The 72,089-nt window shown below is 41.9% G+C and overlaps 3 protein-coding genes across 3 annotated transcripts; all 3 read left to right on the plus strand.

Annotated features, from left to right (window-relative positions):
* The first annotated feature begins 26,562 nt into the window (after nucleotides 1-26,562).
* Nucleotides 26,563-27,299, plus strand: LOC122817915 (uncharacterized). Its single transcript, XM_044091364.1, has 2 exons — nucleotides 26,563-26,596; nucleotides 26,683-27,299. The coding sequence occupies exons 1-2, from the start codon at nucleotides 26,563-26,565 to the stop codon at nucleotides 27,297-27,299; spliced, it is 651 nt and encodes a 216-aa protein (XP_043947299.1).
* A 17,168-nt stretch (nucleotides 27,300-44,467) lies between these two features.
* On the plus strand, nucleotides 44,468-45,031 carry LOC127011845 (uncharacterized). Its single transcript, XM_050890089.1, has 2 exons — nucleotides 44,468-44,676; nucleotides 44,770-45,031. Exons 1-2 carry the CDS (start codon nucleotides 44,468-44,470, stop codon nucleotides 45,029-45,031), a joined length of 471 nt encoding a protein of 156 aa, XP_050746046.1.
* Nucleotides 45,032-57,850: 12,819 nt separating this feature from the next.
* LOC127011846 (uncharacterized) lies at nucleotides 57,851-59,403 on the plus strand. Its single transcript, XM_050890090.1, has 2 exons — nucleotides 57,851-58,057; nucleotides 58,339-59,403. The coding sequence occupies exons 1-2, from the start codon at nucleotides 57,851-57,853 to the stop codon at nucleotides 59,401-59,403; spliced, it is 1,272 nt and encodes a 423-aa protein (XP_050746047.1).
* The last annotated feature ends 12,686 nt before the right edge of the window (nucleotides 59,404-72,089 follow it).

Raw genomic sequence — 72,089 nt, forward strand, 5'->3', positions numbered from 1 at the left:
CCAAGACCATGTCAAAAACATTAAAGTAACAGCTAAATACAACGTGTAACTACTAAGTCGAAAAGGCTTAACCACCAACATGAATTAGGAAAACCTGGTGAAGTTTGTAATAAAAAAGTTTCATAAATTGAATAAAAAGACGCTGATATCAAAACCAAAGATGCATGAAAATGTTAGACTCCCGATCCTCAAGGCGGAGCCCAAACAACAAAGGTTGAAGAATCTATCTGCTCTCGAGTTGGAGGAACATATCCTGTACATGCCAGAAAGGTACACCCCTCCTGATACCATCAATCAGATGCACAATTGAAAATTTAATATTCGTAAAAATAATGACAATTTTAATTCAGAAATAAGCCAATAATCTTTAAAAATTGAAGATTATAAGAATAAAGCAATAAATACACTTTTTTAATATTGCAGATAATGGAGTTCCCTAAACAGTACTTGTTTAGTAACTGTATTTCAAAAAAATTTTAATTTCTTTCCTTATAAGGTTTGTAAAATATACTACGATGATTTTGTCTCAGTTAAGCAAAGCTAGGCTCGCATTGAGCGAAAATTCTATGATCTCAAACAAGTCAAAAATCAGACGAATTTATAATTGAAGAAAACTTTTAAACCAATTACCGAACCCTTACACCAACCTGTTAACAAAACACGTCTAATGTAAAAGGCAGTATAAAAGTAAAATGTCAACTGAATAAAATTACAAAATACGACAATGATGAGAAAGGATTGGTCGATTTATACTTTACAACTAATGAGAAAGAACTCCAATATAATCGAAATATAAATTCACAAAGGTGAATCGATGAAAGCAGTTTCCATAACGCAGTTTTTTCCCAGACGAATAAAGAGGAAGATGTAGAAAAAGAGAAAATAGGAGACGAAAAGGAGTGAAGAAGAAGAAGCGCAGGAGAGGTCGATATGGGAATGAATGCAGAGGTAGAAGATAAAAATCAGTTTCTACAACGCATTTTTTTCCCAGACGAATAAAGAGGAAGATGTAGAAAAAGAGAAAATAGGAGACGGAAAAGAGTGAAGAAGAAGGAGCGACATCTTCAACAATGTTTTCAAAAGAGGTCGATATGGGAATGAATGCAGAGGTAGAAGATAAAAACACTAGTTATAATTATACTTTTAATATCAGTATTTTGACCAGAGAAAATGTGCTGTATAAAGGTTATGGACCTTCAAAAAGCTGCAAACAATTCATTAACATTGGGGAATAAAGAACTAAAAATTAAAGATAGTAACATAACATTTTCTAGTGGAATAAGTTGCGATCCTGGTCTAAACTCTTTAATTTTTCTTAGTAAACCTGAAAAATACCATGATCAAAATTTAAAGATGATAAAAAAATCCTAATACCCGAATCAAGGGTACACGAGCATACAAATAAGAAGCTGATAGACAAGACTTTCAATCCTACAACGTTTACTCCACTTCCCTCAAAAACAGGTTTTGGTTACATGACCCTTCAGTAATCAAATCCAAACTATGTATACTGGAATCGTGGTAATGTGTTATCCGAACAATTGAAAATTTTGGTAGCATTTTCCATATTAGAGAAACTGCGTGAGGAAAGGATAATATTTTAATGGGTATAACAACAATTTGGACATTTTTTTGTTGAAAATTTGAAAAGACGTGTTAAGGTAACTAAGGGACTATTCATCGATGAGGACGGTAACCTAAATGCTCAAAATAAACGTATCAAGAATGAAACAAAACCATTAGATAACGATGACCTAGCAACGAAACAATATACCGATGAGAACATCGGAAACTTAGGAAGAAGACTTAATAAAAATTATAACTCAAAGTATTAATCGTCGACTCACGAAAATTTGAGGCTTAGAAAATAAAACTGATTTGTATAATAAGAGTGCAGACAGCGCTGACAACATTTTTGGCAAAATTCTAGAAAAGATTAAAAGCATTCAGAATTACATTTGTAAATATTAAACAAACCCGATATCATATCCGAAAAAAACACAATAGAGTTATAAGGTGTCACTATTGCCTATTAAAAGAATATGATTAATGAAAAATTGATTGATGAAAATTTTTAACGAAGGCGAGTGATTACAAGGGGTATAATTAATCTGTGGCAAGCAAATTTTATTGAAATGGGATCCTTTTCAAAATCAAATGATGGGTACTGATACTTGTTGACTGTTATAGATACATTTTCGAAATTTGGTTGGGGAGTGGCATTAAAGTCAAAAAGTGCTAATGATGTTTCCCAAGCCATGGAAGGAATATTTAAATCGGGTCATGGAACACCAAAAAACCTGCCAAATTATGTTGGTACTGAATTCTTTAATTCGAAATTTAAAGTATAAATGAAAAGTTATAGGATAAATCATTATTCAACCTTCAGTACTCTAAAGGCATCTTTGCTTGAACATTTCAATAGAACTCTTTAAGAACTAATGGCGTGAATTTAGTTTCATTGGAAATGATAAGTGGTTAGATATGTATAAGCAATTAATTCATAAATATAATAAAAGAGTGCATAGAACGATTTAAATCAGTCTAAGAAATTTCAATTCATCATCCTGTAAGGAAGACCACGTTCGTATTAGTAAATATAAACATGTTTTTAAGAAGGGGTATACATAAAACTATACAACTAAAATCTTTATAAATAGCAGTACACACCTTAATAAATACCTTCTTTAAGATTTAGATGGTAACCCGATTAAGGGCGAATTCTATAAAGAGAAACACAAAAAAACGCGATTCCCCACACATATCAAGTTGAAAAAGTTTTAAGCCAAAAAGGATAAAAAGTTTTAGTTAAGAGGCTGGGTTTTCAATGATATTTTTCGAAGTCTCAATTATTCTAAAACATCTGCAATTCAACTGATTTATAAAAAAGTTATTTTGAATATGTTCTTTTTACATTTAGGTTATCTAATAATTCTTCATCGTTTACATATTTGTTATTTATCATCTCACCCAAGCAAAATTAATAAGATTTTAACCAGTCAACATTTTCTGAAATATCTATTTCAATTAATCTCTGATGTTTTATTGATGTAGTACCATGGCCTTCATTATTCAAATCTAAAAATTTTGCTTCGCAAACATTACGTTTTCTTTTGTTATCTTTGGCACAAAGCATATATTTAACTTATTTTGAAGATCATGTAAACTGCACAGAAATAAGAAGTCCACTTCCAAAAAATAACCGTATTTACTATCAATTGGAATATTATAAATACACAGATAATAAAACGTTTATTTAGTGTTCAATTAAAAAATTTCGTGACCTTTTTCCCCTTGCTTTATTGTGCGAAGATATAACTTGATCTATTCTATAAGAATAAACTATTGAGCATACCGCTGAGATCATCTTTAAAACATCCTTAGCTTTTTTTATTAACTCTTTTAAAGTTTTACAAACTAATTTTGTCGTCTGAATAGTCCGATGTATCATCCGATGTTTTGCCATAATGTCAATATCATTATAAAAATCTTCAGTTTTTATTGTATAGATAAATTTATCAGTATCCATATAATTAAAGAGTAGCTTTCCTAAAACTTTGGCTTCATATGTTGGTGATGAATATCATACCTTTTTAATTTCATTAAGTCTTATATTGCAAATCCTCAATACATATGCTTATTAAATATCAAGGACAATTTTTTTATTTGTATCGCATAGAAATTATAATTAGTTTTAGTTTCACTATGAAAAATATTGGTACAATGTGCTGTTGGATATTTTTCATAACTAACCCATTCTGTACACATTTATTGTATCATTTTTCTTTCTTTTCCCACGTCAGCAGTGAATTTTTTCACCTTATCACATTCTGAGGCCACGAAATTTGAAAACCAAAATGGAAGATGATGATTCTGAAGATCATGTAAATGGCACAGACATATGAAGTCCATTTCCAAAAAATAACCGTATTTGCTATCAATTGGAGTATTATAAACTGTGTTTACGTCAGTGGTAGACATGCAAATAAGTCTTTATATGAGAATGTTGTGACATTGCCCAACTATACAATTTATTCGCACCCACATACATTAAAAACCAAACATCATGTTACAATTTTAAGAATTGTTGATAACTTCAGTGATATTAAAAAACACCATTTTATTATTTCTCTGATTGTTTTTTGACAGCTACATGTTATAGTAGGGCGATTTTTATTAAACTTATTTTGAAAGTCTTAAAAATATAAAGAATTGTATTCCCATTATTATAGAATAATATGTTGAAAAACCAAAGCTATAATTTGTTTCATATTGCTTTCTCACCGGTGCCTTATCCATGACAGCTATATGATATAGTCGTCCGATTCTAATAAAATTTAATTCGAAATTCAGAACCAATTAAATAATGTTATTTCCAAGCGTAGAAGGTTATTTGTTAAAAACCACCAAAGATATAATTTTTTTTTTTAATTTTTTCCCCGATAGTTCCTTGGGAGCTATAAGAAATAGTTCTCCGATCCGGCTGGTTCCGACTTATATACTACCTGCAATAGAAATAAGACTTTTGGAAAAGTTTTAGCCCGATAGCTTTAAAACTGAGAGACTAGTTTGCGTAGAAACGGACAAATGGATATATGACGGATAATATGGCTAAAACTTTCCCAAAAGTCTTCTTTCTATTGCAGGTAGTATATAAGTCGGAACCAGCCAGATCGGACAACTATCTCTTATAGCTGACATAGGAACGATCGAAAAATTGGTGGGAAAATAATATGAATCAAATTATATAATTATATATATTTGGGGCCTTTTGATATATTATCTTATAGTATTGAGAATATAATTTTTATATTTTTGAGAATTTTGAATTCAATCTAATAAAAATCGGACTAATACATAAAGATGTCAAAAAAATGGTCTAAAAAAAAATGAAATAATTTTTTTTTATTATCACTGAAGTTTGGATGTTTACAGAATCCGTTTGAAGTGGAGAGGCTTTGTTTTAAGAATGGAAAAAAGATCTGGGCTCAAAGTTGTTTATAAATTGGGCAAGGGCCCCTAAGTAATGTGTAGACCTCCCCATACTCTAAATTAGATCGTCCAGATTCATTGGAACTGATGGGTATAATGAATGTAGGCTGACTAGTCAATTCGACAATAATATTTTCCTCTACAGTATTTTCATTGTCGGGGATATTAGTTTCTGGTTGTATTTCAATTTGAATTTGCCGTGTTTTTAATACTAAGACGTTTCTTTATTTAATTAAAAACATAGTGATGAAATATAAAAATGCGATTATGATTTATTTTTATTATCACTGAAGTCAGCAAGAATGCCTAAAAATTGTACCTGGTGTAACTAAAGTTAATTATTTTTTATAATTGCAAGGGTATACAAACTTCGGCTTGCCGAAGCTAACTTCCTTTCTTGTTGAATAAAGCCTTCCGATTTTTATTAAATTTATTTCGAAAGTTCTAAAAAATATAAAGAGTTGTATTCCCATTATTATAGAATATTATGTCGAAAACACCAAAGCTATAATTTGTTTCATGTTGCTTTCTCACCCGTGCCTTATCCATGACAGCTATATTACATAGTCCTCCGATTTTGATAAAATTTAATTCGAAATTCAGAACTAATTAAATAATGTTATTTCCAAGCGTAGGAGGTTATATGTTAAAAATCACCAAAGATATACTTTTTTTAAATTATGTATTATATACTGGCTTTAATTTGTTAAAATTCATAAATAGATATATTTAAAAATAAAATCCCAATAAAAAAGCTTAAGAAACAACAATTAAGATATGATGATGATGATTATAATGATGGTCATGATTATGATTAAGATGATAATCGTATGCGAAATAAAGTGTCAAAAATGTATAATGATCATACTAACATCTCAGATGATACATTTTTTTCACAGACACACGTTGAATAGGTTTAAAAAACTTCGCTAGAAACATCCCTTGAAATAGAAGCAGATGTTGATTCATACAGGCCACGATTTTAATATTAGCAATCTATCGAGAAAAAAAGTTCTGGATAATGCTTATGGACCTAGAAAAAATTTACAAACCCCTTATTCCTTAGTTTGGAAAGTAGTCAACTTCATTTAAGTAATAATCAAGTTCAATTATCAATTGGGAGCACGTGGGAATTGACTTCAGGACAATATTCTCTTATTGTTCATAATAAGCCCAAATAAGTTGGTGACACAAACTTGACAAATTATAAGGAAATCATTAATGAGAGCAGTGCCTTTATATTCTCGAACCGACTCAAAGGATTCAATTCATTATTAACCATTTGTGATATTAAATCGCTTACATTAACCGTCTGGCTGCTAGAAGCCACTGCAGGTAAGGGTGGAGTCATGGTTAGAATTTTTTCAAATTCGTTGATTAACTCTTCCACCTTGTTTGTTTTGTTTTAATTTATTATTTATTTACTTAATTTAATTTATTTATTTATCCGTTTATTTTTTTAATATCTTTTTTTTATTTTTGTTTAATAACCTTTTGGGAGTAATAGTTTTTTGAGCAGTGTGTTTTTTTGTTACGGTCCCTTATTAAAGGATTGTTGTAATTAAAGGATTGTTAAAACAACAAGATTATTGCATTTATTGATTTGCTCCTTTAGCTTTTTCACGATGTAAACACTTTTTATTATGTCATCGGTTAGGTTTTTGAGCGGCGCGAATTCCCTTTTTGAAAACTGTTTTGTTTTAAAACTTGTTTCAGAATATTTTTTTAAATAGCACCACCCCACGTTGGGCGCAATTCTGCCGGAAATCGATGTTTTCGTTAGCGGACGTGGGGCTCTGGTATTTACAATATCGGCTTGGATGTTTACAGAATCCGTTTGAAGCGGAGAGTGTGAAACTGATCTGCGTGGGAATCGATCGGAGGCTTTGTTTTAAGAATGGAAAAAAGATCTGGGCTCAAAGTTGTTTATAAATTTGGCAAGGGCCCCTAAGTAATGTGTAGACCTCCCCATACTCTAAATTAGATCGTCCCGATTCATTGGAACTGATGGGTATAATGAATGTAGGCTGACTAGTCAATTCGACAATAATATTTTCCTCTACAGTATTTTCATTGTCGGGGATATTAGTTTCTGGTTGTATTTCAATTTGAATTTGCCGTGTTTTTAATACTTATTTAATTAAAAGCATAGTGATGAAATATAAAAATGCGATTATGATTTATTTTTATTATCACTGAAGTCAGCAAGAATGCCTAAAAATTGTACCTGGTGTAACTAAAGTTAATTATTTTTTATAATTGCAAGGGTATACAAACTTCGGCTTGCCGAAGCTAACTTCCTTTCTTGTTGAATAAAGCCTTCCGATTTTTATTAAATTTATTTCGAAAGTTCTAAAAAATATAAAGAGTAAAACACCAAAGCTATAATTTGTTTCATGTTGCTTTCTCACCCGTGCCTTATCCATGACAGCTATATTACATAGTCCTCCGATTTTGATAAAATTTAATTCGAAATTCAGAACTAATTAAATAATGTTATTTCCAAGCGTAGGAGGTTATATGTTAAAAATCACCAAAGATACACTTTTTTTTAAATTATGTATTATATACTGGCTTAAATTTGTTAAAATTCGTAAATAGATATATTTAAAAATAAAATCCCAATAAAAAAGCTTAAGAAACAACAATTAAGATATGATGATGATGATTATAATGATGGTCATGATTATGATTAAGATGATAATCGTATGCGAAATAAAGTGTCAAAAATGTATAATGATCATACTAACATCTCAGATAATACATTTTTTTCACAGACACACGTTGAATAGGTTTTAAAAACTTCGCTAGAAACATCCCTTGAAATAGAAGCAGATGTTGATTCATACAGGCCACGATTTTAATATTAGCAATCTATCGATCTGGATAATGCTTATGGACCTAGAAAAAATTTACAAACCCCTTATTCCTTAGTTTGGAAAGTAGTCAACTTCATTTAAGTAATAATCAAGTTCAATTATTAATTGGGAGCACGTGGGAATTGACTTCAGGACAATGTTCTCTTATTGTTCATAATAAGCCCAAATAAGTTGGTGACACAAACTTGAAAAATTATAAGGAAATCATTAATGAGAGCAGTGCCTTTATATTCTCGAACCGACTCAAAGGAATCAATTCATTATTAACTATTTGTGATATTAAATCGCTTACATTAACCGTCTGGCTGCTAGAAGCCACTGCAGGTAAGGGTGGAGTCATGGTTAGAATTTTTTCAAATTCGTTGAATACTCTTCCACCTTGTTTGTTTTGTTTTAATTTATTATTTATTTACTTAATTTAATTAATTTATTTATCCGTTTAATTTTTTTAATATCTTTTTTATTTATTTTTGTTTAATATTTGTTTTTGAGAGTAATAGTTTTTTGAGCAGTGTGTTTTTTTGTTACGGTCCCTTATTAAAGAATTGTTGTAATTAAAGGATTGTTAAAACAACGGGATTATTGCATTTATTGTTTTGCTCCTTTAGCTTTTTCACGATGTAAACACTTTTTATTATGTCATCGGTTAGGTTTTTGAGCGGCGCGAATTCCCTTTTTGAAAACTGTTTTGTTTTAAAACTTGTTTCATAATATTTTTTTTTAATAGCACCGCCCCACGTTGGGCGCAATTCTGCCGGAAATCGATGTTTTCGTTAGCGGACGTGGGGCTCTGGTATTTACAATATCGGCTTGGATGTTTATAGAATCCCGTTTGAAGCGGAGAGTGTAAAACTGATCTAGGTGGGAATCGATTGGAGGCTTTGTTTAAAGAATGGAAAAAAGATCTTGGCTCAAAGTTGTTTATAAATTGGTTAATGGCCCCTAAGTAATGTGTCATATACTCCCCCAATTCTAAATTAATTCGTCCCGATTCACTATAACTGATGGGTATAATGAGTGCAGCTGATTGGTCAATTAGACAATGATATTTTCCTCTACAGTATTTTTATTGTCGGGGATATTAGTTTCTGGTTGTATTTCAAAGTGAATTTGCCGTGGCTTGAATATTATGAATTTTCTGTATTTAATTAAAAGCATGGTAATTAAATATTAAAATGCTTATGAACAATATTAGTGTTATTGGTATTTGAGTTTGTTTAATTTGAATAAAAGGATATAAAACGTTAATATATCATTGGATATATGTTCCGAATCATTGGATATAATATATTCGGAGATTAAGAAGTCAGTATATTTTCGTGCACTGATGTGTTCAAATATCATATTGTCTATATAAGTGTAGTATTTATGGGTCCGTCTTGAATTACATCTACATTTTTTTTTTTTCTCTTATTTTATTATATAGAGATTTTTCTCCATTTAGTAATATGGTAAAACAAGAATCTTTAATGTGCAATAGTTGTTAAATAATTCTGTCTTAAAATTAGACATTACATAAAACTTATTTTTACATTTTGTGACATGATCAACAATTTTCCACCATTGTGCGAAATGGATCTTGAGTTGTAAACTTTACAACGATCGATAATTATAAAATATTTCAAATATATAATAATAAGATCTTAGTGCAATTAAATTCAGTAAATTCAGAAATAACCAATACTGATAATTCTAATAATAACAGGTTTTTTTCATGTTTATAAATTTCCTGTATGTCATCATTGGTCAGAATTTTTGTGTTGAAAACATATAGTTTTGCTAATGTAATTGTGTCCATTAAGTTCATAAGATCGTAAGTCAGCAAATTCGAATTTGAGTCGAATTTCTTGATCTTTAAAGTTGTCAGATAGAGTTTTTATTTCTTTAAATATTTTAAAATTAATAACGAATTGATCGTTTTTGTTTTCTATCAAATCATCAATTTTATTTTGAACTGTTATGAAATCATCAAGATCTATTTTTCCTGCCTTCCATTTCCAAATGATGTCTTATTCATTAATGCCTCTTTTTGACCTAGTGGGTATTTTTTGAGAAATAAGTTTTTTAATAAATTTTAAATCATGGGATATTTCCCATTGTGAATTTGAAACGTTTCGACTGTTTAAAAATTCTGTTTGTGAAATTCATAATTTCCGATTTGGTTGTAGCTACCAGCAATATTAAGTACATTTTTGAATTCATTATCTGAAATTTAAGATAAATTAATTTGCTTAAAATTTAATATTATCTTTATGAATTGTACGGTTTCTGTTATTAATAATAACATTGTTAGGATGATTTTCCTTAACTATCTGTGTTTTATATCTAGAGTTAGGCTTACTTCTTTCCCCGTGTTTCTCTTCGTAAAAATGAAAATGTAACATTTTACCCTGTGCTTGCTTTAACAATTCGGGAGTTTTATCGTGTTTGATTTCAATAAAAACAAGAAGGGAAGTTAACTTCGGTAAGCCGAAGTTTATATACCCTTGCAGTTGTAAAAAATGATCAATAATTATATTAAATTTAATTCCGAATTCTTAAAAATATAAAAATGTATATTTCCAATATTATAAGATAATATGTCAAAAAGCCCCAAAGCTATAATTTGTTTCATATTATTTCCCATCAATTTTCCGATCGTCCCTATGACAGGTATATGATATAGTCGTCCGATTTAAAAAAAAATTAATTCGAAATTCAGAATTAATTACAAAATGTTATTTTTAAGCTAATAAAGTTGTATGTTAAAAAACACCAAAGATATAATTTTCATTTCATGTTTTCCGATTTCATATTTTCCCGTTTCTGCACAAGCAAAAGATTCAAATTGGGATGAAGAAAAACTTATCTATCATCAAGGTTTTGGCTAATCGGAATTGTTGCAGAATCTCTATAACTTTGTTTTCTATATTTAATTTATTTGGGATTTATGTAATGTAAATATGAAAACTTTCACCTTCTCTATCCGGAATAGGTGCTTGACTGATAGGAATTTCCACTAGATGTCTGTTATATTTGTTCTGATTGCAGATTGTGCAATTCTTAACAAACTCCTTTAATTTTGATATAAGTTAGGCCAAAAATATAGAAGGTTAATTTGTTTATAATTTTCATCAAGCCCTCTGTGTCCTCGACAATGCGTTTTTGTTATTATAAGCGATCTGTCTTTCGTTTTCTACGTCTTGGACAAATATTCTAGTAAATAAAAATTTATTTATAAAAATATCCTTAAGTGGTTTTTGAATTATATAAAGGACTTCTAAGCTACAATGAATTCTGATTGTTATATTAGGTGGAATATATTCCTTTAAGATAGTTGTTATACTTTTCGGAGTGTCATACTTTATTATATGTCTAGTATTTCCGAACACATTAATCGACTCATGTATTGTTTCTTAAACTGGTTTAAGGATTTCTTGTTTCTTGTATTACATTCTCAAAACTGCTCTCTGCTGAATGCTGAGTGTTTTGATCTGAGAGCGACTCGTTACTTTCTGTTAAGTTATTAATTTGTATCCTACATAATGCATCTGCAACAACATTTGTTGCTCCTGGCTTATAAATAATTTTTGGAGAATAACTTTCAATGAAAGAATATCATCTTCTCATTTCAGGGTTCTTTTAAGAAATTAAAAATAAAAGAGGTTAATGATCTGTGTAGATTTTAATGTTGTTAATTTCATATAAATAATTTAGTAAATTTTTAAAAGCCCAAACTAAAGCTAAAAGTTTATTCTTATTAGTAGCATACAATTGTTCAGTTTTTGTGAGAGTTTTTGATATAAAAGTAATTGGTTTTCCTTCCTGAGAAAGAACCGCACCAATAGCCAAATCTCGTGGTTAAAGTATCTCCCAAATCGGTGGTTAAAGTACATTTTTATTATTACCGGGTTGAACTAACTCCACTTGTGCGATTATTATATATTATTTATAATTATTTTTAAGCTCGATGAAAGCTCTTACAGCTGGCTCATCCAACTGTTGAGAAGTTTTACAGGATGCCTTTTTTGATACTTTGCCATTTTGGCCTTTTAAATATTTTCTGTAGTATCCTGTAAGGCCTAGGAAGCTTCTAAGCTCTCGAATATTTTTAGGGATTGGATATTTTACGATTGTGGAAATTTTTTCGGATCGGTTTTGATCAAACTGAGAGAAACAACGTAACCGAGAAAGTTTGTTTCCAATTTGCAGAACTTTGATTTTTCAATCGAAGTTTTTATATTTGCGTTCAGAAAAAATTTAATTATAACAATTAAATGCTGTTCAATTGTTTTTGAGAAAATAATAATGTCATTGATATACACATGACACGTTTTTCCAACTTCTTCTCTCAAAATGTCATCTATCGCTCCTTGAAATACTCTTGGGGCGTTTGTTTAACTCAAATGGCATTCTTACAAATTCGTATTTTCCATTATTTATTGAGAATGAGGTTTTTTGAATGTCTGTTTCATTCATGAGAATTTGGTGGAATCCTGATTCCATATCAAATGTGGAAAAGTATTCAGCCTTCCCGAGGTTTGAAAAAATTACGCATTGGATATCTATCCAGTATGGTGTTTTCGTTAGTTTTGAGGTTGTTCCTGTTCGTTGTTTTGTGCTTCGATTCTTTTATTTTGATTCCATTTATTTTGATTGTAGTTGTTATTTTGATTTGATTTGATGATTATATCCTTGATTATTACTGTGATGGGATATAATTGGCATCTGAATTGATTTATCAACATCCATTGGCTTTGGCTTACAGTGTTGTGGTTTAAAAGAGTTCCACTGATGTTGTTGGTTATTATTAAATCTTCCCTGATTCCAGGTATTGTTGATATTTTGATTAAAATTTGTATGCTTATTTCTGTTTTGATTAGTTGCTTGATTAAACCCTAAGTTATTAGTATATCTTTGATTATTATTATTATTGTTTTATTGCCATGGTTTATTATTTGAGTTTTGTTTTCCATATAAGATTGATTCATTAGTCTTGCGTTGTGATGATATAAAATTGTTCGCGAATTGGGCCCATAAGTTGTTGGTATCAAGTTCTTGTACTATTAACATTGCGTTCGGTTAATCGGGTGGATTCGTTGAAAATATTACATTTGAGATACGGCCGTTAAGTCCAGTTATGAACTTTAGAGAAAACGGTCCGATAGCTTCAGGAGATCACACAATAATCAAACGTGTATTGTCGAACGATGAGATTTTGCAAACAGTTGTCAAAAAAGCCCCGATATACAGCAAGTTATACTCTACGAAAATATCAACGACTATATACGACCTGAACAGATGACAATCACTGGAGAGAGAGAGGAAGAGAAAGAATATAGCGATTGAAATTTGGCAGAATTGAAATTCTGCCGGAAATCGATGTTTACGTTAGCGGACTTGGGGCTCCCTTTTTGGGGCTCTGGTGCTTACAATATAGGCTTAGATGTTTAAAGAATTTTGTTTATACCTACATATATATATATATATATATATACTTTATGCATGCAAATTAAATTATTGCTTAGTGAATTTTTAAAAAAAAAATATTTTTTTTATTGTTATTTCTTATTCACTAGCTTACACAATTGTTATTAGTACCGAACTTAATTTTCACTGCTCGCGATATTCAAGTTGTCGACCGATCAATTCGGATTCAAAATTGGACTTTTTGACTTTGGTTCAATAATCCATAATCAAACCTCGGCTATCTTAAAAATCTGATTAAGAGAATCACCAAGAGATTTGGAAAATAGAATAAAGAAATAATAATAATGTTATTGATATACACATGACACGTTTTTCCAACTTGTTCTCTCATAATGTCATCTATCGCACCTTGAAATACTCTTCGGGCGTTTGTTTAACTCAAATGGCATTCTTACAAATTCGTATTTTCCATTATTTATAGAGAATAGGTTCTTTAAATGTCTGTTTCATTCATGAGAATTTGGTGGAATCCTGATTCAAAATCAAATGTGGAAAAGTATTCAGCCTTCCCGAGGTTTGAAAAAATTACGGAAGGATACTGCATTGGATATCTATCCAGTATGGTGTTTTCGTTAAGTTTCTTATAATCTATTACTAGTCTAAGTTTTGGGTTTCCCTTTTTTGGTACGACTAATACAGGGGAATTATAAGGGCTTCTGCTTGACCTTAAAATTTCTTCTTTAAGCATTCTGTCGAATTCAGAATTCACAAAATCTTAAGCTGATAGAGCATAAGGGTTGCTTACTATAAATAGTCCTATCATTTTCGGTTTTTATTTCACCACGTATGTCAGTCCTAAAAGGAATCTGCATATTTATTTTCGAATATTATTATTTATTAATAATATTAAATATTATGTCCTCCAAATCTTTTCTTTGATATGAGGATGAATTCTGTATATTGTTTATTTTTTGGTTGTGGGATACTTCTACGACGGCGCGTTCAGGATTTTTGTACCCCAAGCTTTTATTTTTGTCGGATATTTCGACGACGGCACCTGAAGGATTTTTATCCCAAACTTTTGTTTTTGTCGGATAAATCAACGACGGCGTGTTCAGGAAACATAAATCCCAAACTAAATTCACTTTGATTTTCCTTTTCAGATTCGGATCTGATTTGGGGGTTTTGATCAAAGTATTTTTTTATTCTGAATTATTTTAACGGAAGAATGGAGTTTTCTTCTGTCAAAGAATGTTGGTTTACTTTATTACCCCTTTTGCAGACAACAAGTAAATCTGAGTCTAGCCCATCTATTTCATAAAAAGTATACCGCGTATATAAAATAGTTATCATATGATAAAACTTAATTGTTGAATATCCATTAACTGTGGATAATCTTTTATATATTGGTATATTAAAATCTTTAATTTTTTATTTATTTTATTATCCTGTCTTATTATGTAGGGTAAGCCTACTCCTGAGTTTGACGTAAAAAATGGTTTTCTTTAATGTTGTTCAACCTCATAGTGTTGTTAGCCGGTTGGTTAACAGTTCCTGTTCGTAATCTTTTATTTTGAGGTTGTTCCTGCTGTTTGTTTTGTGTTTCCATTCTTTTAGTTTGATACCATTTATTTTGATTGTAGTTGTTATTTTGATAATTATTGTATCCTTGCACTATTTGGCATCTGAATTGATTTATCAACATCCATTGGCTCTAGCTTACTGTGCTGTGGTTTAAACGAGTTCCACTATTTTGTTGGTTATTTTTAAATCTTCCCTGATTCCTGGTATTGTTTATATTTTAATTATTTAAAATTTTTATGCTTATTTCTGTTTTGATTAGTTGCTTGATTAAACCCTATGTTATTAGTATATCTTTGATTATTATTATTATTGTTATATTGTCTGAGTTTATTATTTGCGTTTTGTTGCCCTTACAAGATTGACTCATTAGTCTTGCGTTGTGATGATATAAAATTGTTTGCGAATTGGGACTTCAACCTTAGCAACAATCTATAAAGTTCTTGTACTAATACCATTGCGTTCGGTAAATTAGGCGGATTCGTTGAAAATATTACATCTTAGTTATGGCCGTTAAGGGCAGCTATGAACACTCGTAGTGCTGTCTTTCTATGTTTTTCATTAAGTTCAGATGTAATTAGCTTATTCCTCCCATGTGTCATAATGGTTTTGTTCATCAAGAGAGTTAATTTTTTCTTTACCAAATTATAAATTTCCATAATCGATCATTTCCCCTGACTTAATACACTTAGGTCCTGTTCTAAAATATGAATAGATCGCTTGTCTCTAAAAACAAAATCTATTCTTGCCATTATGGCGTCAAAATTCAATACGGTTCCATTAGCAGTTAAAGCATCATTGGCAATGCCAGTAATTTTACTTCGAAGAATAGATAGTGCCGAAAAGTATTTTTCTCTTCACCTTTTGTATTGTTCCATTGCTATTACCGCCGATTCTCTCCAGCTAACATTACTATCTTCTTCGCCTTTATATTCTCGAACCGACTTAATGATTTAATAAGAAGTATCGCACTCTACGTTTGGATCAATATCTTCCACCTTGAATTCCTCAACTTTCTTTGTTATGATTTAATTGTGTCTTTCAACTCACGATTTCATTCCTCAAAGGACTCAATTCATTATTAACTATTTGTGTTATTAAATCGCTTACATTAACCGTCTGGCTGCTAGAAGCCACTGCAGGGTGGAGTCGTGGTTAGAATTTTTTCAAATTCGTTGATTAACTCTTCCACCTTGGTTTTTTTTTTATTTTAATTTAGTATTTATTTAATTAATTTATTTATACATCTAATTTTTTTAATATCTCTTATTTTTGAATTTGGTTTAATATTTGTTTTTGAGAGTAATAGTTTTTTAAGCTATGTTTTTCTGTTACGGTCCCTAATTAAAAGATTGTTGTAAAGAAAGGGGGATTATTTAATTTATTTTTCGTTTTGCTCCTTTAGCTATTTTCACGATGTAACCACTTTTTATTATGTGATCGGTTAGGTTTTTAGATGTTTACGTTAGCACACTTGGGGCTCCCTTTTTGGGGCCCTGGTGTTTAGAATATCGGCTTGGATGTTTACAGAATCCGTTTAAAGCAGAGAGTGTGAAACTGATCTGGGTGGGCTTTGTTTAAAAAATGGAAAAAAGCTCTTGGCTCAAAGTTGTTTATACATTTTTGGTTGTATCCACACACAATAAGTTAATAAATTTAAAAAAAAAAATAAAAATACTTCTGGTTTTACTATTATTATTTTTTGTACATGGGTTCTGAATTGTAAAAAGTAAATATGCTACAAACAAAAAAAATCCCTCTCAAACGGAAACTAAATACTCTATGTTGTAAACAAACCATTGACTATTATAGTAAATATAATTTTTGAACTTAATAAAGCATTTGTGGAAGTGAGTCAACAACAACAACAACAATGAAAGCAACAAAATCAACATTATTAAAGATTTAAATATGATGTGGCTTACGAACGAATACCAAATTCTTTAAACACAATTGATGATGCAGTTAAAAATTTTCGTCGAGATGAGTTAATGTCATCAGTATAATGCTTCGAACAATAACAGAAACATCCGAAATTATCACAACAATTATTACACGCAGGTTTTGCGTACGACTATTCTATAAATACGAGAACAATAACAAAAACGTAAAAATATGCCGTTTCAAATATATCTAAACATTCAAAAATATCTAAACATTCTGTCGCCTGAGGATGAGCAAAAGAAATGATAAATCCTCTCAAAAAAACTAAAAAATATAAATGTTGTAAATATACCAATAATGTTTCTAACCTTGATTATTTCTTATAACTAAAAAGGTTGCTTAAGTTAAATTCTTTTCTTGTTTTAATAAATTTATATCCAAACATATATATGTCACCAACATTATAGATACAGATAGACTTGATGTCGTAACATAGTGAGCTGGGCCAAATAAATAAATTTGAATACAAAGCTTTTGCATTACATACATTTTAGACTTGAGAATGAGAATTGTAACCAAACTTTAAGAACATGATCCTAAGAACATTCCCTTTCCGATAATTACTAAAGAATGCTTCCCTTGGTGGAAGGGAAGTTTTTTCGAGTCTATTACGCGTTAGGCGAAATTCTGTATGATTACTAAAAATTACTTCACAGTATTTATTTGATCTTCAATTAAATTCGATGCTAGGGTATCCAAACTTAAGAGCATGAGCCTGAATGTATTAACAAAACGAATTTTAAAACTATTTCCACTGAAACTTGTTAATTTGTTCGAAACAGAAATATATAGTTTTCCTTATAAATTGGTATTACGGAAATTCCACTAGGAATCTTTTTTAATTCTTGAATAAATTAGGGAAAAACAAGCTTCCTACAATTTTGATAAAATAATGGTATAAATTTGTTAACTTTATAATCCAAGTTAATTTAAAGTGAGCCCAAAAGGTACCTGTAAAATGACAGTGATCTCTAATCTTATCAGTCTCTAAAACGACTTATCAAATATCTGTTGGTCATCTAAAGTTATTATAATAGAAACTATTTTATGTAAGTATTCCTCACTCAATTTGGCCAGATTTTTTATTAATGAATTTACAGAACTTGTTTCGGAATTATTCCTGTTTCCAAAAACAATTATCCAGTCTAGAATCAAGTACACTTAATATAATAAGCGTTAATAATTTGGAGCTCACTTCAAGATTCTTTGGTTCCAGAATGCATTCAAAATCCGCGAAGGAAACTAATGGAACTTGAAACTGATGCTGAACTTGATGCTGAACGTGTAAACTCCAGAGTACAATTCTGTCTTGTGTTTCAATCCGTAAAAACTTAAACACACATTGTAGAAAAATTGCGCCCTCTTCTGATTTCCTTCTTGTGCAGTCGTAAGTATTTGAAACAAAAATGAATTATTTAATTGTTTAAAAGAGATTAAAATTAACAAAGGAATTAACATTAAAATATTTTTAATGTATATGTAATGTCCATTTCTGCCGTCTTCCAAAAAAAAAATATTGATATGAATAAGTTTTCCCACTTCTGATTAAAAAAATTGTCCAATTAATTCCTTCGTATCTTCATAATATATTCATATAATACACAAGGGAGAATGTCAACCCTGTGAAATCTAAATTTATTTAATCACTTAAAACGACCTATATTTAGCGATAAGTTAATATTATACGCCTTTGTGGATTTCTTATAAATTTTAAGTCAGAAATCAAGGCGTATTTAAAACAATATTGATTATTTTCAATTTATATGATAACTATTGCTTTTTTCGTTTAAAGATAACGGGGAAGTGGTATGAAAGATGAACCAGCCATCGGTGTATAATAATTCACATTCATTTCCAATCGAATTAATTTTATAAGAGACATACATTCAATATTCTTCCCCTGAATCCTTCAGAAATTTTCTTGACTCTTCCGTCAAGGGGTTGAATTGTATATCGCTTATGTGACTCCGAGCGGACTGGTTTGCCCACCTATTCTCCTGCTCAGCACACTTAGAGGTTTGACAATACTGATTTTAGCTATTAATTTTTTGATTTTATTTATTTTTTTTTGAGATCACTTTTTTTTACCGTTACTTGAGATGTGCTTAATTTAGCACGCTAACGCATTTCAATACTATTTTTGGTAGACTAACTATTGTCCCCGATCATTTATAGTGTTTGAAGAGGGCGTTACGATGATACAAGTGTAACGAATAGGACACCATCAAATCGATAAAAGAAAATCAGAAAAATATTACAAAGAAGAAGGTTGCTTAAAAGATGTCGCACATACTTTTTTTGCAGATGGAAAAGGAAAGATCCATTTTTTACACACACTATAATACTCTGGTAGTCAATAGGGCACAGGTCGGAAATAATCTTTTTGACTTAAGGGTAAGAAGAGATTGATGAGTTAGACAGACATATGCTTTTACTTAAAATAAATAACTTTCTAAAGAAATTCTACGAAATTGACGAATGGACGCCTCCAGTTTATACAATCAAAACTCTTTGAATTTAATGGAGATAATATGAAAAAAAATGTGTGTCTACATACATACTTGTGTATGCCATCGAATTTAGGATTACAATATGACAATATTTTATAATCTAGAAAAAAGTATGAAAAGTAACAAATTATATAACAAATCATGTTCGCAATACCAAAATAATCGAATTGACCAATATCTGTTCCCTCCCTCACTGATCGTTCCATAACTTAAATTTGTTCTTGGGATAAATTAATCCGACCTTCTTGTGTTTTAGGTGACGCTTCAATATTGGCGAGAAGGAATCAGCTCGACCTTCTTTCTAACTTGTGCGGTTTTGGCCACGGTGCCTGTATTGTTATTGCAGAAATGTGGCTAGATTGGACATGCGCGGACCAAACTTCTCTAAGGGTGCTACGTCAGAATTAGCAAATGGTTCGGCAAGAAGATGCCGACCTTTTGGCATACTATGACGAGGTCGAGAGATCACTCACGCTCTTTACCAAGAAGATAGTTATATCACATAATACGGAAACGGCAACCATCCTGAATAAGGAGGTTAGGGACGACGCTCTTCCCGCATGCATTTCAGGGTTTAGAAGACCACTTAGAACACTCTTGCTGCCAACACAACCCAAAGACCTTCCGTCCGCACTAGCGCTAGCGCGGGCGGCTGAGAACAGCATCGAAAGAAGTGCTTTTTCGGCATCTTACGCTAAAGCCGTAGAAGACAAGTCCCCCTTTAATGAGGGCCATAGACGCAACAATAACGGTCAGGAAAAGCAATAGAAAAATTAGGATAAAAATCCGCACTTCGTTTCTAAGCAGGGCCAAGGCAAGCCTCAAGAGGACAGACTCTGTCCGAAACGCAAGGATTGATGAAACCATAGACCAGAATAAAGTTCAACCCAATGAGGTAAACGTCTCGACGGCCAAATTCAGGGAGGATCAAGCTGGGGGAAGCCACAGAGTAATAACAATTACAAAAGGCAAAACGGCCAAAGACGCAAACTAGTAAATAATATAGCCCAACCTCAACAGAAGTAGGCAGGTTACTCTGCCGCAGCTGAGGCCGAACCTAATGACCTCCTTTATTTTTTGGGGCGCGCTCCCGGCTGCCGTTCGGCGAGCGGCAGTGTGCTAACAGAACACTAAGAATCCTCACCAACACGGGGGCGGCAAAAAATTACATTAAGCCCGTAAAGGAGCTAAGAAATGTAATGCCAGTCGAGACCCCCTTTACTGTGAGCTCTATTCACGGCTCCGTCAAAAACAAATCCATAATGCGCATTTTTGGACTCGACGCCCAATTTTTTCTGTGGGATACACTAAGCACGTTTGATACTATAATAGACTACGACTCGCCAACGCAAGTAGCATAAGACTTACGCAAAAGCGTAATAAAGTACGCAAACGTCATCGAATAGCTTGACTTCTTTGACTGTGAAAACGGCAAATATAAGTACCAAGTTCGGCGAAAGCCAAATTAAAAAAATATTCTGAACATAATTAAGGTGTTTTGGACCTCTAACGAGGTACTTAACGTTATCACCTTGGTCATCGCTACTATTCGAGCTGTGAGCGATGAGCCCATCTACTCCAAATTATACCCCTATCCTATGGGAGCGGCAGACTTTTTTAACAAAGATTAGTAATCGACTTTAGAAAGCTAAACGAGCGAACAGTCGCCGATCGGTATCCTATGGCATGTATTGATTCTAGCGAATTTGGAAAAGGCTAAATTCTTTACTACCCTAGAGTTGAAGTCAGGTGTATCACCAAATATACGTAGCTGAAAAATAACGAAAAAAACCTCGTTCTCAGTTAATGGAGAGAAGTACGAATTTTGCAGTCTACCTTTTTTAAAAAACGCAGGTAGTACTTTCCAAAGAGCCATTGATGATGTGCTGCGGGAAGAATTTGACAAAATGTGTAACGTCTATGTTAAGGACGTTATAATTTTTTCCGAAAGCGAAACCGAATATTTTAAGCACATTGACGTAGTGCTTTAGCGCCTGCTTGATGCCAACATAAGGATAGCGCGGGAAAATACGAAATTCTTTAAAGAAATCTTAGACTTTTTCATCGTCACTAGAAGAGGAATCAAAACAGATCCAGAAAAAGTTAAGGCGATAAAAAATTTTCCCGAACCAAAAAATCTTTTTAGCCTCAGGGCGTTCCTTGGCCTGGCAAGCTATTACAGAAGTTTTGTAAAAAACTTTGCCGCTCACCGCCATTTTCAAAGGGGAAAACGGAACGGTCAGCAAGAATACGTCGAAAAAAGTAGCTGTCAGCGAAACGCATTCGACCACCTTCGTAATATCTTGGCATAAGAAGATTTTATACTGACACACCCCGATTTTAAGTTCCATTTTACTTAACCACCGACGCCTCAGCGTGTGGAATAGGTGCGGTATTATCTCAAAACAAGAGACCCATTACCATGATTTCGCGTACACTAAAAGACTGCGAGCTAAACTACGCCACTAACAAACGGGTCTTGTTGGCAATAGTCTTGGCAAAAGGCAAACTACAGAATAATCTATACGGTACTAAGGAGGTACGTAACTTCACAGACCACCAGCCCCTTACATACGCGGTATCCGACAAAAATACTTACTCTAAAATTAAGCGATAGAAATCCTTTATTGATCAGAACATTAGGAAAGTATTCTACACTCCCGGAAAACAAAGCCTTGTAGCTGACGTGTTGTCTCGGCAACCACTGAACAACTTAGAGCCTGAAACCCAGTCTAATGCAGCCGCGGTGCATTGCGAGCTTTCGCTATCGTACACCATAGAAACCACTGACAAACACCTAAACTAAAACTTGCTTGTTGAATCCGTTTAAGACAACTGACAAACACCTAAACTAAAACTTGCTTGTTGAATCCGTTTAAGATATTATCAACGCCAACGTTGTGAACGCGACTCACTGCGATTTCCCTACCCTGGCTTGCATTCAACATGCCTTAAGACCGGAGTTTTGGAATTTTAAATCGTTCGTCAGCGACATACCAATGCCAATTAACATCTTGAGATCATTAACTGCGAGCACAATTGCGCCTATCTACACATGTACAGCTGTAAGCCGTTCTTATAACTCTCCAATCTGCTCGGCTTAGCGAGCGTTCGGTAATAAAAGCAGTAGCAATTCATAAATTATCGTCAAGAAATTTACCACCGGCAAGAGACGTTAATTTTCTCATTTCCCAATTTCGTCGTCAATAAAGCGTAAACGCAGTCAGCCTCACTCTCATCGCATCGCAAAGCTTTCCACAAGAGCAAACAACTCATCGGCGCTACTGGTTTACAGTTAGCCCTTGCAATTTGTCGCTTTCGCAGTTGCCGTTCCTTAACGGTTCGTCGCCGCTGTTTCCAAACTTCATATCGCTCTCGTCGCTGCGTAAACTTCAGTTTTTCTTCCCGCCTTTCGTCGCCGCTGTTGCCAATCTTGTTGTTCAGTTTTGCCGCTGTTGCCAGACTTCAGCTCGCTATCGCTCTCGTAGCTACTGAAACTTGAGTTGGCTTCTACATTCGTCGCATTCGCACTCATTTTGCACCAGGATCGCTGCTCGCCGCACTTCGCAATTTTATTGCCGTTTAGCATTGTGTTACATAATCTCTACGATGTCAACTATTGAGCAATACAATCGTAAACGGACCAACATTCAAAGGAATATAATTCGCATTAAAACCCTCGTAACAACAAGCGCTGGCATAGACACCGGACTTTCCAGCGCCGAACTGCGATGCCGGATACTTTACGCAAGCAATGGCAGTCCAATCTGAGATTGAGACGTTGGATCCCAACGACAGCGGTCGCGGAGAACTGGATGACAGCTATATCGAGAAAAAAGTCGCCATCAAGGATCAGCTAGGCGAGGAATTCATTAACACTAGACAAACACATTCACCGCTTTCGCTGGCCCAATCCAGTTCGATTGCGCTGTCGTCGTCGAAGCTGCCCCGTCTTACACACTTATCTTTCTAAAAACCACAGCTGCGTTATTTAAACTTCAACCAGTCGAGAAATCAAAAGCAACACAGGTACAGGGATTGGTGGCCAAGGCGTCTGCTATGTATGGAGCACTGGATTCCCTTGGTACCGGATCAAATATTGCCCAGTCCATGTTGATCTACATCGTGATTGACAAATGCGATCAGCACACGGCAATAAATGGAACGAGTCGTTGGATTTCAAAAATCTGCCTAACTGGAAGCAGTGTTCGAGTGTGCTGGAATGTGTGCTATGCTCGTCAGCTGGCCACAAATTGTTTGGATGCCTAACACTTAAATCAATGACAACACTTGATCGGTTTGAATGAGTCAAAAAACTTAATTTGTGCCGCAATTGTCTCGGTAGTGGTCATCAAATCGCTCAATGCAATCAAGCTCATCACACAATGTTGCATCATGACAAGGACATTCCGGCCATACCAGCACGTCCTGACAGCCGCACATACTGTCCATTCCAGCAAAGTGATCCGATAACGTTCTCTCGTCTGCACCCTCAAGACAAGATATCCTATCCTATATCTGGTTAAAGACGCATCAGGAACAAACAGGCCTGGCAGAGCATTGCTTGATGCATGTTTTCAGGTTAATCTCATCAACAAGGAATTCGCCCAAAATACGGCATGAAAAATTCAACATGGGAATCCGCAGCGTTGGAGACTCGTTAACTAATATAAAGCACGTGGCCACAACAACCACCCAATCACGTATCACAGATTGTCACTTCTCTCTTGAATTCTGTGTCATCGGCCACATCTCGTATCAGCCAGATTCTGAGATTGACATCTCTTCTTGGAATCTGCCCACCAACACACCTTTGGCAGATGAAAGATTCCATGAATCTCGTCGCATCAATATTCTACTAGGCGCTGAAGTCTTCTACCATTCGCTTGCCGTTGGCCAAATAAAGCTCGTACCTCACTTGCCAATACTCCAAAAAACATTGTTCGGGTGGGTATTCGCCGGCCGATGTCAACAACAACAGCAGAAGCAAGTTTCACAATGTTTTATGTCAAGCACAGTCTCGATTGACAGCCACTTGCAGAAGCTTTGGGAGTTAGAAGCAGTCGCTGTCTACATCCTCATCACCAAATCTGTGAGGCGCTCTATACAAACACTACAGTTCAGGACTCCCACGGTCGCATTATAGTCAACCTTCCCTTTAAGGATGATCCCTCTCGCCTTGGAAACTCCGTTGAAGTGGCTCGTCGACGATTCTACGCAATGGAACGCCGCATGCTGTAGCATATCAGGTCACATGTCATTGGTGATCAATCCAGCCCTTCACGAGTCGCATTATTATATAACCCACCACTGCGTCTTGAAGCCCTCGAGCACGTCAACCAAATTGCGAGTGGTTTTCGACGCCTCGTGCACAACAACTTCGCAACTGTCGCTTAATGACCTACTGCTTGTGGGTCCCACTGTGCAAGCGGATCTTTATCTGCAGCTTCTCAAATTCAGACTGTTTCAAAATGCCATGACAACTGACGTGACAAAAATGTACAGGCAAGTCCTCGTTGATCCAAGCTTTCAAAAATATCAATACATATTTTGGAGAGATTCCCCAGACGCAGGACTGCAGACGTTCCAGCTAAATACCGTCACTTACCGAACCGCCGCTGCGCCATATCTAGCAGTGCGCAGTTTACACTACTTGGCTGACAAGTACAAGAAGAATTCCCGACCGGCGCATCGGTTATCAAATCTTCATTTTACCTGGACGATCTGCTTTGCAGAAGACATCACACCTTGCAACTCATCAAACAAGAATTCATCGAAGTTCTTCAAGAGGGGAACCTTCCGTTGACCTAAGGCATTCAAACCACCCTGAGCTCATTGATAGCAATCTCACAAAGTGACTCAACATCTGTGAGGAAAACGTTACGAGCGCGCTCGGCGTCATTTGGAATCAACTCGATGATGCGTTTCTGTTCACCGTTGCTCCAAAACGACAAACCTCGCCAGCTACAAAGAGATCCATCTTATCCATTGCATCGTCACTCTTTGACCGCCTTGGCCTTTTGTAACCGATCATCATCGTGGCGAAAATGCTTCTTCAGGAACTGTGGATACTCAATCTTAATTGGGACGAATCGGTTCCACAATCTCTAAATGATGCATGGACCGACTACTTAAATTCCTTGAACATGTTGCCAACTCTCCAAGTACCGCGGTGTTGCCTGCAAAGTGCCAACAACATTCAACTACATGGCCTTTGCGATGCGTCCATCAGGGCGTACGGATATTGTGTGTACGCGCGTATTGAAGGACCAAATAACACCACCGTTCGGTTGTGGACATCAAAGTCTAGAGTAGCTCCAGTCAAGAAACAATCGCTTCCGAAACTGGAACTGTGCGCCGCACACTTACTCGCTCAACTATTCAACAAGGTCAAAGGATTGTTCGGAGAAAGACTTATACCGTCTTACCTCTGGTCAGACTCACAAATCGTACTCCATTGGCTCCAGCAGCACTCCGTTACACTCTCAACCTTCGTAGGAAATCGCGTGTCAGAAATCCAGAGTCTAACATCTGCCGCCAAATTGAGATTCGTGCCCACCCAAAGCAACCCAGTCGATATTGTCTCTCGTGGTTGCACTGTCACCGAACTGGATGGTTCACCGGTCCTCCGTTTTTGTATGAAGGCATTTGAAAGTGGCCATTTCCAACTACAATTACAAACAACTATCTGCTGGCATCACTCGAAAGGCACAGCTCATACACAGTTTGTCCACGCATTGTCGCATGGATTTTTCGATTTATACACGTCGTTCGGAAATCATCGAAGTTCAAGGGTCAAACCATCAATCCGGAAGAACTAGAACACGCAGCAAACTGCATAACTTGGAATCTTCAGACCCACTCGTTTTCAGAAGAACTCCCTTACCTCAGGAAAAATCAAGTACTTAAAGGTTCCCTAAAGTTTCTTTCTCCTTTTGTAGATGCCTCTACTGGATTCGAACTCATAAAGGTCGGAGGACGACTATTCCGATCTGCCTGAGAGTGAGAAGTACCCACTACTACTTCCCAGCAACTCATCAATGGTAGTTCAATACGTCTGCCACCTTCATTATTACTTCCCAGCAACTCATCAATGGTAGTTCAATACGTCTGCCACCTTCATATTAGAAACTTCCATGCCGGACCAAAGGCGCTGGTGGCGCTACTTCATCTGAATTTCAGGATCATTAATGCAAGAAATTTAGCGCGCCGTATTGTTTGAGCCTCTACCCACTGCGCAGCAAGTAATGGGTCAAATACCCAAGGCAAGATTGGCCATCAGTAAGGCCTTCAGCAAATGCGGTGTCGATTTCTGCGGACCTATACATACATATATTCGAATATATCATCAAATAGCTATCTCTCAGTGTTCATATGTCTTGTCGTCAAGGCCGTGCATATTGAGGTGGTCACAGATTTGGGCACAGAAGCATTTCTGGCGGCTCTGAAAACATTCTCTGGACGTCGCGGTCTCCCCACAGATATTTACTGTGACAACGCGACCAATTTCGTTGGCGCCTCCAATCAGCTGCACGACCTAAAGAATTTCCTATTCAATGAGAAGACTCAAACCGCAATTCAAAAATGTTGTGCCGCTGACTTTATCAGCTTTCGTTTCATCTCACCCAGCGTTCCGCATTTTGGTGGGCTCTGGGAAGCGGCAGTGAAGAGCGCAAATGGACTACTCATCAGATCCTTTCTAAGCACCAAGTTTACGTACGAAGAGCTCACAACAGTCGTGGTTGAGATAGAAGCCATCCTCAACTCACGCCCAATAACGCCAATGTCATCAGATCCGAACGATCTCTCAGCCCTGACAGCAGGTCACTTTTTGACGGAAGCTCACTGCGTTCCATGCCAGAACGTTTTGTTAACGACTCCAAGGCCAGTACATTGCAACGACGGCAGCAGTCACGGCATTAAAGCAGTCCTTTTAGCATCGCTGGTCCACAAACTATTTCAACGCACTTCGATCAAGAACTAAATGGACCTCCCAATCGCCAAACGTCTCTTTCGGTACCATGATGCTTATTCACGAAGATAATGTGCCCCCTCAGCAATGGAGAATGGGAAGGATCAAATCCCTAGTACATGGGCGCGACAACAAAATCAGATTATGAATAGAATACTGTATAAACCTAATGTCTACACATGTACAGCTGTAAGCCCTCTTATAACTCTCCGATCTGCTCGGCTTAGCGAGCGTTCGGTAATAAAAGCAGTAGCAATTCATAAATTATCGTCACTAAAGCTGTAAACGCAGTCAGCCTCACTCTCATCGCATCGCAAAGCTCTCCACCAGAGCAAACAACTCATCGGCGCTACTGGTTTACAGTTAGCCCTTGCAATTTGTCGCTTTCGCAGTTGCCGTTCTTTTACGGTTCGTCGCCGCTGTTGCCAAACTTCATATTGCTCTCGTCGCTGCGTAAACTTCAGTTTTTCTGCCCGCCTTTCGTCGCCGCTGTTGCCAATCTTGACATTCCTCTTATCGCTGCCCAACCTTCAGTTTTGCCGCTGTTGCCAGACTTCAGATCGCTCTCGCTCTCGTAGCAACTTCTACATTCGTCGCCTTCGCACTCATTTTGCACCAGGATCGCTGCTCGCCGCACTTCGTAATTTTATTGCCGTTTAGCATTGTGTTACATAATCTCTACGATTTCAACTATTGAGCAATGCAATCGTTAACGGACCGACATTCAAAGGAATATAATTCGCATTAAAACCCTCGGAACAAAAAGCCTGGCGAAGACACTGGACTTTCCAGCGCCGAACTGCGATGCCGGATACTTTACGCAAGCAATGGCAGTCCAATCTGAGATTGAGACGTTGGATCCCAACGACAGCGGTCGCGGAGAACTGAATGACAGCTATGTCGAGACAAAAGACGCCATCAAGGATCAGGAATACAAAAATTTCATCAACTCGTTCACCCAAATTATCGCTTGTGAGGAAACCATGTCTAATTTAGAAAAGTTCAACCATTTGCTGCATAACCTAAAGGGCCCAGCATTAGACGCAATCAAGGCGTTTCCAATAACCAACGAAAACTATCCAAAGGCTTTGCTGCGGCTTAATGAGAGATTTGATAATCTAACACTTATCTTTCTAAAAACCATAGCTGCGTTATTTAAACTAATCAAACGCAACACAGGTACAGGGATTGGTGGCCAAGGCGTCTGCTATGTATGGAGCACTGGATTCCCTTGGTACCGGATCAAATATTGCCCAGTCCATGTTGATCCACATCGTGATTGACAAATGTGATCAGCACACGGCAATAAATGGAACGAGTCGTTGGATTTTGAAAATCTGCCTAACTGGAAGCAGTGTTCGAGTGTGCTGTAACGTGTGCTATGCTCGTCAGCTGGCCACAAATTGTTTGGATGCTTAACATTTAAATTGATGACAACACTTGATCGGTTTAAAGCAGTCAAAAAACTTAATTTGTGCCGCAATTGTCTCGGCAGTGGTCATCAAATCGCTCAATGCTCATCAAGGAGTCGTTGCCGTAGCTGCAATCAAGCTCATCACACAATGTTGCATCATGACAAGGACTTTCCGGCCATACCAGCACGTCCTGACAGCCGCACATACTGTCCATTCCAGCCAAGTGATCCGATAACGTTCTCTCATCTGCACCCTCAAGACAAGTTATCCTAGCCACGGCCGTGGTTCTGGTTAAAGACGCATCAGGAACAAACAGGCCTGGCAGAGCATTGCTTGATGCATGTTCTCAGGTTAATCTCATCAACAAGGAATTCGCCCAAAATTCGGCATGAAAAATTCAACATGGGAATCCGCAGCGTTGGAGACTCGTTAACTAATATAAAGCACGTGGCCACAACAACCATCCAATCACGTATCACAGATTGTCTCTTCTCTCTTGAATTCTGTGTCATCGGCCACATTTCGTATCAGCCAGATTCTGAGATTGACATCTCTTCTTGGAATCTGCCCACCAACACACCTTTGGCAGATGAAAGATTCCATGAATCTCGTCGCATCGATATTCTACTAGGCGCTGAAGTCTTCTACCATTCGCTCATCTTGGAATCTGCCCACCAACACACCTTTGGGAGATGAAAGATTCCATGAATCTCGTCGCATCGATCTTCTATTAGGCGCTGAAGTCTTCTACCATTCGCTTGCCGTTGGCCAAATAAAGCTCGTACCTCCCTTGCTAATACTCCAAAAAACATTGTTCGGCTGGGTAATCGCCGGCCGATGTCAACAACAACAGCAGCAGCAAGTTTCACAATGTTTTATGTCAAGCACAGTCTCAATTGATAACCACTTGCAGAAGCTTTGGGAGCTAGAAGCCGTCGCTGTCTCACCTGAGAGTTTACATCCTCATCACCAAATCTGTGAGGCGCTCTATACAAACACTACAGTTCAGGACTCCCATGGTCGCATTATAGTCAACCTTCCCTTTAAGGATGATCCCTCTCGCCATGGAAACTCCGTTGAAGTGGCTCGTCGACGATTCTACGCAATGGAACACGCAAGCATATCAGGTCACATGTCATTGGTGATCAATCCACCACTGCGTCTTGAAGCCCTCGAGCACGTCAACCAAATTGCAAGTGGTTTTCGACGCCTCGTGCACAACAACTTCGCAACTGTCGCTTAATGACCTACTGTTTGTGGGTCCCACTGTGCAAGCGGATCTTTATCTGCAGCTTCTCAAATTCAGACTGTTTCAATATGCCATGACAGCTGACGTGACAAAGATGTACAGGCAAGTCCTCGTTGATCCAAGCTTTCGAAAATATCAATACATCTTTTGGAGAGATTCCCCAGACGCTAACTGCAGATGTTCCAGCTAAATACCGTCACTTACCGAACCGCCGCTGCGCCATATCTAGCAGTGCGCAGTTTACACTACTTGGCTGACAAGTACAAGAAGAATTCCCGACCGGCGCATCGGTTATCAAATCTTCATTTTACCTGGACGATCTGCTTTGCAGAAGACATCACACCTTGCAACTCATCAAACAAGAATTCATCGAAGTTCTTCAAGAGGGGAACCTTCCGTTGACCTAAGGCATTCAAACCACCCTGAGCTCATTAATAGCAATCTCACAAAGTGACTCAACATCTGTGAGGAAAACGTTACGAGCGCGCTCGGCGTCATTTGGAATCAACTCGATGATGCGTTTCTGTTCACCGTTGCTCCAAAACGACAAACCTCGCCAGCTACAAAGAGATCCATCTTATCCATTGCATCGTCACTCTTTGACCGCCTTGGCCTTTTGTAACCGATCATCATCGTGGCGAAAATGCTTCTTCAGGAACTGTGGATACTCAATCTTAATTGGGACGAATCGGTTCCACAATCTCTAAATGATGCATGGACCGACTACTTAAATTCCTTGTTGCCTGCAAAGTGCCAACAACATTCAACTACATGGCCTTTGCGATGCGTCCATCAGGGCGTACGGATATTGTGTGTACGCGCGAACTGAAGGACCAAATAACACCACCGTTCGGTTGTGGACATCAAAGTCTAGAGTAGCTCCTGTCAAGAAACAATCGCTTCCGAAACTGGAACTGTGCGCCGCACACTTACTCGCTCAACTATTCAACAAGGTCAAAAAATTGTTCGGAGAAAGACTTATACCGTCTTACCTCTGGTCAGACCCACAAATCGTACTCCATTGGCTCCAGCAACACTCCGTTACACTCTCAACCTTCGTAGGAAATCGCGTGTCAGAAATCCAGAGTCTAACATCTGCCACCAAATTGAGATTCGTGCCCACCCAAAGCAACCCAGTCGATATTGTCTCTCGTGGTTGCACTGTCACCGAACTGGACGCATCAATATGGTTCACCGGTCCTCCGTTTTTGTATGAAGGCATTTGAAAGTGGCCTGTTGCAAAAAATGCTGCCATCGACTTGGACATCGTTAACTGCGAGAAACGGAAACACATATTTTCAACTACAATTACAAACAACTATCTGCTGGCGTCACTCGAAAGGCACAGCTCATACACAGTTTGTCCACGCATTGTCGCATGGATTTTTCGATTTATACACGTCGTTCGGAAATCATCGAAGTTCAAGGGTCAAACCCTCAGTCCGGAAGAACTAGAACACGCAGCAAACTGCATAACTTGGAATCTTCAGACCCACTCATTTCCAGAAGAACTCCCTTACCTCAGGAAAAATCAAGTACTTAAAGGTTCTCTAAAGTTTCTTTCTCCTTTTGTAGATGCCTCTACTGGATTCGAACTCATAAAGGTCGGAGGACGACTATTTCGATCTGCCTGAGAGTGAGAAGTACCCACTACTACTTCCCAGCAACTCATCAATGGTAGTTGAATTCGTCCGCCCCCTTCACATTAGAAACTTCCATGCCGGACCAAAGGCGCTGGTGGCGCTACTTTATCTGAATTTCTGGATCATTAATGCAAGGAATTAAGCGCGCCGTATTGTTTGAGCCTGCAGCAAGTAATGGGTCAATTACCCAAGGCAAGATTGGCCATCAGTAAGGCCTTTAGCAAATACGGTGTCGATTTCTGCGGACCTATACATACATATATTCGAATACGCGGAAAGCCTCCATCAAAGAGCTATCTCGCCGTGTTCATATGTCTCGTCGTCAAGGCCGTGCATATTAAGGTGGTCACAGATTTGAGCACAGAAGCATTTCTGGCGGCTCTGAAAACATTCTCTGGACGTCGCGGTCTCCCCACAGATATTTACTGTGACAACGCGACCAATTTCGTTGGCGCCTCCAATCAGCTGCACGACCTAAAGAATTTCCTATTCAATGAGAAGACTCAAACCGCAATTCAAAAATGTTGTGCCGCTGACTTCATCAGCTTTCGTTTCATCTCACCCAGGGCTCCGCATTTTGGTGGGCTCTGGGAAGCGGCAGTGAAGAGCGCAAAGGGACTACTCATCAGATCCTTTCTTAACACCAAGTTTACGTACGAAGAGCTCTCAACAGTCGTGGTTGAGATAGAAGACATCCTCAACTCACGCCCAATAACGCCAATGTCATCAGATTCGAACGATCTCTCAGCCCTGACAGCAGGTCACTTTTTGACGGAAGCTCACTGCGTTCCATGCCAGAACGTTTTGTTAACGACTCCAAGGCCAGTACATTGCAACGACGGCAGCAGTCACGGCATTAAAGCAGTCCTTTTAGCATCGCTGGTCCACAGACTATTTCAACGCACTTCGATCAAGAACTAAATGGACCTCCCCATCGCCAAACGTCTCTTTCGATACCATGGTGCTTATTCACGAAGATAATGTGCCCCCTCAGCAATGGAGAATGGGAAGGATCATGTACATGGGCGCGACAACAAAGTCCGAGTCATTCAGCTGCGCACCGCCAAATTAAACCTGTTGCCGCCCTGTTCACAAGCTCGCTGTACTCACTATATCTTGAAAGTGGACCCTTTCAATGGGACCGGGATGTTGGATCAGATTTTGAATAGAATACTGTATAAACCTAATGTCTACACATGTACAGCTGTAAGCCCTCTTATAACTCTCCGATCTGCTCGGCTTAGCGAGCGTTCGGTAATAAAAGCAGTAGCAATTCATAAATTATCGTCAAGAAATTTACCGCCGGCAAGAGACGTTCATTTTCTCATCTCCCAAGTCCGTCGTCACTAAAGCTGTAAACGCAGTCAGCCTCACTCTCATCGCATCGCAAAGCTCTCCACCAGAGCAAACAACTCATCGGCGCTACTGGTTTACAGTTAGCCCTTGCAATTTGTCGCTTTCGCAGTTGCCGTTCCTTTACGGTTCGTCGCCGCTGTTTCCAAACTTCATATCGCTCTCGTCGCTGCGTAAACTTCAGTTTTTCTTCCCGCCTTTCGTCGCCGCTGTTGCCAATCTTGACATTCCTCTTATCGCTGCCCAACCTTCAGTTTTGCCGCTGTTGCCAGACTTCAGATCGCTCTCGCTCTCGTAGCTAATGAAACTTGAGTTGGCTTCTTCATTCGTCGCATTCGCACTCATTTTGCACCAGGATTGCTGCTCGCCGCACCTCGTAATTTTATTGCCGTTTTGCATTGTGTTACATAATCTCTACGATTTCAACTATTGAGCAATGCAATCGTTAACGGACCGACATTCAAAGGAATATAATTCGCATTAAAGCCCTCGTAACAACAAGCGCTGGCGAAGACACTGGACTTTCCAGCGCCGAACTGCGATGCCGGATACTTTACGCAAGCAATGGCAGTCCAATCTGAGATTGAGACGTTGGATTCCAACGACATCGGTCGCGGAGAACTGAATGACAGCTATGTCGAGACAAAACACGCCATCAAGGATCAGGAATACAAAAATTTCATCAACTCGTTCACCCAAATTATCGCTTGTGAGGAAACTTGCATAACCTGCATAACCTAAAGGGCCCAGCATTAGACGCAATCAAGACGTTTCCAATAACCAAAGAAAACTATCCAAAGGCTTTGCTGCGGCTTAGTGAGAGATTTGATAATCTAACACTTGTCTTTCTAAAAACCATAGCTGCGTTATTTAAACTTCAACCAGTCGAGAAATCAAAAGCAACACAGGTACAGGGATTTGTGGCCAAGGCGTCTGCTATGTATGGAGCACTGGATTCCCTTGGTACCGGATCAAATATTGCCCAGTCCATGTTGATCCACATCGTGATTGACAAATGTGATCAGCACACGGCAATAAATGGAACGAGTCGTTGGATTTTGAAAATCTGCCTAACTGGAAGCAGTGTTCGAGTGTGCTGTAACGTGTGCTATGCTCGTCAGCTGGCCACAAATTGTTTGGATGCTTAACATTTAAATTGATGACAACACTTGATCGGTTTAAAGCAGTCAAAAAACTTAATTTGTGCCGCAATTGTCTCGGCAGTGGTCATCAAATCGCTCAATGCTCATCAAGGAGTCGTTGCCGTAGCTGCAATCAAGCTCATCACACAATGTTGCATCATGACAAGGACTTTCCGGCCATACCAGCACGTCCTGACAGCCGCACATACTGTCCATTCCAGCCAAGTGATCCGATAACGTTCTCTCATCTGCACCCTCAAGACAAGTTATCCTAGCCACGGCCGTGGTTCTGGTTAAAGACGCATCAGGAACAAACAGGCCTGGCAGAGCATTGCTTGATGCATGTTCTCAGGTTAATCTCATCAACAAGGAATTCGCCCAAAATTCGGCATGAAAAATTCAACATGGGAATCCGCAGCGTTGGAGACTCGTTAACTAATATAAAGCACGTGGCCACAACAACCATCCAATCACGTATCACAGATTGTCTCTTCTCTCTTGAATTCTGTGTCATCGGCCACATTTCGTATCAGCCAGATTCTGAGATTGACATCTCTTCTTGGAATCTGCCCACCAACACACCTTTGGCAGATGAAAGATTCCATGAATCTCGTCGCATCGATATTCTACTAGGCGCTGAAGTCTTCTACCATTCGCTCATCTTGGAATCTGCCCACCAACACACCTTTGGGAGATGAAAGATTCCATGAATCTCGTCGCATCGATCTTCTATTAGGCGCTGAAGTCTTCTACCATTCGCTTGCCGTTGGCCAAATAAAGCTCGTACCTCCCTTGCTAATACTCCAAAAAACATTGTTCGGCTGGGTAATCGCCGGCCGATGTCAACAACAACAGCAGCAGCAAGTTTCACAATGTTTTATGTCAAGCACAGTCTCAATTGATAACCACTTGCAGAAGCTTTGGGAGCTAGAAGCCGTCGCTGTCTCACCTGAGAGTTTACATCCTCATCACCAAATCTGTGAGGCGCTCTATACAAACACTACAGTTCAGGACTCCCATGGTCGCATTATAGTCAACCTTCCCTTTAAGGATGATCCCTCTCGCCATGGAAACTCCGTTGAAGTGGCTCGTCGACGATTCTACGCAATGGAACACGCAAGCATATCAGGTCACATGTCATTGGTGATCAATCCACCACTGCGTCTTGAAGCCCTCGAGCACGTCAACCAAATTGCAAGTGGTTTTCGACGCCTCGTGCACAACAACTTCGCAACTGTCGCTTAATGACCTACTGTTTGTGGGTCCCACTGTGCAAGCGGATCTTTATCTGCAGCTTCTCAAATTCAGACTGTTTCAATATGCCATGACAGCTGACGTGACAAAGATGTACAGGCAAGTCCTCGTTGATGCAAGCTTTCGAAAATATCAATACATCTTTTGGAGAGATTCCCCAGACGCTAACTGCAGACGTTCCAGCTAAATACCGTCACTTACCGAACCGCCGCTGCGCCATATCTAGCAGTGCGCAGTTTACACTACTTGGCTGACAAGTACAAGGAGGAATTCCCGACCGGCGCATCGGTTATCAAATCTTCATTTTACCTGGACGATCTGCTTTGCGGAGCAGACGACATCACACCTTGCAACTCATCAAACAAGAATTCATCGAAGTTCTTCAAGAGGGGAACCTTCCGTTGACCTAAGGCATTCAAACCACCCTGAGCTCATTGATAGCAATCTCACAAAGTGACTCAACATCTGTGAGGAAAACGTTACGAGCGCGCTCGGCGTCATTTGGAATCAACTCGATGATGCGTTTCTGTTCACCGTTGCTCCAAAGCGACAAACCTCGCCAGCTACAAAGAGATCCATCTTATCCATTGCATCGTCACTCTTTGACCGCCTTGGCCTTTTGTAACCGATCATCATCGTGGCGAAAATGCTTCTTCAGGAACTGTGGATACTCAATCTTAATTGGGACGAATCGGTTCCACAATCTCTAAATGATGCATGGACCGACTACTTAAATTCCTTGTTGCCTGCAAAGTGCCAACAACATTCAACTACATGGCCTTTGCGATGCGTCCATCAGGGCGTACGGATATTGTGTGTACGCGCGAACTGAAGGACCAAATAACACCACCGTTCGGTTGTGGACATCAAAGTCTAGAGTAGCTCCTGTCAAGAAACAATCGCTTCCGAAACTGGAACTGTGCGCCGCACACTTACTCGCTCAACTATTCAACAAGGTCAAAAAATTGTTCGGAGAAAGACTTATACCGTCTTACCTCTGGTCAGACCCACAAATCGTACTCCATTGGCTCCAGCAACACTCCGTTACACTCTCAACCTTCGTAGGAAATCGCGTGTCAGAAATCCAGAGTCTAACATCTGCCACCAAATTGAGATTCGTGCCCACCCAAAGCAACCCAGTCGATATTGTCTCTCGTGGTTGCACTGTCACCGAACTGGACGCATCAATATGGTTCACCGGTCCTCCGTTTTTGTATGAAGGCATTTGAAAGTGGCCTGTTGCAAAAAATGCTGCCATCGACTTGGACATCGTTAACTGCGAGAAACGGAAACACATATTTTCAACTACAATTACAAACAACTATCTGCTGGCGTCACTCGAAAGGCACAGCTCATACACAGTTTGTCCACGCATTGTCGCATGGATTTTTCGATTTATACACGTCGTTCGGAAATCATCGAAGTTCAAGGGTCAAACCCTCAGTCCGGAAGAACTAGAACACGCAGCAAACTGCATAACTTGGAATCTTCAGACCCACTCATTTCCAGAAGAACTCCCTTACCTCAGGAAAAATCAAGTACTTAAAGGTTCTCTAAAGTTTCTTTCTCCTTTTGTAGATGCCTCTACTGGATTCGAACTCATAAAGGTCGGAGGACGACTATTTCGATCTGCCTGAGAGTGAGAAGTACCCACTACTACTTCCCAGCAACTCATCAATGGTAGTTGAATTCGTCCGCCACCTTCACATTAGAAACTTCCATGCCGGACCAAAGGCGCTGGTGGCGCTACTTTATCTGAATTTCTGGATCATTAATGCAAGGAATTAAGCGCGCCGTATTGTTTGAGCCTGCAGCAAGTAATGGGTCAATTACCCAAGGCAAGATTGGCCATCAGTAAGGCCTTTAGCAAATACGGTGTCGATTTCTGCGGACCTATACATACATATATTCGAATACGCGGAAAGCCTCCATCAAAGAGCTATCTCGCCGTGTTCATATGTCTCGTCGTCAAGGCCGTGCATATTAAGGTGGTCACAGATTTGAGCACAGAAGCATTTCTGGCGGCTCTGAAAACATTCTCTGGACGTCGCGGTCTCCCCACAGATATTTACTGTGACAACGCGACCAATTTCGTTGGCGCCTCCAATCAGCTGCACGACCTAAAGAATTTCCTATTCAATGAGAAGACTCAAACCGCAATTCAAAAATGTTGTGCCGCTGACTTCATCAGCTTTCGTTTCATCTCACCCAGGGCTCCGCATTTTGGTGGGCTCTGGGAAGCGGCAGTGAAGAGCGCAAAGGGACTACTCATCAGATCCTTTCTTAACACCAAGTTTACGTACGAAGAGCTCTCAACAGTCGTGGTTGAGATAGAAGACATCCTCAACTCACGACCAATAACGCCAATGTCATCAGATTCGAACGATCTCTCAGCCCTGACAGCAGGTCACTTTTTGACGGAAGCTCACTGCGTTCCATGCTAGAACGTATTGTCAACGACTCCAAGACCAGTACAGTACCAGTAGCAACGACGGCAGCAGTCACGGCATTAAAGCAGTCCTTTTAGCATCGCTGGTCCACAAACTATTTCAACGCACTTCGATCAAGAACTAAATGGACCTCCCCATCGCCAAACGTCTCTTTCGATACCATAGTGCTTATTCACGAAGATAAAGTGCCCCCTCAGCAATGGAGAATGGGAAGGATCATGTACATGGGCGCGACAACAATGTCCGAGTCATTCAGCTGCGCACCGCCAAATTAAACCTGTTGCCGCCCTGTTCACAAGCTCGCTGTACTCACTATATCTTGAAAGTGGACCCTTTCAATGGGACCGGGATGTTGGATCAGATTTTGAATAGAATACTGTATAAACTTTATGTCTACACATTTACAGCTGTAAGCCCTCTTATAACTCTCCGATCTGCTCGGCTTAGCGAGCGTTCGGTAATAAAAGCAGTAGCAATTCATAAATTATCGTCAAGAAATTTACCGCCGGCAAGAGACGTTCATTTTCTCATCTCCCAAGTCCGTCGTCACTAAAGCTGTAAACGCAGTCAGCCTCACTCTCATCGCATCGCAAAGCTCTCCACCAGAGCAAACAACTCATCGGCGCTACTGGTTTACAGTTAGCCCTTGCAATTTGTCGCTTTCGCAGTTGCCGTTCCTTTACGGTTCGTCGCCGCTGTTTCCAAACTTCATATCGCTCTCGTCGCTGCGTAAACTTCAGTTTTTCTTCCCGCCTTTCGTCGCCGCTGTTGCCAATCTTGACATTCCTCTTATCGCTGCCCAACCTTCAGTTTTGCCGCTGTTGCCAGACTTCAGATCGCTCTCGCTCTCGTAGCTAATGAAACTTGAGTTGGCTTCTTCATTCGTCGCATTCGCACTCATTTTGCACCAGGATTGCTGCTCGCCGCACCTCGTAATTTTATTGCCGTTTTGCATTGTGTTACATAATCTCTACGATTTCAACTATTGAGCAATACAATCGTAAACGGACGAACATTCAAAGGAATATAATTCGCATTAAAACCCTCGTAACAACAAGCGCTGGCATAGACACCGGACTTTCCAGCGCCGAACTGCGATGCCGGATACTTTACGCAAGCAATGGCAGTCCAATCTGAGATTGAGACGTTGGATCCCAACGACAGCGGTCGCGGAGAACTGGATGACAGCTATATCGAGAAAAAAGTCGCCATCAAGGATCAGCTAGGCGAGGAATTCATTAACACTAGACAAACACATTCACCGCTTTCGCTGGCCCAATCCAGTTCGATTGCGCTGTCGTCGTCGAAGCTGCCCCGTCTTACACACTTATCTTTCTAAAAACCACAGCTGCGTTATTTAAACTTCAACCAGTCGAGAAATCAAAAGCAACACAGGTACAGGGATTGGTGGCCAAGGCGTCTGCTATGTATGGAGCACTGGATTCCCTTGGTACCGGATCAAATATTGCCCAGTCCATGTTGATCTACATCGTGATTGACAAATGCGATCAGCACACGGCAATAAATGGAACGAGTCGTTGGATTTCAAAAATCTGCCTAACTGGAAGCAGTGTTCGAGTGTGCTGGAACGTGTGCTATGCTCGTCAGCTGGCCACAAATTGTTTGGATGCCTAACACTTAAATCGATGACAACACTTGATCGGTTTGAATGAGTCAAAAAACTTAATTTGTGCCGCAATTGTCTCGGTAGTGGTCATCAAATCGCTCAATGCAATCAAGCTCATCACACAATGTTGCATCATGACAAGGACATTCCGGCCATACCAGCACGTCCTGACAGCCGCACATACTGTCCATTCCAGCAAAGTGATCCGATAACGTTCTCTCGTCTGCACCCTCAAGACAAGATATCCTAGCCACGGCCGTGGTTCTGGTTAAAGACGCATCAGGAACAAACAGGCCTGGCAGAGCATTGCTTGATGCATGTTTTCAGGTTAATCTCATCAACAAGGAATTCGCCCAAAATACGGCATGAAAAATTCAACATGGGAATCCGCAGCGTTGGAGACTCGTTAACTAATATAAAGCACGTGGCCACAACAACCACCCAATCACGTATCACAGATTGTCACTTCTCTCTTGAATTCTGTGTCATCGGCCACATCTCGTATCAGCCAGATTCTGAGATTGACATCTCTTCTTGGAATCTGCCCACCAACACACCTTTGGCAGATGAAAGATTCCATGAATCTCGTCGCATCAATATTCTACTAGGCGCTGAAGTCTTCTACCATTCGCTTGCCGTTGGCCAAATAAAGCTCGTACCTCACTTGCCAATACTCCAAAAAACATTGTTCGGGTGGGTATTCGCCGGCCGATGTCAACAACAACAGCAGAAGCAAGTTTCACAATGTTTTATGTCAAGCACAGTCTCGATTGACAGCCACTTGCAGAAGCTTTGGGAGTTAGAAGCAGTCGCTGTCTACATCCTCATCACCAAATCTGTGAGGCGCTCTATACAAACACTACAGTTCAGGACTCCCACGGTCGCATTATAGTCAACCTTCCCTTTAAGGATGATCCCTCTCGCCTTGGAAACTCCGTTGAAGTGGCTCGTCGACGATTTTACGCAATGGAACGCCGCATGCTGTAGCATATCAGGTCACATGTCATTGGTGATCAATCCAGCCCTTCACGAGTCGCATTTTTATAATAACAATATATATAACCCACCACTGCGTCTTGAAGCCCTCGAGCACGTCACGCTTATCAAATTCAGACTGTTTCAATATGCCATGACAGCTGACGTGACAAAGATGTACAGGCAAGTCCTCGTTGATCCAAGCTTTCGAAAATATCAATACATCTTTTGGAGAGATTCCCCAGACGCAGAACTGCAGACCTTCCAGCTAAATACCGTCACTTACCGAACCGCTGCGCCATATCAAGCAGTGCGCAGTTTACACTACTTGGAACAAGTACAAGGAGAATTTCGGTTATCAAATCTTCATTTTACCTGGACGATCTGCTTTGTGGAGCAGACGACATACACACCTTGCAACTCATCAAACAAGAATTCATCGAAGTTCTTCAAGCGGGGAACTTTCCGTTGACCTAGTGGCATTCAAGCCACTCTGAGCTCCGTTTTTGTATGAAGGCATTTGAAAGTGGTCTGCTGCAAAAAATGCTGCCATCGACTTGGACATCGTTAACTGCAAGAAACGGAAACACATATTTTCAACTACAATTACAAACAACTATTTGCTGGCGTCACTCGAAAGGCACAGCTCATAGACAGTTTGTCCACGCATTGTCGCATGGATTTTTCGATTTATACACGTCGTTCGGAAATCATCGAAGTTCAAGGGTCAAACCCTCAGTCCGGAAGAACTAGAACACGCAGCAAACTGCATAACTTGGAATCTTCAGACCCACTCGTTTCCAGAAGAACTCCCTTACCTCAAGACAAATCAAGTACTTAAAGGTTCTCTAAAGTTTCTTTCTCCTTTTGTAGATGCCTCTACTGGATTCGAACTCATAAAGGTCGGAGGACGACTATTCCGATCTGCCTGAGAGTGAGAAGTACCCACTACTACTTCCCAGCAACTCATCAATGGTAGTTGAATTCGTCCGCCACCTTCACATTAGAATCTTCCATGTCGGACCAAAGGCGCTGGTGGCGCTACTTTATCTGAATTTCTGGATCATTAATGCAAGGAATTAAGCACGCCGTATTGTTTGAGCCTGCAGCAAGTAATGGGTCAATTACCCAAGGCAAGATTGGCCATCAGTAAGGCCTTCAGCAAATAGGGTGTCGATTTCTGCGGACCTATACATACATATATTCGAATACGCGGAAAGCCTCCATCAAAGAGCTATCTCGCCGTGTTCATATGTCTCGTCGTCAAGGCCGTGAATATTGAGGTAGTCACAGATTTGAGCACAGAAGCATTTCTGGCGGCTCTGAAAACATTCTCTGTACGTCGCGGTATCCCTACAGATATTTACTGTGACAACGCGACCAATTTCGTTGGCGCCTCCAATCAGCTGCACGACCTAAAAAATTTCCTATTCAATGAGAAGACTCAAACCGCAATTCAAAAATGTTGTGCCGCTGACTTCATCAGCTTTCGTTTTATCTCACCCAGCGTTCCGCATTTTGGTGGGCTCTGGGAAGCGGCAGTGAAGAGCGCAAATGGACTACTCATCAGATCCTTTCTAAGCACCAAGTTTACGTACGAAGAGCTCACAACAGTCGTGGTTGAGATAGAAGCCATCCTCAACTCACGCCCAATAACGCCAATGTCATCAGATCCGAACGATCTCTCAGCCCTGACAGCAGGTCACTTTTTGACGGAAGCTCACTGCGTTCCATGCCAGAACGTTTTGTTAACGAGTCCAAGGCCAGTACATTGCAACGACGGCAGCAGTCACGGCATTAAAGCAGTCCTTTTAGCATCGCTGGTCCACAGACTATTTCAACGCACTTCGATCAAGAACTAAATGGACCTCCCCATCGCCAAACGTCTCTTTCGATACCATGGTGCTTATTCACGAAGATAATGTGCCCCCTCAGCAATGGAGAATGGGAAGGATCATGTACATGGGCGCGACAACAAAGTCCGAGTCGTTCAGCGAACGGAAATCTGTTGCCCCTGTTCACAAGCTCGCTGTTCTCCCTATATCTTGAAAGTGGACCCTTTCAATGGGGCCGGGATGTTGGATCAGATTTTGAATATAATACTGTATAAACCTAATGTCTACACATGTACAGCTGTAAGCCCTCTTATAACTCTCCGATCTGCTCGGCTTAGCGAGCGTTCGGTAACAAAAGCAGTAGCAATTCATAAATTATCGTCAAGAAATTTACCGCCGGCAAGAGACGTTCATTTTTTCATCTCCCAATTCCGTCGTCACTAAAGCTGTAAACGCAGTCAGCCTCACTCTCATCGCATCGCAAAGCTCTCCACAAGAGCAAACAACTCATCGGCGCTACTGGTTTACAGTTAGCCCTTGCAATTTGTCGCTTTCGCAGTTGCCGTTCCTTTACGGTTCGTCGCCGCTGTTGCCAAACTTCATATCGCTCTCGTCGCTGCGTAAACTTCAGTTTTTCTGCTCGCCTTTCGTCGCCGCTGTTGCCAATCTTGACGTCCCTCTTAGTTCGATAGCTCTGTCGTCGTCGAAGCTGCCCCGTCTTACCTTGCCAACGTTTGACAGAAAATTTGTAGAATACAAAAATTTCATCAACTCGTTCACCCAAATGATCGCTTGTGAGGAAACCTTGTCTAATCTAGAAAAGTTCAACCATTTGCTGCATAACCTAAAGGGACCAGCATTAGACGCAATCAAGGCGTTTCCCATAACCAACGAAAACTATCCAAAGGCTATGCAGCTTAATGAGAGATTTGATAATCCAACACTTATCTTTCTAAAAACCATAGCTGCGTTATTTAAACTTCAACCAGTCGAGAAATCAAACGCAACATAGGTACAGGGATTGGTGGACAAGGCGTCTGCTATGTATGGAGCACTGGAATCCCTTGGTACCGGATCAAATATTGCCCAGTCCATGATGATCTACATCGTGATTGACAAATGCGATCAGCACACGGCCATAAATGGAACGAGTCGTTGGATTTCAAAAATCTGCCTAACTGGAAGCAGTGTTCGAGTGTGCTGGAACGTGTGCTATGCTCGTCAGCTGGCCACAAATTGTTTGGATGCCTAACACTTAAATCGATGACAACACTTGATCGGTTTGAATGAGTCAAAAAACTTAATTTGTGCCGCAATTGTCTCGGTAGTGGTCATCAAATCGCTCAATGCAATCAAGCTCATCACACAATGTTGCATCATGACAAGGACATTCCGGCCATACCAGCACGTCCTGACAGCCGCACATACTGTCCATTCCAGCCAAGTGATCCGATAACGTTCTCTCATCTGCACCCTCAACCAAGACAAGTTATCCTAGCCACGGCCGTGGTTCTGGTTAAAGACGCATCAGGAACAAACAGGCCTGGCAGAGCATTGCTTGATGCATGTTCTCAGGTTAATCTCATCAACAAGGAATTCGCCCAAAATTCGGCATAAAAATTCAACATGGGAATCCGCAGCGTTGGAGACTCGTTAACTAATATATAGCACGTGGCCACAACAACCACCCAATCACGTATCACAGATTGTCACTTCTCTCTTGAATTCTGTGTCATCTTGTATCAGCCAGATTCTGAGATTGACATCTCATCTTGGAATCTGCCCACCAACACACCTTTGGCAGATGAAAGATTCCATGAATCTCGTCGCATCGATCTTCTATTGGGCGCTGAAGTCTTCTACCATTCACTTGCCGTTGGCCAAATAAAGCTCGTACCTCACTTGCTAATACTCCAAAAAACATTGTTCGGGTGGGTAATCGCCGGCCGATGGCACAACAACAGCAGTAGCAAGTTTCACAATGTTTTATGTCAAGCACAGTCTCGATTGATAGCCACTTGCAGAAGCTTTGGGAGCTATAAGCCGTCGCTGTCTACATCCTTAGCACCAAATCTGTGAGGCGCTCTATACAAACACTACAGTTCAGGACTCCCACGGTCGCATTTTAGTCAACCTTCCCTTTAAGGATGATCCCTCTCGCTTTGGAAACTCCGTTGAAATGGCTCGTCGACGATTCTACACAATGGAACGCCGCATGCTGTAGCATATCAGGTCACATGTCATTGGTGATCAATCCAGCCCTTCACGAGTCGCATTATTATATAACCCACCACTGCGTCTTGAAGCCCTCGAGCACGTCAACCAAATTGCGAGTGGTTTTCGATGCCTCGTGCACAACAACTTCGCAACTGTCGCTTAATGACCTACTGCTTGTGGGTCCCACTGTGCAAGCGGATCTTTATCTGCAGCTTCTCAAATTCAGACTGTTTTAATATGCCATGACAGCTGACGTGACAAAGATGTACAGGCAAGTCCTCGTTGATCCAAGCTTTCGAAAATATCAATACATCTTTTGGAGAGATTCCCCAGACGCAGAACTGCAGACGTTCCAGCTAAATACCGTCACTTACCGAACCGCCGCTGCGCCATATCTTGCAGTGCGCAGTTTACACTACTTGGCTGACAAGTACAAGGAGGAATTCCCGACCGGCGCATCGGTTATCAAATCTTCATTTTACCTGGACGATCTGCTTTGTGGAGCAGACGACATACACACCTTGCAACTCATCAAACAAGAATTCATCGAAGTTCTTCAAGAGGGGAACTTTCCGTTGGCCTAGTGGCATTCAAACCACCCTGAGTTCACTGATAGCAAGCTCACAAAGAGACTCAACATCTGTGAAGAAAACGTTACGAGCGCACTCGGCGTCATTTGGAATCAACTCGATGATGCGTTTCTGTTCACCGTTGCTCCAAAACGACAAACCTCGCCAGCTACAAAGAGATCCATCTTATCCATTGCATCGTCACTCTTTGACCGCCTTGGCCTTTTGTAACCGATCATCATCGTGGCGAAAATGCTTCTTCAGAAACTGTGGATACTCAATCTTAATTGGGACGAATCGGTTCCACAATCTCTAAATGATGCATGGAGCGACTACTTAAATTCCTTGAACATGTTGCCAACTCTCCAAGTACCGCGGTGTTGCCTGCAAAGTGCCAACAACATTCAACTACATGGCCTTTGCGATGCGTCCATCAGGGCGTACGGATATTGTGTGTACGCGCGAACTGAAGGACCAAATAACACCACCGTTCGGTTGTGGACATCAAAGTCTAGAGTAGCTCCTGTCAAGAAACAATCGCTTCCGAAACTGGAACTGTGCGCCGCACACTTACTCGCTCAACTATTCAACAAGGTCAAAGGATTGTTCGCAGAAAGACTTATACCGTCTTACTTCTGGTCAGACTCACAAATCGTACTCCATTGGCTCCAGCAGCACTCCGTTACACTCTCAACCTTCGTAGGAAATCGCGTGTCAGAAATCCAGAGTCTAACATCTGCCACCAAATTGAGATTCGTGCCCACCCAAAGCAACCCAGTCGATATTGTCTCTCTTGGTTGCACTGTCACCGAACTGGACGCATCACTATGGTTCACCGGTCCTCCGTTTTTGTATGAAGGCATTTGAAAGTGGCCTGTTGCAAAAAATGCTGCCATCGACTTGGACATCGTTAACTGCGAGAAACGGAAACACATATTTTCAACTACAATTACAAACAACTATCTGCTGGCGTCACTCGAAAGGCACAGCTCATACACAGTTTGTCCACGCATTGTCGCATGGATTTTTCGATTTATACACGTCGTTCGGAAATCATCGAAGTTCAAGGGTCAAACCCTCAGTCCGGAAGAACTAGAACACGCAGCAAACTGCATAACTTGGAATCTTCAGACCCACTCGTTTCCAGAAGAACTCCCTTACCTCAGGAAAAATCAAGTACTTAAAGGTTCTCTAAAGTTTCTTTCTCCTTTTGTAGATGCCTCTACTGGATTCGAACTCATAAAGGTCGGAGGACGACTATTTCGATCTGCCTGAGAGTGAGAAGTACCCACTACTACTTCCCAGCAACTCATCAATGGTAGTTGAATACGTCCGCCACCTTCACATTAAAAACTTCCATGCCGGACCAAAGGCGCTGGTGGCGCTACATTATCTGAATTTCTGGATCATTAATGCAAGGAATTAAGCACGCCGTATTGTTTGAGCCTGCAGCAAGTAATGGGTCAACTACCCAAGGCAAGATTGGCCATCAGTAAGGCCTTTAGCAAATGCGGTGTCGATTTCTGCGGACCTATACATACATATATTCGAATACGCGGAAAGCCTCCATCAAAGAGCTATCTCGCCGTGTTCATATGTCTCGTCGTCAAGGCCGTGCACATTGAGGTGGTCACAGATTTGAGCACAGAAGCATTTCTGGCAGCTCTGAAAACATTCTCTGGACGTCGCGGTCTCCCTACAGATATTTACTGTGACAACGCGACCAATTTTCCTATTCAATGAGAAGACTCAAACCGCAATTCAAAAATGTTGTGCCGCTGACTTCATCAGCTTTCGTTTCATCACACCCAAGGCTCCGCATTTTGGTGGGCTCTGGGAAGCGGCAGTGAAGAGCGCAAAGGGACTACTCATCAGATCCTTTCTAAACACCAAATTTACGTACGAAGAGCTCTCAACAGTCGTGGTTGAGATAGAAGACATCCTCAACTCACGCCCAATAACGCCAATGTCATCAGATTCGAACGATCTCTCAGCCCTGACAGCAGGTCACTTTTTGACGGAAGCTCACTGCGTTCCATGCTAGAACGTATTGTCAACGACCCCAAGACCAGTACAGTACCAGTAGCAACGACGGCAGCAGTCACGGCATTAAAGCAGTCCTTTTAGCATCGCTGGTCCACAGACTATTTCAACGCACTTCGATCAAGAACTAAATGGACCTCCCCATCGCCAAACGTCTCTTTCGATACCATGGTGCTTATTCACGAAGATAATGTGCCCCCTCAGCAATGGAGAATGGGAAGGATCATGTACATGGGCGCGACAACAAAGTCCGAGTCATTCAGCTGCGCACCGCCAAATTAAACCTGTTGCCGCCCTGTTCACAAGCTCGCTGTACTCACTATATCTTGAAAGTGGACCCTTTCAATGGGACCGGGATGTTGGATCAGATTTTGAATATAATACTGTATAAACCTAATGTCTACACATGTACAGCTGTAAGCCCTCTTATAACTCTCCGATCTGCTCGGCTTAGCGAGCGTTCGGTAATAAAAGCAGTAGCAATTCATAAATTATCGTCAAGAAATTTACCACCGGCAAGAGACGTTCATTTTCTCATCTCCCAAGTCCGTCGTCACTAAAGCTGTAAACGCAGTCAGCCTCACTCTCATCGCATCGCAAAGCTCTCCACCAGAGCAAACAACTCATCGGCGCTACTGGTTTACAGTTAGCCCTTGCAATTTGTCGCTTTCGCAGTTGCCGTTCCTTTACGGTTCGTCGCCGCTGTTTCCAAACTTCATATCGCTCTCGTCGCTGCGTAAACTTCAGTTTTTCTGCTCGCCTTTCGTCGCCGCTGTTGCCAATCTTGTTGTTCAGTTTTGCCGCTGTTGCCAGACTTCAGCTCGCTATCGCTCTCGTAGCTACTGAAACTTGAGTTGGCTTCTACATTCGTCGCATTCGCACTCATTTTGCACCAGGATCGCTGCTCGCCGCACTTCGCAATTTTATTGCCGTTTAGCATTGTGTTACATAATCTCTACGATGTCAACTATTGAGCAATACAAGATTGAGACGTTGGATCCCAACGACAGCGGTCGCGGAGAACTGGATGACAGCTATATCGAGACAAAAGTCGCCATCAAGGATCAGCTAGGCGAAGAACTCATTAACACTAGACAAACTCATTCATCGCTTTCGCTGGCCCAATCCAGTTCGATTGCGCTGTCGTCGTCGAAGCTGCCCCGTCTTACACACTTATCTTTCTAAAAACCACAGCTGCGTTATTTAAACTTCAACCAGTCGAGAAATCAAAAGCAACACAGGTACAGGGATTGGTGGCCAAGGCGTCTGCTATGTATGGAGCACTGGATTCCCTTGGTACCGGATCAAATATTGCCCAGTCCATGTTGATCTACATCATTAACACTAGACAAACTCATTCACCGCTTTCGCTGGCCCAATCCAGTTCGATTGCGCTGTCGTCGTCGAAGCTGCCCCGTCTTACACACTTATCTTTCTAAAAACCACAGCTGCGTTATTTAAACTTCAACCAGTCGAGAAATCAAAAGCAACACAGGTACAGGGATTGGTGGCCAAGGCGTCTGCTATGTATGGAGCACTGGATTCCCTTGGTACCGGATCAAATATTGCCCAGTCCATGTTGATCTACATCGTGATTGACAAATGCGATCAGCACACGGCAATAAATGGAACGAGTCGTTGGATTTCAAAAATCTGCCTAACTGGAAGCAGTGTTCGAGTGTGCTGGAACGTGTGCTATGCTCGTCAGCTGGCCACAAATTGTTTGGATGCCTAACACTTAAATCGATGACAACACTTGATCGGTTTGAATGAGTCAAAAAACTTAATTTGTGCCGCAATTGTCTCGGTAGTGGTCATCAAATCGCTCAATGCAATCAAGCTCATCACACAATGTTGCATCATGACAAGGACATTCCGGCCATACCAGCACGTCCTGACAGCCGCACATACTGTCCATTCCAGCCAAGTGATCCGATAACGTTCTCTCATCTGCACCCTCAACCAAGACAAGTTATCCTAGCCACGGCCGTGGTTCTGGTTAAAGACGCATCAGGAACAAACAGGCCTGGCAGAGCATTGCTTGATGCATGTTCTCAGGTTAATCTCATCAACGAGGAATTCGCCCAAAATTCGGCATAAAAATTCAACATGGGAATCCGCAGCGTTGGAGACTCGTTAACTAATATATAGCACGTGGCCACAACAACCACCCAATCACGTATCACAGATTGTCACTTCTCTCTTGAATTCTGTGTCATCTTGTATCAGCCAGATTCTGAGATTGACATCTCATCTTGGAATCTGCCCACCAACACACCTTTGGCAGATGAAAGATTCCATGAATCTCGTCGCATCGATCTTCTATTGGGCGCTGAAGTCTTCTACCATTCGCTTGCCGTTGGCCAAATAAAGCTCGTACCTCACTTGCTAATACTCCAAAAAACATTGTTCGGGTGGGTAATCGCCGGCCGATGGCACAACAACAGCAGTAGCAAGTTTCACAATGTTTTATGTCAAGCACAGTCTCGATTGATAGCCACTTGCAGAAGCTTTGGGAGCTATAAGCCGTCGCTGTCTACATCCTTAGCACCAAATCTGTGAGGCGCTCTATACAAACACTACAGTTCAGGACTCCCACGGTCGCATTTTAGTCAACCTTCCCTTTAAGGATGATCCCTCTCGCTTTGGAAACTCCGTTGAAATGGCTCGTCGACGATTCTACGCAATGGAACGCCGCATGCTGTAGCATATCAGGTCACATGTCATTGGTGATCAATCCAGCCCTTCACGAGTCGCATTATTATATAACCCACCACTGCGTCTTGAAGCCCTCGAGCACGTCAACCAAATTGCGAGTGGTTTTCGATGCCTCGTGCACAACAACTTCGCAACTGTCGCTTAATGACCTACTGCTTGTGGGTCCCACTGTGCAAGCGGATCTTTATCTGCAGCTTCTCAAATTCAGACTGTTTTAATATGCCATGACAGCTGAAGTGACAAAGATGTACAGGCAAGTCCTCGTTGATCCAAGCTTTCGAAAATATCAATACATCTTTTGGAGAGATTCCCCAGACGCTAACTGCAGATGTTCCAGCTAAATACCGTCACTTACCGAACCGCCGCTGCGCCATATCTAGCAGTGCGCAGTTTATACTACTTGGCTTACAAGTACAAGGAGGAATTCCGGACCGGCGCATCGGTTATCAAATCTTCATTTTACCTGGACGATCTGCTTTGCGGAGCAGACGACATACACACCTTGCAACTCATCAAACAAGAATTCATCGAAGTTCTTCAAGAGGGGAACTTTCCGTTGGCCTAGTGGCATTCAAACCACCCTGAGTTCACTGATAGCAAGCTCACAAAGAGACTCAACATCTGTGAGGAAAACGTTACGAGCGCACTCGGCGTCATTTGGAATCAACTCGATGATGCGTTTCTGTTCACCGTTGCTCCAAAACGACAAACCTCGCCAGCTACAAAGAGATCCATCTTATCCATTGCATCGTCACTCTTTGACCGCCTTGGGCTTTTGCAACCGATCATCATCGTGGCGAAAATGCTTCTTCAGAAACTGTGGATACTCAATCTTAATTGGGACGAATCGGTTCCACAATCTCTAAATGATGCATGGAGCGACTACTTAAATTCCTTGAACATGTTGCCAACTCTCCAAGTACCGCGGTGTTGCCTGCAAAGTGCCAACAACATTCAACTACATGGCCTTTGCGATGCGTCCATCAGGGCGTACGGATATTGTGTGTACGCGCGAACTGAAGGACCAAATAACACCACCGTTCGGTTGTGGACATCAAAGTCTAGAGTAGCTCCTGTCAAGAAACAATCGCTTCCGAAACTGGAACTGTGCGCCGCACACTTACTCGCTCAACTATTCAACAAGGTCAAAGGATTGTTCGCAGAAAGACTTATACCGTCTTACTTCTGGTCAGACTCACAAATCGTACTCCATTGGCTCCAGCAGCACTCCGTTACACTCTCAACCTTCGTAGGAAATCGCGTGTCAGAAATCCAGAGTCTAACATCTGCCACCAAATTGAGATTCGTGCCCACCCAAAGCAACCCAGTCGATATTGTCTCTCGTGGTTGCACTGTCACCGAACTGGACGCATCAATATGGTTCACCGGTCCTCCGTTGGAAAAATCAAGTACTTAAAGGTTCGCTAAAGTTTCTTTCTCCTTTTGTAGATGCCTCTACTGGATTCGAACTCATAAAGGTCGGAGGACGACTATTTCGATCTGCCTGAGAGTGAGAAGTACCCACTACTACTTCCCAGCAACTCATCAATGGTAGTTGAATTCGTCCGCCACCTTCACATTAGAAACTTCCATGCCGGACCAAAGGCGCTGGTGGCGCTACTTTATCTGAATTTCTGGATCATTAATGCAAGGAATTAAGCGCGCCGTATTGTTTGAGCCTGCAGCAAGTAATGGGTCAATTACCCAAGGCAAGATTGGCCATCAGTAAGGCCTTTAGCAAATGCGGTGTCGATTTCTGCGGACCTATACATACATATATTCGAATACGCGGAAAGCCTCCATCAAAGAGCTATCTCACCGTATTCATATGTCTCGTCGTCAAGGCCGTGCATATTGAGGTGGTCACAGATTTGAGCACAGAAGCATTTCTGGCGGCTCTGAAAACATTCTCTGGACGTCGCGGTCTCCCTACAGATATTTACTGTGACAACGCGACCAATTTCGTTTTCAAAGAATTTCCTATTCAATGAGAAGACTCAAACCGCAATTCAAAAATGTTGTGCCGCTGACTTCATCAGCTTTCGTTTCATCTCACCCAAGGCTCCGCATTTTGGTGGGCTCTGGGAAGCGGCAGTGAAGAGCGCAAATGGACTACTCATCAGATCCTTTCTAAGCACCAAGTTTACGTACGAAGAGCTCACAACAGTCGTGGTTGAGATAGAAGCCATCCTCAACTCACGCCCAATAACGCCAATGTCATCAGATCCGAACGATCTCTCAGCCCTGACAGCAGAACGTTTTGTTAACGACTCCAAGGCCAGTACATTGCAACGATTTGAAGCAGTCACGGCATTAAAGCAGTCCTTTTAGCATCGCTGGTCCACAGACTATTTCAACGCACTTCGATCAAGAACTAAATGGACCTCCCAATCGCCAAACGTCTCTTTCGGTACCATGGTGCTTATTCACGAAAATAATGTGCCCCCTCAGCAATGGAGAATGGGAAGGATCATGTACTTGGGCGCTTCAACAAAGTCCGAGTCGTTCAGCCAAAGGAAACCTGTTGCCGCCCTGTTCACAAGCTCGCTGTTCTCCCTATATCTTGAAAGTGGACCCTTTCAATGGGCCGGGATGTTGGATCAGATTTTGAACAGAATACTGTATAAACCTAATGTCTACACATGTACAGCTGTAAGCCCTCTTATAACTCTCCGATGTGCTCGGCTTAGCAAGCGTTCGGTAATAAAAGCAGTAGCATATCATCTTTGAAAGAGAAAAGTCGTCTCGGTCTTGAATTTTCGGTCGTTCAATCAGTTTATACTTAGAATTTCCTGTACCCCATACTCTGATTTAAATGAGTAATAATTATAGAAAACGCTCTATAATTCACCGTTCATTTTGCCGCCCAACGTGGGGCAGTGTTTGTAAAGTTTAAAGTTATAAACAATTGAACAATTCATAAATTGTCGTCAAGAAATTCACCGCCGGCAAGAGACGTTCATTTTCTCATCTCCCAATTTCGTCGCCACTAAAGCTGTAAACGTAGTCAGCCTCACTCTCATCGCATCGCAAAGCTCAGTGGCCGTTCCAATCTTCATATCGGTCTCGTTGCTGCGAAACTTCAGTTTTTCTGCTCGCCTTTCGTCGCCGCTGTTGCCAATCTTGACGTCCCTCTTAATTCGATTGCTCTGTAGTCGTCGAAGCTGCCCCGTCTTACCTTGCCAAAGTTCGACAGAAAATTTGCAGAGTACAAAAATTTCATCAACTCGTTCACCCAAATTATCGCTTGTGAGGAAACCATGTCTAATCTAGAAAAGTTCAACCATTTGCTGCATAACCTAAAGGGCCCAGCATTAGACGCAATCAAGGAGTTTCCAATAACCAACGAAAACTATGCAAAGGATTTACAGCGGCTTAATGAGAGATTTGATAATCCAACACTTATCTTTCTAAAAACCATAGCTGCGTTATTTAAACTTCAACCAGTCGAGAAATCAAACGCAACACAGGTACAGGGATTGGTGGCCAAGGCGTCTGCTATGTATGGAGCACTGGATTCCCTTGATACCGGATCAAATATTGCCCAGTCCACGTTGATCTTCATCGTGATTGACAAATGCGATCAGCACACGGCAATAAATGGAACGAGTCGTTGGATTTTAAAAATCTGCCTTACTGGAAGCAGTGTTCGAGTATGCTGGAACGTGTGCTATGCTCGTCAGCTGGCCACAAATTGTTTGGATGCCTAGCATTTAAATCGATGACAACACTTGATCGGTTTGAAGCAGTCAAAAAACTTAATTTGTGCCGCAATTGTCTCGGCAGTGGTCATCAAATCGCTCAATGCTCATCAAGGAGTCGTTGCCGCAGCTGCAATCAAGCTCATCACACAATGTTGCATCATGACAAGGACATTCCGGCCATACCAGCACGTCCTGACAGCCGCACATACTGTCCATTCCAGCCAAGTGATCCGATAACGTTCTCTCATCTGCACCCTCAACCAAGACAAGTTATCCTAGCCACGGCCGTGGTTCTGGTTAAAGACGCATCAGGAACAAACAGGCCTGGCAGAGCATTGCTTGATGCATGTTCTCAGGTTAGTCTCATCAACGAGGAATTCGCCCAAAATTCGGCATGAAAAATTCAACATAGGAATCCGCAGCGTTGGAGACTCGTTAACTTATATAAAGCACGTGGCCACAACAACCATCCAATCACGTATCACAGATTGTCTCTTCTCTCTTGAATTCTGTGTCATCGGCCACATCTCGTATCAGCCAGATTCTGAGATTGACATCTCTTCTTGGAATCTGCCCACCAACACACCTTTGGCAGATGAAAGATTCCATGAATCTCGTCGCATCAATATTCTACTAGGCGCTGAAGTCTTCTACCATTCGCTCATTTTGGAATCTGCCCACCAACACACCTTTGGCAGATGAAAGATTCCATGAATCTCGTCGCATCGATCTTCTATTGGGCGCTGAAGTCTTCTACCATTCGCTTGCCGTTGGCCAAATAAAGCTCGTACCTCACTTGCTAATACTCCAAAAAACATTGTTCGGCTGAGTAATCGCCGGCCGATGTCAACAACAACAGCAGCAGCAAGTTTCACAATGTTTTATGTCAAGCACAGTCTCAATTGATAACCACTTGCAGAAGTTTTGGGAGCTAGAAGCCGTCGCTGTCTCACCTGAGAGTCTACATCCTCATCACCAAATCTGTGAGGCGCTCTATACAAACACTACAGTTCAGGACTCCCACGGTCGCATTATAGTCAACCTTCCCTTTAAGGATGATCCCTCTCGCCATGGAAACTCCGTTGAAGTGGCTCGTCGACGATTCTACGCAATGGAACACGCAAGCATATCAGGTCACATGTCATTGGTGATCAATCCAGCCCTTCACGAGTCGCATTATTATATAACCCACCACTGCGTCTTGAAGCCCTCGAGCACATCAACCAAATTGCGAGTGGTTTTCGATGCCTCGTGCACAACAACTTCGCAACTGTCGCTTAATGACCTACTGCTTGTGGGTCCCACTGTGCAAGCGGATCTTTATCTGCAGCTTCTCAAATTCAGACTGTTTCAATATGCCATGACAGCTGACGTGACAAAGATGTACAGGCAAGTCCTCGTTGATCCAAGCTTTCGAAAATATCAATACATCTTTTGGAGAGATTCCCCAGACGCTAACTGCAGACGTTACAGCTAAATACCGTCACTTACCGAACCGCCGCTGCGCCATATCTAGCAGTGCGCAGTTTATACTACTTGGCTTACAAGTACAAGGAGGAATTCCGGACCGGCGCATCGGTTATCAAATCTTCATTTTACCTGGACGATCTGCTTTGCGGAGCAGACGACATACACACCTTGCAACTCATCAAACAAGAATTCATCGAAGTTCTTCAAGAGGGGAACTTTCCGTTGGCCTAGTGGCATTCAAACCACCCTGAGCTCACTGATAGCAAGCTCACAAAGAGACTCAACATCTGTGAGGAAAACGTTACGAGCGCACTCGGCGTCATTTGGAATCAACTCGATGATGCGTTTCTGTTCACCGTTGCTCCAAAACGACAAACCTCGCCAGCTACAAAGAGATCCATCTTATCCATTGCATCGTCACTCTTTGACCGCCTTGGCCTTTTGTAACCGATCATCATCGTGGCGAAAATGCTTCTTCAGAAACTGTGGATACTCAATCTTAATTGGGACGAATCGGTTCCACAATCTCTAAATGATGCATGGAGCGACTACTTAAATTCCTTGAACATGTTGCCAACTCTCCAAGTACCGCGGTGTTGCCTGCAAAGTGCCAACAACATTCAACTACATGGCCTTTGCGATGCGTCCATCAGGGCGTACGGATATTGTGTGTACGCGCGAACTGAAGGACCAAATAACACCACCGTTCGGTTGTGGACATCAAAGTCTAGAGTAGCTCCTGTCAAGAAACAATCGCTTCCGAAACTGGAACTGTGCGCCGCACACTTACTCGCTCAACTATTCAACAAGGTCAAAGGATTGTTCGGAGAAGGACTTATACCGTTTTACTTCTGGTCAGACTCACAAATCGTACTCCATTGGCTCCAGCAGCACTCCGTTACACTCTCAACCTTCGTAGGAAATCGCGTGTCAGAAATCCAGAGTCTAACATCTGCCACCAAATTGAGATTCGTGCCCACCCAAAGCAACCCAGTCGATATTGTCTCTCGTGGTTGCACTGTCACCGAACTGGACGCATCAATATGGTTCACCGGTCCTCCGTTGGAAAAATCAAGTACTTAAAGGTTCGCTAAAGTTTCTTTCTCCTTTTGTAGATGCCTCTACTGGATTCGAACTCATAAAGGTCGGAGGACGACTATTTCGATCTGCCTGAGAGTGAGAAGTACCCACTACTACTTCCCAGCAACTCATCAATGGTAGTTGAATTCGTCCGCCACCTTCACATTAGAAACTTCCATGCCGGACCAAAGGCGCTGGTGGCGCTACTTTATCTGAATTTCTGGATCATTAATGCAAGGAATTAAGCGCGCCGTATTGTTTGAGCCTGCAGCAAGTAATGGGTCAATTACCCAAGGCAAGATTGGCCATCAGTAAGGCCTTTAGCAAATGCGGTGTCGATTTCTGCGGACCTATACATACATATATTCGAATACGCGGAAAGCCTCCATCAAAGAGCTATCTCACCGTATTCATATGTCTCGTCGTCAAGGCCGTGCATATTGAGGTGGTCACAGATTTGAGCACAGAAGCATTTCTGGCGGCTCTGAAAACATTCTCTGGACGTCGCGGTCTCCCTACAGATATTTACTGTGACAACGCGACCAATTTCGTTTTCAAAGAATTTCCTATTCAATGAGAAGACTTAAATCGCAATTCAAAAATGTAGTGCCGCTGACTTCATCAGCTTTCGTTTCATCTCACCCAAGGCTCCGCATTTTGGTGGGCTCTGGGAAGCGGCAATGAAGAGCGCAAATGGACTACTCATCAGATCCTTTCTAAGCACCAAGTTTACGTACGAAGAGCTCACAACAGTCGTGGTTGAGATAGAAGCCATCTTCAACTCACGCCCAATAACGCCAATGTCATCAGATCCGAACGATCTCTCAGCCCTGACAGCAGATCACTTTTTGACGGAAGCTCACTGCGTTCCATGCCAGAACGTATTGTCAACCACTCCAAGGCCAGTACATTGCAACGATTTGAAGCAGTCACGGCATTAAAGCAGTCCTTTTAGCATCGCTGGTCCACAGACTATTTCAACGCACTTCGATCAAAAACTAAATGGACCTTCCCATCGCCAAACGTCTCTTTCGGTACCATGGTGCTTATTCACGAAGATAATGTGCCCCCTCAGCAATGGGGAATGGGAAGGATCATGTACATGGGCGCTTCAACAAAGTCCGAGTCGTTCAGCCAAAGGAAACCTGTTGCCGCCCTATTCACAAGCTCGCTGTTTTCCCTATATCTTGAAAGTGGACCCTTTCAATGGGCCGGGATGTTGGATCAGATTTTGAACAGAATGCTGTATAAACCTAATGTTTACACATGTACAGCTGTAAGCCACCTTATAACTCTCCGATCTGCTCGGCTTAGCGAGCGTTCGGTAATAAAAGCAGTAGCATATCATCTTTGAAAGAGAAAAGTCGTCTCTCTTTCTAAAAACCATAGCTGCGTTATTTAAACTTCAACCAGTCGAGAAATCAAACGCAACACAGGTACAGGGATTGGTGGCCAAGGCGTCTGCTATGTATGGAGCACTGGATTCCCTTGATACCGGATCAAATATTGCCCAGTCCACGTTGATCTTCATCGTGATTGACAAATGCGATCAGCACACGGCAATAAATGGAACGAGTCGTTGGATTTTAAAAATCTGCCTTACTGGAAGCAGTGTTCGAGTATGCTGGAACGTGTGCTATGCTCGTCAGCTGGCCACAAATTGTTTGGATGCCTAGCATTTAAATCGATGACAACACTTGATCGGTTTGAAGCAGTCAAAAAACTTAATTTGTGCCGCAATTGTCTCGGCAGTGGTCATCAAATCGCTCAATGCTCATCAAGGAGTCGTTGCCGCAGCTGCAATCAAGCTCATCACACAATGTTGCATCATGACAAGGACATTCCGGCCATACCAGCACGTCCTGACAGCCGCACAAACTGTCCATTCCAGCCAAGTGATCCGATAACGTTCTCTCATCTGCACCCTCAACCAAGACAAGTTATCCTAGCCACGGCCGTGGTTCTGGTTAAAGACGCATCAGGAACAAACAGGCCTGGCAGAGCATTGCTTGATGCATGTTCTCAGGTTAGTCTCATCAACGAGAAATTCGCCCAAAATTCGGCATGAAAAATTCAACATAGGAATCCGCAGCGTTGGAGACTCGTTAACTAATATAAAGCACGTGGCCACAACAACCATCCAATCACGTATCACAGATTGTCTCTTCTCTCTTGAATTCTGTGTCATCGGCCACATCTCGTATCAGCCAGATTCTGAGATTGACATCTCTTCTTGGAATCTGCCCACCAACACACCTTTGGCAGATGAAAGATTCCATGAATCTCGTCGCATCGATATTCTACTAGGCGCTGAAGTCTTCTACCATTCGCTCATCTTGGAATCTGCCCACCAACACACCTTTGGGAGATGAAAGATTCCATGAATCTCGTCGCATCGATCTTCTATTAGGCGCTGAAGTCTTCTACCATTCGCTTGCCGTTGGCCAAATAAAGCTCGTACCTCCCTTGCTAATACTCCAAAAAACATTGTTCGGCTGGGTAATCGCCGGCCGATGTCAACAACAACAGCAGCAGCAAGTTTCACAATGTTTTATGTCAAGCACAGTCTCAATTGATAACCACTTGCAGAAGCTTTGGGAGCTAGAAGCCGTCGCTGTCTCACCTGAGAGTCTACATCCTCATCAGCAAATCTGTGAGGCGCTCTATACAAACACTACAGTTCAGGACTCCCACGGTCGCATTATAGTCAACTTTCCCTTTAAGGATGATCCCTCTCGCCATGGAAACTCCGTTGAAGTGGCTCGTCGACGATTCTACGCAATGGAACACGCAAGCATATCAGGTCACATGTCATTGGTGATCAATCCAGCCCTTCACGAGTCGCATTATTATATAACCCACCACTGCGTCTTGAAGCCCTCGAGCACGTCAACCAAATTGCGAGTGGTTTTCGATGCCTCGTGCACAACAACTTCGCAACTGTCGCTTAATGACCTACTGCTTGTGGGTCCCACTGTGCAAGCGGATCTTTATCTGCAGCTTCTCAAATTCAGACTGTTTCAATATGCCATGACAGCTGACGTGACAAAGATGTACAGGAAAGTCCTCGTTGATCCAAGCTTTCGAAAATATCAATACATCTTTTGGAGAGATTCCCCAGACGCAGAACTGCAGACGTTCCAGCTAAATACCGTCACTTACCGAACCGCCGCTGCGCCATATCTAGCAGTGCGCAGTTTATACTACTTGGCTTACAAGTACAAGGAGGAATTCCGGACCGGCGCATCGGTTATCAAATCTTCATTTTACCTGGACGATCTGCTTTGCGGAGCAGACGACATACACACCTTGCAACTCATCAAACAAGAATTCATCGAAGTTCTTCAAGAGGGGAACTTTCCGTTGGCCTAGTGGCATTCAAACCACTCTGAGCTCACTGATAGCAAGCTCACAAAGAGACTCAACATCTGTGAGGAAAACGTTACGAGCGCACTCGGCGTCATTTGGAATCAACTCGATGATGCGTTTCTGTTCACCGTTGCTCCAAAACGACAAACCTCGCCAGCTACAAAGAGATCCATCTTATCCATCGTCACTTTTTGACCGCTTTGGCCTTTTGTAATCGATCATCATCGTGGCGAAAATGCTTCTTCAGGAACTGTGGATACTCAATCTTAATTGGGACGAATCGGTTCCACAATCTCTAAATGATGCATGGAGCGACTACTTAAATTCCTTGAACATGTTGCCAACTCTCCAAGTACCGCGGTGTTGCCTGCAAAGTGCCAACAACAATCAACTTCATGGCCTTTGCGATGCGTCCATCAGGGCGTACGGATATTGTGTGTACGCGCGAACTGAAGGACCAAATAACACCACCGTTCGGTTGTGGACATCAAAGTCTAGAGTAGCTCCTGTCAAGAAACAATCGCTTCCGAAACTGGAACTGTGCGCCGCACACTTACTCGCTCAACTATTCAACAAGGTCAAAGAATTGTTCGGAGAAAGACTTATACCGTCTTACCTCTGGTCAGACCCACAAATCGTACTCCATTGGCTCCAGCAACACTCCGTTACACTCTCGACCTTCGTAGGAAATCGCGTGTCAGAAATCCAGAGTCTAACATCTGCCGCCAAATTGAGATTCGTGCCCACCCAAAGCAACCCAGTCGATATTGTCTCTCGTGGTTGTACTGTCACCGAACTGGACGCATCAATATGGTTCACCGGTTCTCCGTTTTTGTATAAAGGCATTTGAAAGTGGCCTGTTGCAAACAATGCTGCCATCGACTTGGAAATCGTTAACTGCGGAAACGGAAACGGAAACACATATTTTCAACTACAACCACAAACTACTATCTGCTGGCGTCACTCGAAAGGCACAGCTCATACACAGTTTGTCCACGCATTGTCGCATGGATTTTTTGATTTATACACGTCGCTCGGAAATCATCGAAGTTCAAGGGTCAAACCCTCAGTCCGGAAGAACTAGAACACGCAGCAAACTGCATAACTTGGAATCTTAAGACCCACTCGTTTCCAGAAGAACTCCCTTACCTCAGGAAAAATCAAGTACTTAAAGGTTCTCTAAAGTTTCTTTCTCCTTTTGTAGATGCCTCTACTGGATTCGAACTCATAAAGGTCGGAGGACGACTATTCCGATCTGCCTGAAAGTGAAAAGTACCCACTACTACTTCCAGCAACTCATCAATGGTAGTTAAATACGTCCACCACCTTCACAGTAGAAACTTCCATGCCGGACCAAAGGCGCTGGTGGCGCTACTTAATCTGAATTTCTGGATCATTAATGCAAGGAAATTAGCGCGCCGTATTGTTTGAGCCTCTACCCACTGCGTTCGATATTGACCGGTACTCCTGCAGCAAGTAATGGGTCAATTACCCAAGGCAAGATTGGCCATCAGGAAGGCCTTCAGCAAATGCGGCCTTCAGCAAATGCGGTGTGCCACTGACTTCATCAGCTTTCGTTTCATCTCACCCAGGGCTCTGCATTTTGGTGGGCTCTGGGAAGCGGCAGTGAAGAGCGCAAAGGGACTACTCATTAGATCCTTTCTAAACACCAAGTTTACATACGAAGAGCTCTCAACAGTCGTGGTTGAGATAGAAGCCATCCTCAACTCACGCCCAATAACGCCAATGGATCATCAGATCTAAACGATCTCTCAGCCCTGACAGCAGGTCACTTTTTGACGGAAGCTCACTGCGTTCCATGCCAGAACGTATTGTCAACCACTCCAAGGCCAGTACATTGCAACAATTTGAAGCAGTCACGGCATTAAAGCAGTCCTTTTGGCATCGCTGGTCCACAGACTATTTCAACGCACTTCGATCAAGAACTAAATGGACCTCCCCGTCTCTTTCGGTACCATGTGCCCCCTCAGCAATGGAGAATGGGAAGGATCAAATCCCTAGTACATGGGCGCGACAACAAAGTCCGAGTCGTTCAGCTGCGCACCGCCAAAGGAAACCTGTTGCCGCCCTGTTCACAAGTTCGCTGTACTTCCTATATCTTGAAAGTGGACCCTTTCAATGGGGCCGGGATCTTGGTTCACATGTACAGCTGTAAGCCCTCTTATAACTCTCCGATCTGCTCGGCCTATCGAGCGTTCGGTTATAAAAGCAGTAGCATATCATCTTTGAAAGAGAAAAGTCGTCTCGGTCTTGAATTTTCGGTCGTTCACTCAGTTTATACTTAGAATTTCCTGTACCCCATACTCTGATTTAAATGAATAATAATAATAATAGAAAACGCTCTATAATTCACCGTTCATTTTGCCGCCCAACGTGGGGCAGTGTTTGCAAAGTTAAAAGTTATAAACAATTGAACAATTCATAAATTATCGTCAAGAAATTCACCGCCGGCAAGAGACGTTCATTTTCTCATCTCCCAAGTCCGTCGTCACTAAAGCTGTAAGCGCAGTCAGCCTCACTCTCATCGCATCTCAAAGCTCTCCACAAGAGCAAACAACTCATCGGCGCTACTGGTTTACAGTTAGCCCTTGCAATTTGTCGCTTTCGCAGTTGCCGTTCCTTTACGGTTCGTCGCCGCTGTTTCCAAACTTCATATCGCTCTAGTCGCTGCGTAAGCTTCAGTTTTTCTGCTCGCCTTTCGTTGCCGCTGTTGCCAATCTTGACGTCCCTCTTATCTCTGCCCAACCTTCAGTTTTGCCGCTGTTGCCAGACTTCAGCTCGTCCTCGCTCTCGTAGCTACTGAAACTTCAGTTGGCTTCTACATTCGTCGCATTCGCACTCATTTTGCACCAGGATCGCTGCTCGCCGCACTTCGCAATTTTATTGCCGTTTAGCATTGCGTTACATAATCTGTACGATGTCAACTATTGAGCAATGCAAACGCCAACGGACCAACATTAAAAGGAATATAATTCGCATTAAAAACCTCGTAACAACAAGCGCTGGCGAAGACACCGGACTTTCCAGCGCCGAACTGCGATGCGGGATACTTCACGCAAGCAATGGCAGTCCAGTCTGAGATTGAGACGTTGGATCCCAACGACAGCGGTCGCGGAGAACTGGATGACAGCTATGTCGAGACAAAAGTCGCCATCAAGGATAAGCTAGGCGAGGAACTCATTAACACTAGACCACCATATTCACCTCTCTCGCTGGCCCAATCCAGTTTTATTTCTCTGTCGTCGTCGAAGCTGCCCCGTCTTACCTTGCCAACGTTCGACCGAAAATTTGCAGACTACAAAAACTTCATCAACTCGTTCAGCCAAATTATCGCTTGTGAGGAAACCATGTCTAATCTAGAAAAGTTCAACCATTTGCTGCATAACCTAAAGGGCCCAGCATTAGACGCAATCAAGGCGTTTCCAATAACCAACGAAAACTATCCAAAGGCTTTGCAGCGGCTTAGTAAGAGATTTGATAATCCAACACTTATCTTTCTAAAAACCATAGCTGTGTTATTTAAACTTCAACCAGTCGAGAAATCAAACGCAACACAGGTACTGGGATTGGTGGCCAAGGCGTCTACTATGTATGGAGCACTGGATTTCCTTGATACCGGATCAAATATTGCCCAGTCCATGTTGATCTACTGCGTGATTGACAAATGCGATCAGCACACGGCAATAAATGGAACGAGTCGTTGGATTTGAAAAATCTGGAAGCAGTGTTCGAGTATGCTGGAACGTGTGCTATGCTCGTCAGCTGGCCACAAATTGTTTGGATGCCTAGCATTTAAATCGATGACAACACTTGATCGGTTTGAAGCAGTCAAAAAACTTAATTTGTGCCGCAATTGTCTCGGCAGTGGTCATCAAATCGCTCAATGCTCATCAAGGAGTCGTTGCCGCAGCTGCAATCAAGCTCATCACACAATGTTGGATCATGACAAGGACATTCCGGCCATACCAGCACGTCCTGACAGCCGCACATACTGTCCATTCCAGCCAAGTGATCCGATAACGTTCTCTCATCTGCACCCTCAAGACAAGTTATCCTAGCCACGGCCGTGGTTCTGGTTAAAGACGCATCAGGAACAAACAGGCCTGGCAGAGCATTGCTTGATGCATGTTTTCAGGTTATTCTCATCAACAAGGCATTCGCCCAAAATTCGGCATGAAAAATTCAACATGGGAATCCGCAGAGTTGGAGACTCGTTAACTAATACAAAGCACGTGGCAACAACAACCACCCAATCACGTATCACAGATTGTTACTTCTCTCTTGAATTCTGTGTCATCGGCCACATCTCGTATCAGCCAGATTCTGAGATTGACATCTCATCTTGGAATCTGCCCACCAACACACCTTTGGCAGATGAAAGATTCCATGAATCTCGTCGCATCGATATTCTACTAGGCGCTGAAGTCTTCTACCATTCGCTCATCTTGGAATCTGCCCACCAACACACCTTTGGGAGATGAAAGATTCCATGAATCTCGTCGCTTCGATCTTCTATTAGGCGCTGAAGTCTTCTACCATTCGCTTGCCGTTGGCCAAATAAAGCTCGTACCTCCCTTGCTAATACTCCAAAAAACATTGTTCGGCTGGGTGATCGCCGGCCGATGCTAACAACAATAGCAGCAGCAAGTTTCACAATGTTTTATGTCAAGCACAGTCTCGATTGATAACCACTTGCAAAAGCTTTGGGATCTAGAAGCCGTCGCTGTCTCGCCTGAGAGTCTACATCCTCAGCACCAAATCTGTGAGGCGCTCTATATAAACACTACAGTTCAGGACTCCCACGGTCGCATTATAGCTTCTCAAATTCAGACTGTTTCAATATGCCATGACAGCTGACGTGAGAAAGATGTACAGGAAAGTCCTCGTTGATCCAAGCTTTCGAAAATATCAACACATCTTTTGGAGAGATTCCCCAGACGCAGAACTGCAGACGTTCCAGCTATATACCGTCACTTACCGAACCGCCGCTGCGCCATATCTAGCAGTGCGCTTCGGTTATCAAATCTTCATTTTACCTGGACGATCTGCTTTGCGGAGCTGACGACATACACACCCTGCAACTCATCAAACAAGAATTCATCGAAGTTCTTCAAGAGGGGAACTTTCCGTTGGCCTAGTGGCATTCAAACCACTCTGAGCTCACTGATAGCAAGCTCACAAAGAGACTCAACATCTGTGAGGAAAACGTTACGAGCGCACTCGGCGTCATTTGGAATCAACTCGATGATGCGTTTCTGTTCACCGTTGCTCCAAAACGACAAACCTCGCCAGCTACAAAGAGATCCATCTTATCCATCGTCACTTTTTGACCGCTTTGGCCTTTTGTAATCGATCATCATCGTGGCGAAAATGCTTCTTCAGGAACTGTGGATACTCAATCTTAATTGGGACGAATCGGTTCCACAATCTCTAAATGATGCATGGAGCGACTACTTAAATTCCTTGAACATGTTGCCAACTCTCCAAGTACCGCGGTGTTGCCTGCAAAGTGCCAACAACAATCAACTTCATGGCCTTTGCGATGCGTCCATCAGGGCGTACGGATATTGTGTGAACGCGCGAACTGAAGGACCAAATAACACCACCGTTCGGTTGTGGACATCAAAGTCTAGAGTAGCTCCTGTCAAGAAACAATCGCTTCCGAAACTGGAACTGTGCGCCGCACACTTACTCGCTCAACTATTCAACAAGGTCAAAGAATTGTTCGGAGAAAGACTTATACCGTCTTACCTCTGGTCAGACCCACAAATCGTACTCCATTGGCTCCAGCAACACTCCGTTACACTCTCGACCTTCGTAGGAAATCGCGTGTCAGAAATCCAGAGTCTAACATCTGCCGCCAAATTGAGATTCGTGCCCACCCAAAGCAACCCAGTCGATATTGTCTCTCGTGGTTGTACTGTCACCGAACTGGACGCATCAATATGGTTCACCGGTTCTCCGTTTTTGTATAAAGGCATTTGAAAGTGGCCTGTTGCAAACAATGCTGCCATCGACTTGGAAATCGTTAACTGCGGAAACGGAAACGGAAACACATATTTTCAACTACAACCACAAACTACTATCTGCTGGCGTCACTCGAAAGGCACAGCTCATACACAGTTTGTCCACGCATTGTCGCATGGATTTTTTGATTTATACACGTCCCTCGGAAATCATCGAAGTTCAAGGGTCAAACCCTCAGTCCGGAAGAACTAGAACACGCAGCAAACTGCATAACTTGGAATCTTAAGACCCACTCGTTTCCAGAAGAACTCCCTTACCTCAGGAAAAATCAAGTACTTAAAGGTTCTCTAAAGTTTCTTTCTCCTTTTGTAGATGCCTCTACTGGATTCGAACTCATAAAGGTCGGAGGACGACTATTCCGATCTGCCTGAAAGTGAAAAGTACCCACTACTACTTCCAGCAACTCATCAATGGTAGTTAAATACGTCCGCCACCTTCACAGTAGAAACTTCCATGCCGGACCAAAGGCGCTGGTGGCGCTACTTCATCTGAATTTCTGGATCATTAATGCAAGGAATTTAGCGCGCCGTATTGTTTGAGCCTCTACCCACTGCGTTCGATATTGACCGGTACTCCTGCAGCAAGTAATGGGTCAATTACCCAAGGCAAGATTGGCCATCAGGAAGGCCTTCAGCAAATGCGGCCTTCAGCAAATGCGGTGTGCCACTGACTTCATCAGCTTTCGTTTCATCTCACCCAGGGCTCTGCATTTTGGTGGGCTCTGGGAAGCGGCAGTGAAGAGCGCAAAGGGACTACTCATTAGATCCTTTCTAAACACCAAGTTTACATACGAAGAGCTCTCAACAGTCGTGGTTGAGATAGAAGCCATCCTCAACTCACGCCCAATAACGCCAATGGATCATCAGATCTAAACGATCTCTCAGCCCTGACAGCAGGTCACTTTTTGACGGAAGCTCACTGCGTTCCATGCCAGAACGTATTGTCAACCACTCCAAGGCCAGTACATTGCAACAATTTGAAGCAGTCACGGCATTAAAGCAGTCCTTTTGGCATCGCTGGTCTACAGACTATTTCAACGCACTTCGATCAAGAACTAAATGGACCTCCCCGTCTCTTTCGGTACCATGTGCCCCCTCAGCAATGGAGAATGGGAAGGATCAAATCCCTAGTACATGGGCGCGACAACAAAGTCCGAGTCGTTCAGCTGCGCACCGCCAAAGGAAACCTGTTGCCGCCCTGTTCACAAGTTCGCTGTACTTCCTATATCTTGAAAGTGGACCCTTTCAATGGGGCCGGGATGTTGGTTCACATGTACAGCTGTAAGCCCTCTTATAACTCTCCGATCTGCTCGGCCTAGCGAGCGTTCGGTTATAAAAGCAGTAGCATATCATCTTTGAAAGAGAAAAGTCGTCTCGGTCTTGAATTTTGCGGTCGTTCACTCAGTTTATACTTAGAATTTCCTGTACCCCATACTCTGATTTAAATGAGTAATAATTATAGAAAACGCTCTATAATTCACCGTTCATTTTGCCGCCCAACGTGGGGCAGTGTTTGCAAAGTTAAAAGTTATAAACAATTGAACAATTCATAAATAATCGTCAAGAAATTCACCGCCGGCAAGAGACGTTCATTTTCTCATCTCCCAAGTCCGTCGTCACTAAAGCTGTAAGCGCAGTCAGCCTCACTCTCATCGCATCTCAAAGCTCTCCACAAGAGCAAACAACTCATCGGCGCTACTGGTTTACAGTTAGCCCTTGCAATTTGTCGCTTTCGCAGTTGCCGTTCCTTTACGGTTCGTCGCCGCTGTTTCCAAACTTCATATCGCTCTAGTCGCTGCGTAAGCTTCAGTTTTTCTGCTCGCCTTTCGTTGCCGCTGTTGCCAATCTTGACGTCCCTCTTATCTCTGCCCAACCTTCAGTTTTGCCGCTGTTGCCAGACTTCAGCTCGTCCTCGCTCTCGTAGCTACTGAAACTTCAGTTGGCTTCTACATTCGTCGCATTCGCACTCATTTTGCACCAGGATCGCTGCTCGCCGCACTTCGCAATTTTATTGCCGTTTAGCATTGCGTTACATAATCTGTACGATGTCAACTATTGAGCAATGCAAACGCCAACGGACCAACATTAAAAGGAATATAATTCGCATTAAAAACCTCGTAACAACAAGCGCTGGCGAAGACACCGGACTTTCCAGCGCCGAACTGCGATGTGGGATACTTCACGCAAGCAATGGCAGTCCAGTCTGAGATTGAGACGTTGGATCCCAACGACAGCGGTCGCGGAGAACTGGATGACAGCTATGTCGAGACAAAAGTCGCCATCAAGGATAAGCTAGGCGAGGAACTCATTAACACTAGACGACCACATTCACCGCTTTCGCTGGCCCAATCCAGTTCGATTGCTCTGTCGTCGTCGAAGCTGCCCCGTCTTACCTTGCCAACGTTCGACAGAAAATTAGCAGAGTACAAAAATTTCATCAACTCGTTCACCCAAATTATCGCTTGTGAGGAAACCATGTCTAATCTAGAAAAGTTCAACCATTTGCTGCATAACCTAAAGGGCCCAGCATTAGACGCAATCAAGGCGTTTCCAATAACCAACGAAAACTATCCAAAGGCTTTGCAGCGGCTTAGTAAGAGATTTGATAATCCAACACTTATCTTTCTAAAAACCATAGCTGTGTTATTTAAACTTCAACCAGTCGAGAAATCAAACGCAACACAGGTACAGGGATTGGTGGCCAAGGCGTCTGCTATGTATGGAGCACTGGATTCCCTTGATACCGGATCAAATATTGCCCAGTCCACGTTGATCTTCATCGTGATTGACAAATGCGATCAGCACACGGCAATAAATGGAACGAGTCGTTGGATTTTAAAAATCTGCCTTACTGGAAGCAGTGTTCGAGTATGCTGGAACGTGTGCTATGCTCGTCAGCTGGCCACAAATTGTTTGGATGCCTAGCATTTAAATCGATGACAACACTTGATCGGTTTGAAGCAGTCAAAAAACTTAATTTGTGCCGCAATTGTCTCGGCAGTGGTCATCAAATCGCTCAATGCTCATCAAGGAGTCGTTGCCGCAGCTGCAATCAAGCTCATCACACAATGTTGGATCATGACAAGGACATTCCGGCCATACCAGCACGTCCTGACAGCCGCACATACTGTCCATTCCAGCCAAGTGATCCGATAACGTTCTCTCATCTGCACCCTCAAGACAAGTTATCCTAGCCACGGCCGTGGTTCTGGTTAAAGACGCATCAGGAACAAACAGGCCTGGCAGAGCATTGCTTGATGCATGTTTTCAGGTTATTCTCATCAACAAGGCATTCGCCCAAAATTCGGCATGAAAAATTCAAGATGGGAATCCGCAGAGTTGGAGACTCGTTAACTAATACAAAGCACGTGGCAACAACAACCACCCAATCACGTATCACAGATTGTTACTTCTCTCTTGAATTCTGTGTCATCGGCCACATCTCGTATCAGCCAGATTCTGAGATTGACATCTCATCTTGGAATCTGCCCACCAACACACCTTTGGCAGATGAAAGATTCCATGAATCTCGTCGCATCGATATTCTACTAGGCGCTGAAGTCTTCTACCATTCGCTCATCTTGGAATCTGCCCACCAACACACCTTTGGGAGATGAAAGATTCCATGAATCTCGTCGCTTCGATCTTCTATTAGGCGCTGAAGTCTTCTACCATTCGCTTGCCGTTGGCCAAATAAAGCTCGTACCTCCCTTGCTAATACTCCAAAAAACATTGTTCGGCTGGGTGATCGCCGGCCGATGCTAACAACAATAGCAGCAGCAAGTTTCACAATGTTTTATGTCAAGCACAGTCTCGATTGATAACCACTTGCAAAAGCTTTGGGATCTAGAAGCCGTCGCTGTCTCGCCTGAGAGTCTACATCCTCAGCACCAAATCTGTGAGGCGCTCTATATAAACACTACAGTTCAGGACTCCCACGGTCGCATTATAGCTTCTCAAATTCACACTGTTTCAATATGCCATGACAGCTGACGTGAGAAAGATGTACAGGAAAGTCCTCGTTGATCCAAGCTTTCGAAAATATCAACACATCTTTTGGAGAGATTCCCCAGACGCAGAACTGCAGACGTTCCAGCTATATACCGTCACTTACCGAACCGCCGCTGCGCCATATCTAGCAGTGCGCTTCGGTTATCAAATCTTCATTTTACCTGGACGATCTGCTTTGCGGAGCTGACGACATACACACCCTGCAACTCATCAAACAAGAATTCATCGAAGTTCTTCAAGAGGGGAACTTTCCGTTGGCCTAGTGGCATTCAAACCACTCTGAGCTCACTGATAGCAAGCTCACAAAGAGACTCAACATCTGTGAGGAAAACGTTACGAGCGCACTCGGCGTCATTTGGAATCAACTCGATGATGCGTTTCTGTTCACCGTTGCTCCAAAACGACAAACCTCGCCAGCTACAAAGAGATCCATCTTATCCATCGTCACTTTTTGACCGCTTTGGCCTTTTGTAATCGATCATCATCGTGGCGAAAATGCTTCTTCAGGAACTGTGGATACTCAATCTTAATTGGGACGAATCGGTTCCACAATCTCTAAATGATGCATGGAGCGACTACTTAAATTCCTTGAACATGTTGCCAACTCTCCAAGTACCGCGGTGTTGCCTGCAAGGTGCCAACAACAATCAACTTCATGGCCTTTGCGATGCGTCCATCAGGGCGTACGGATATTGTGTGAACGCGCGAACTGAAGGACCAAATAACACCACCGTTCGGTTGTGGACATCAAAGTCTAGAGTAGCTCCTGTCAAGAAACAATCGCTTCCGAAACTGGAACTGTGCGCCGCACACTTACTCGCTCAACTATTCAACAAGGTCAAAGAATTGTTCGGAGAAAGACTTATACCGTCTTACCTCTGGTCAGACCCACAAATCGTACTCCATTGGCTCCAGCAACACTCCGTTACACTCTCGACCTTCGTAGGAAATCGCGTGTCAGAAATCCAGAGTCTAACATCTGCCGCCAAATTGAGATTCGTGCCCACCCAAAGCAACCCAGTCGATATTGTCTCTCGTGGTTGTACTGTCACCGAACTGGACGCATCAATATGGTTCACCGGTTCTCCGTTTTTGTATAAAGGCATTTGAAAGTGGCCTGTTGCAAACAATGCTGCCATCGACTTGGAAATCGTTAACTGCGGAAACGGAAACGGAAACACATATTTTCAACTACAACCACAAACTACTATCTGCTGGCGTCACTCGAAAGGCACAGCTCATACACAGTTTGTCCACGCATTGTCGCATGGATTTTTTGATTTATACACGTCCCTCGGAAATCATCGAAGTTCAAGGGTCAAACCCTCAGTCCGGAAGAACTAGAACACGCAGCAAACTGCATAACTTGGAATCTTAAGACCCACTCGTTTCCAGAAGAACTCCCTTACCTCAGGAAAAATCAAGTACTTAAAGGTTCTCTAAAGTTTCTTTCTCCTTTTGTAGATGCCTCTACTGGATTCGAACTCATAAAGGTCGGAGGACGACTATTCCGATCTGCCTGAAAGTGAAAAGTACCCACTACTACTTCCAGCAACTCATCAATGGTAGTTAAATACGTCCGCCACCTTCACAGTAGAAACTTCCATGCCGGACCAAAGGCGCTGGTGGCGCTACTTCATCTGAATTTCTGGATCATTAATGCAAGGAATTTAGCGCGCCGTATTGTTTGAGCCTCTACCCACTGCGTTCGATATTGACCGGTACTCCTGCAGCAAGTAATGGGTCAATTACCCAAGGCAAGATTGGCCATCAGGAAGGCCTTCAGCAAATGCGGCCTTCAGCAAATGCGGTGTGCCACTGACTTCATCAGCTTTCGTTTCATCTCACCCAGGGCTCTGCATTTTGGTGGGCTCTGGGAAGCGGCAGTGAAGAGCGCAAAGGGACTACTCATTAGATCCTTTCTAAACACCAAGTTTACATACGAAGAGCTCTCAACAGTCGTGGTTGAGATAGAAGCCATCCTCAACTCACGCCCAATAACGCCAATGGATCATCAGATCTAAACGATCTCTCAGCCCTGACAGCAGGTCACTTTTTGACGGAAGCTCACTGCGTTCCATGCCAGAACGTATTGTCAACCACTCCAAGGCCAGTACATTGCAACAATTTGAAGCAGTCACGGCATTAAAGCAGTCCTTTTGGCATCGCTGGTCTACAGACTATTTCAACGCACTTCGATCAAGAACTAAATGGACCTCCCCGTCTCTTTCGGTACCATGTGCCCCCTCAGCAATGGAGAATGGGAAGGATCAAATCCCTAGTACATGGGCGCGACAACAAAGTCCGAGTCGTTCAGCTGCGCACCGCCAAAGGAAACCTGTTGCCGCCCTGTTCACAAGTTCGCTGTACTTCCTATATCTTGAAAGTGGACCCTTTCAATGGGGCCGGGATGTTGGTTCACATGTACAGCTGTAAGCCCTCTTATAACTCTCCGATCTGCTCGGCCTAGCGAGCGTTCGGTTATAAAAGCAGTAGCATATCATCTTTGAAAGAGAAAAGTCGTCTCGGTCTTGAATTTTCGGTCGTTCACTCAGTTTATACTTAGAATTTCCTGTACCCCATACTCTGATTTAAATGAGTAATAATTATAGAAAACGCTCTATAATTCAC

Source organism: Drosophila biarmipes, unplaced genomic scaffold (assembly GCF_025231255.1).
Source record: "Drosophila biarmipes strain raj3 unplaced genomic scaffold, RU_DBia_V1.1 ptg000015l, whole genome shotgun sequence".
Taxonomy (NCBI): Eukaryota; Metazoa; Arthropoda; class Insecta; order Diptera; family Drosophilidae; genus Drosophila; species Drosophila biarmipes.

Excerpts from the sequence above, each read along its gene's own strand:
- LOC127011846 (XM_050890090.1), top strand. The coding sequence starts at position 57,851 with ATGTTGCATCATGACAAGGACATTCCGGCCATACCAGCACGTCCTGAC. Across the intron at positions 58,058-58,338 it reads TGCTTGATGCATGTTCTCAG|GCGCTGAAGTCTTCTACCAT; the intron begins GTTAGTCTCATC and ends ATATTCTACTAG.
- LOC127011845 (XM_050890089.1), top strand. The coding sequence starts at position 44,468 with ATGTCATTGGTGATCAATCCAGCCCTTCACGAGTCGCATTATTATATA. Across the intron at positions 44,677-44,769 it reads CAGCTTCTCAAATTCAGACT|AGATTCCCCAGACGCAGAAC; the intron begins GTTTTAATATGC and ends CATCTTTTGGAG.
- LOC122817915 (XM_044091364.1), top strand. The coding sequence starts at position 26,563 with ATGGGTCAAATACCCAAGGCAAGATTGGCCATCA. Across the intron at positions 26,597-26,682 it reads CAAGGCAAGATTGGCCATCA|TGTTCATATGTCTTGTCGTC; the intron begins GTAAGGCCTTCA and ends GCTATCTCTCAG.